We start from the raw sequence: 72,089 nt of genomic DNA on the forward strand, positions 1-72,089 counted from the left end.
CCACAAAAGCCAGCACACTAGGCAGCTCCCCACCTAAAACAGCCAATAAGAGATGCTGACAAGAGGAGTGTGTACTGAGCATCAACTCCTGGCATGGATTTAGGCACCTAACTGTGCTTGTGATCTACCACCAAGAACCCCTCTTCTGGAGTCAAGCAGCTTAGGTGCCTAGGGCATTTCTGGAAGGAATGGGTTAGGCACCTGCCTCACTCCACACAAAACAAGGTGGTGAGGCAGAGGAGCTGCCCACATGATATCTTTTAGCCCAGTGGTTAGACCACTCACCCAAAATATGGGAGATCCCAGATTCAATTCCTCCTTCATGCTGAGGGGGAAAAAGATTTGAACAGGGGTCTCCCACTTCTCTGGAGCCCCCCCAACCACTAAACTATGAAATATTCTGAGGCAGGGCTCCTTCAGTCTCAGCTGTTGAAGCTGATCCATGGAATAAAAATAATTAAATAGTTATTAGCACAGAGGGCCTGGACTCTGAATCTCCCACATGTTTGCTCGAATCACCAGGCTACAGAGTCACTCTGGCCTAGTGACTCGTTATGTGCATATGCATCTAGTATAGGGTTACAATTCTTTACAAGTACTCTGTGAATTTAAAGAGTAGAGAGTAGGATTCAAGTTTAACCCCTAATGAAAAGTAAAATTTAGGGCCCAAGTTTTTCCAGTAGTCTATATGAACTCATTTGGCTTGCACAGACTTCTCCAGTCAACTTTCCCAAGCATTTTCAAATCCCTACGGCTTTGTAGTTCAATCCATTGACTGTTGTAGAGCATTTAAGCAAACATTTTAGTAGCTTTAAACTCTTGTTGAAACACATGCATGGCCTAGGAGCAGATCAGAGGCTAACAAAAATACACAAACCCAATTTGCCATCTCTTCACCCTGAGTCTCAACAAAAAATAATGTATCTGTAACTTATTCTAGACATTTTACAAAGGGATTAGTTCACAGAGAACATGTATGATGTCTAAAAATATGTTAGTCTTCTATAGCATTTTCTATTTGGATCTCAAAGCATTTTACAGACATTAAGGCCAGCACTTTCAGAAATGTCCACAAATGTTAAGTGCCTCATTTTTGGGTGCCCACCTTGACACACCTAAGTTCTGATTATCAGAGCAAAGAAAACCAGACAACTCTTATTAACGTCATAGTTACATCAATTCCAAGGCTAGAGGGGACCTTTGTGATGATCTAGTCTAACCTCTTATATAACACAGGCTATAGAAATTCCCCAAAATAATTCCTAGACATATCTTATAGAAAAACATCCAGTCTTGATTTAAAAATTGTCAGTGATAGAGAATCCACCACAACTCTTGCTAAATAGTTTCAATGGTTAACTACCTCTCACTGTTAAAAAAATTATGCTTTATTTCCAGTCTGCATGTGTCTAGCTGCAACTTCCAGACATTGGATCATTTTATACCTTTCTCTGCTAGAGCGAAGACTCCATTATTAAATATTTGTACCTGTGACAGGGCAGAGTGGCCCCGCACTGGTATCGTAGGGGTTAACTCTTCCTTCCTGGAAGAGGAAGCCCCGCCCCAGAAGCCCTGCTGGACATGCTCCAAATAGAGAATAGATATAAAAGCCTGCAAAGGTGCTCAGTCTGGGCTGACCACCGGAAGAGAAGGAGGTACACCACCAGCTCCTGAGGAGGGACAGCCAAAGCTCCCGGATCCAAAGGCCAACCAAGCCGGGACGCACCCGACATCCCAGATGGAGGTCTCGGCAGGAGCGGATGAAGTGGAGGACCCTCCCCCCAGAGGGGAGAAGACGACACTGAGGGTAGGAAGTGACTCAGGGGCATTTTAGAGACAGGCAGCATTAAAGCTGCACTGACGCTCGGCGTGTTGTGGGAGGATCATAGACTAAGCTAAGCTTATCACAGCCGAGCTAAGCGCAAGGGGAAACCCTGCCAATAGGAGAGCCCTGGGCCAGTGGAGAGGGTGGGCCTGGGTCCCCCTACCCACCCCGCACCATTGGGATACACGTTCCTGCCTGAGAGGGAGTTATATGGACTCTGGCCGTTGGGCCACACTGCCCTGACGTGTGGGGCGAGTTATGTAGACTCCGGCCACTAGGCTGCACCTCTCGCCCCTCCCCCCGCTTGCCAGGGGGATTGTATGGACTCCAGCCGCTAGGCTGCACCCCCTGGCTTGTGAGGGGGATTGTATAGACTCCGGCCGCTAGGCTGCACTGCTCCAACACAGAGAGCAATTTATGTGGATCCTGGCTGTTGGGCCACACCGCCCAATACTCAGGGTGACACATGGACTCAAGCTGTTAGGTCCTGCTACCCCAAGTAAGGGGTGAGCACAGGGAAACCAGCCATTGGGCCACATTGGAACACCCTTACAGGACGGGTGTGGGAAAGTAAGGGTGGCGAGGCTCCGACACCCCATCCACCCCTGCCACAAAGAGGCGCTGCGGTGCCGGACCTGTCACAGTACTGCATGTAGATACTTCTAGACTATAAGCAAGTCACCCCTTAACCTTCTCTTTGTTAAACTAAACAGATTGAACTCTTTGAGTCGATTATAAGGCATGTTTTCTAATCCTTTATTCGTTCTCATGACTATTCTCTAAAACCTTTCCAATTTATCAATATCCTTCTTCAGTTGTGGACATCAGACTTGGACACAGTATTCCAGCAGCATTTGTATCAGTGCCAAATACAGAGGTAAAATAACCACTCTACTGTTACTTGAGATTCTCCGGTTTATACATCCAAAGATCACATTAGCCCGTTTGGCCACAGCAACACACTGTGAGCTCATGTTCAGCTGACTATCCACTGTAATCTTCACATCTTTCTCAGGGTCACTGCTTCCCAGGGTAGAGTCCCCCATCCTGTAAGTATGGTCCACTTTCTTTGTTCCTAGATGTATACATGTCCATTTAGCTATATTAAAATGAATATTGTTTGCTTGCATCCAGTTTACCAAACAACCCAGATCGCTCTGTATCAATGACCTGGCCTTTTCATTATTTTTGTGTCATCTTCAAACTTGGGGACGATTTTATGTTTTCTTCCAGATCATTAATAAACATGTTAAACAAAACAGGGCCAAAAACCAATCCCCATGGAACCCCACTAGAAACACCTGTTCGATGATGATTCCCCATTTACAATTACATGCTGAGAGCTATCAGTTATTTTTATTATATCAGCTTTTAATCCATTTCATGGGTGCTTTGTTAATTTTATATCTTTCTAGTTTTTTTAATCAAAATATCGTGATACCAAGTTAAATGCTGTACATAAGTCTATTACACCAACCCTATTACCTTTATCAGCTAAACTTGTAATATCATAAAATATAAAGCTAGTTTGACAAGATCTATTTTCCATAAACCTATGTTGATTGGCCTTAATTATATTACCCTACCTAATTCTTTATTAATTGAGTCCTGTATCAGCTGCTCCATTATCTTACCCAGAATCGATGTCAGACTGACTGGTCTATAATTAACCAGGTCATTCCATTTACCCTTTTTAAAGATTGGCACAACATTAGTTTTCTTTCCGTGTTCTGGACTTCAGTTGGACGCATTGGAGTTCAGCTCCTTCATTGAAAAATCAGGCCCTCGGTATCTCAAGTCAGGCACTGAAAAATAAAGGCACCCCAAATTAGTGGAGAATGTACATGTCTATAATGTTAATTAGGTATCAGTTCAGCCAGCTGAAAAACCTCACCGCTTCTACATCAGTTCCAGTGTGCACAGGAACTCTACACAACAGTTCACAGGAAGAAGTTCTATGCTGTAGTTCAAACAGGAATTAATTCAGGGAAGTTCTCTGGCCCTTGTTTTTCAGGAGGTCAGACTCAATGATCACAATGGTTCCTTCTGGCCTTACAAGCGATGAGTATGTCTGCAGTTCAATCAGACGTGTGTCTGCAGCATGTGTGGACATACCTGAGTTAGCTTTGATCTAGCTAGCTTAAATAGTAATATCAGTGAAGCTGTGGCAGCATGGGCTACACAGGAACTAGCCACCTGAGTTTGTATCCCGGGTCCTGGGTGGGGTTGTACGGCCCATGCTGCTGCAGCTTCACTGCTATTGATATTCCAATTATCCAGATCAAAGCTATGTCCGGGGTGCTGCACTAACATCTCTGACTGCAGTATAGGCATACCCTAAGTTAAAACAAATGCCAGAGAGAAATGTAACTGGTGGGGTAGGTTAGGTAGAATGAATGATACGAGTTAGAATTTGGCTTGGACACCAGGGTTAACATCTGTACTCTTACAAAAAGTATTTTGGGATCTTCAATGACCCCAAGTTTCCCAAAGGCATGTCATTGACTTCATTAAGATCCCATAGAGTGGAATTTTTTTGGCCCAACAAGTTACTGGTTACATAGAGCTACAGGATTCAGATTAAATTTGGATAAACATATACTGTTCTAATGCTTATTTGAATTATTTAAATGCCTTTGCTTTCCATTATTGGGTTGGAAGTCTCATGACAGCAGTCTCATGACATTTCTGGTTAGACAGAAAACAATGTACAAAAAAGTGATTATGGTCACATTCCAGCAGTTCTGTTTCCAGCCTGCAAAAGTGATGACAATTTTGGAACTTCAGGAATGACTCTGATTTGCTTTTAAGCCCCTGGATGAAAGTTTAGGAGGCGTTATTTTATCCAGTCTGGCTTGATCATCTCTATCATTAAAACAGGTGTTTGTTACCCAAATGTGCTAATGGGCAGTTGGTGCTAGCAGGGCTGAAACTCTTAACACAATTTGTTATGTCTCTAATAAATATAGACGGACCCAAGATAAAACTGCATTGCTGTACAACTCTGCGTTTTAGGGAAGTTTGGATCAGGATCTGAAATTTGCATAGCTATCAACATGTCTTCGTTACGGGCCAAACAAACCCCCAGATTAGAGTAACCCTCAAACTCTGGAGAAGTTTGAATTGAGGGCCAGCCTGGCTTCTAAAAATAAATCATTGGTTCCATTTCTGGTTCACAACTGGCAGAGCTGGTGGTTGACTATTTCAAAAGAACTAATACTGCCACATTTTAACCTACATGGATAATGTACCTTGTACGAAGAAGGCACTTATAAGGTGTATCTACAGGGATGTACACTGACCTCAGTCTATGAAAGACCGCTTACTAGTATCCGTGACTCTGGTTCAAATGCAGCGTATGACTGTTCTTGTCTATGTATTTTTGTCACCTATCCCCATGGAATTGGAGTGGAAATGCCTCGAAAGTCTTTATAAGATCCTGCCTAAATGGGTTAGTTTTTAAAATTCATCATGTCCATCATGTTATTCAGAGTTAAGTAGTTTTAAATACAATTCCAATTTATAATTCTACTGGTGATTGTTACTGGAACAAGATGGCTATACTTATGCAAGTAAAAGTCATGTCATGTTCCTGTTTAATTTTCTTGGCAGTCGTGATGAGAATTCTAGACTGCAATGATATTGTATGACGTCCGAACCAACAGCCTGGCTTAATAGAGCATTTTCCCTCACTTCTGGCTGTCTGGATCAGTTGTTTGATGAGCTCACTAACAAAGAACAAGCCTGGTTCCGACCTCTCTCTGATTCCGTTTTTACCCTTATGTGAGTCTATTCACTTCTATGAAATTAATCCTCATTTACTTGTGTAAATGAGATTAATCAAAACATGGGGACTCAGCTGGTACAAATAAGGGTAGTTTCATTGAGTGGATCTGGCATTTGTACCTCTAACCCAAGGCAGAAATGAAACTGTCTTCTGATCACATCTGTCTCTCTATCAAATCTCAAAGTTAATGTTCGCACTACGAGCACTTTAAAAACGTATATGAAAATAATTCCATAAGTAACGTGTGTGACATTCCAGAATTTTTACCCTGTAAAGTCGACTCAACCATATATAGTAAAAGGGAGGAATGCTGAGGTTGACCTGTAAAATTATTTGTCCCCATAAGCGACAATGACAGGCATACGTTCAACATCATTTTGGGCCCAATTTCTGTTGCATGGAACCAAAGTAAACACATTTCTCTGATGTAATTGTTGATATTACTTGAGTAATTACTTGAGTTAGTGCAATGCAGCCATAGCTGTGTGAAAAATTTTATTTGGACCAGCTGTTAACCAGTGCTAGGAAAGCATAGAATATTTACCTTGCAAGCTAGCTACAGTAGAATCATAGAATATGAGGGTTGGAAGGGACCTCAGGAGGTCATCAAGTCCAACCCCCTGCTCAAAGCAGGGCCAATCTGCAATTTTTTCCCCAGATCCCTAAATGGCCCCCTCAAGGATTGAACTCACAACCCTGGATTTAGTAGGCCAAGGCTCAAACCACTGAGCTATCCCTCCCTGCCCCACAGAGCCTCTTTTCACAAAGCTTACCAAGTTTTGTACCCTTTGAGGCTATAAAAACATTTTCAAGTATTGGGCCTGATCCTTCTCCAACCTAGAGCTGAAGAAGCCAGGAGGAACTCTAGTGAAGCTCATGGAACTCTTCTGGTTTACATGAGAAAAGAAACAGGTCTGATGTGTTCTTCTCCCTAGCTGTTTTACATTCTGACACACTGAGAACCCAAAAGAACATAAGCACATACTGTTTTGGTGGCTTGCACCATCACCATTTCTCCCATTTCTTCTTTCTGTCTCTCTGACAAAAGTACTGAGCATGTGCACAATGTATAGCAGTGAAAATAATGGTGCAGGGTATGACAGTGCTTTCTCTCCTGCCTGTGTTGCACCAAAATCGTTCCTCTTTAATGACATCTCTCTGATGCACTGCTAAATGCCCTGGTGCAAATGCTTAAAAATATGGGAATACAAGAGGGAGGAGTAGGCAACCTTTTCTCTCTTCAGCAGTAACAATTGGTTTACATTTGCAAGATTAAACAGGTCCTCTCATGGATCAGTAACTGGGTCAAAGACAGAAAACAAAGGGTAGGAATAAATGGTCAGTTTTCAGAATGGAGAGAGGTAAATAGTGGTGTCCCCCAGGGGTTTGTACTGGGACCAGGGGGGTACAGCATATTTATAAATGATCTGGAAAAAGAGTTGGAAAGCGAGGTGGCAAAATTTGCAGATGATATAAAATAACTCAAGACAGTTAAGTCCAAAACAGACTGTGAAGAGTTACAAAGGGATCTCCCCAAACATGGGTGACTAGACAACAAAATGGCAGATGAAATTCAGCGTTGATAAATGCAAAATAATGTAAATTGGAAAACATAATCTCAACTATACATACAAAATGATGGGATCTAAATAAGCTGTCACCACTCAAGAAAGAGATCTTGGAGTCACTGTGGACGGTTCTCTGAAAACAGCCACTCGATGTGCAGCGGCAGTCAAAAAAGTTAATACAATGTTACACATTAGGAAAGGGATTGATGATAAGATAGAAAATATCATAATGCCACTATATAAATCCATGGTATGCCCACACTCTGAATATTGCATGCAGGTCTGGTCACTCCACGCCAAAAAAGATATATTAGAATGGGAAAAGGTACAGAGAAGGGCAACAAAAATGATTAAAGCTATGGGACAGCTTCTGTTTAAGGAGAGATTAAAAAGACTGGGACTTTTCAGCTTGGAAAAGAGAGGAGTAAGAGGGGATATGACATAGGTTTATAAAATCATGACTGGTGCGGAGAAAGTGAATAAGGAAATATTATTTACTCCTTCATAGAACACATCGAAGCAGTTGGTACCAGCCACTGTCAGAGACGTTGCTCTGATCTCATATGGCATGTTCCTAGAAACTTACATTAAAAAAAAAAAAGCTGGGGTTCTCTTTTATGTGTCTTGGTCTCCCAAATGAAGTGGGGGGAGAGGAACATGGAATTACTGTAAGTACTGGTATAGCAGTTCACAAAATCTTGAAATGGACATCTAGACCATCACCCTGATGTATAGCATTGCATTTATTATTGTCGTGTCCAGTCTGGTTTTAAACATGCCAAGCGCTTTCCATGGGTGAATATTCTACAGATCTTGTGGTAATTTCTATTTACACTACAGAGCATTGAGCTGGTCACACCTTCAGGGAGGGTATTTACACAGGACCTGATCCAAAGACCCTGAAGTCAATGCAGTTCTATTGACTTCCATAGACTTTGGTTCAGTTCCATAGTTTTTCTTCATCCACTTTTTGGAAAGAAACAACCCCTGAATAATAATAATACCTACCTCTTGTATAACACTTTTCCATCCATAGATCTCAAATCGTTTTACAAAGACGGTCAGTATCATTATGCCCATTAAGAAGAGACTTAGTTGCAGATTGAAAAAGTGACTTGCCCAAGGTTACCCATCAGGCCAGTGGCAGAGCCAAGAAGAGAATCCTTGACTCGAGTCCCAGTCTAGTACTCTCCCCACTAAACAATGCTGTCTCCCCGATGGAGCAGTTATTACCCACCATGATGAAGATTATGGTGGAGGAGGGTAGGAGTAGACAGTGAATCGGATTTTCTTCTTCCATTTAGCTTTCCAACAGTAAGTTCTCTTTACACATTCACACCATACCCACTTTCTCACACACACAAACAACCTAACAAAAGTAGAACCTAATCAAGTTCTTTGTCCTCTGTGCTGGGAAGGGAGAAAGAAAGAGAGAGCGTGATTGTTACTTCTACTTTTAGGTACTTGAATGGTGACCCATAATTGTGTACCCAGGTAGATACTTTCAGGAGCAAATACAAAAGCTTTCCACAGTAGAACCAGTGTAATTGCTCCAGTACGAATACAACTCAGTTGGTGAATCAGGCCTAAATTCTTCAATATATGTTCACACAGCAACTAATGAAACATGTTTACTGATTTTGCTTGTGCACATGAAGAGTCAAAGAACACAGCAAGCATATATTCATTCAGTATCTTCACGTTATTTACAGAAACGCTTTCAATTACTCAAACAGATAAACAGGCATTTTTTGGTAAGGACAAAAATAGCTTATGTCGAAAGCCATCTTTCTTGTGTTTCCTATAACATTGTACAGGTGGTTCAGTCATTGAAAACACCTTATGCTGTTCCAGATAGATTATCATGAAAACAAACAATAGTGACTTTTGCTACAAAAAGGAAAAAACAACCATTACATTTGTATGTGTTCTCCTTTTTTACTCACTCGCTTCAATCAAATCCTGCTGTGAATCAAGAGAACTTATCTGCTTACCATTTTAAACAAAATACAGACATCTGGAAATAGCTTACCTAAGCACAAATGTACAACAGAAGTCTGTGAATCACAAAATTACTGTATCTCTCTGGGTTCCTGGAAAGCAGACATTTTAAGGCAAAGCTGACAAGTTACTGTTGTGGTAAGTACATGTTTCCTCACTGCGTTGCTTCCACACACATACATTTGCAAATTGCTCATTCATTTGTGGGAGCTGAGCACTTAACTAAACAGGCAGACTGGGATTTTTTGTAATGTTGAGAACTGAGTTTGTGTTTTAACTCATGATATTTTCCCCGAGTGTAGAGGTGGCCTTAGCTGAGGCTAAAGGCTTCAAACTAATCCCTATACCTTGTTCTTTATTTTCGGAGTTGCAAAGACTACTAATTGTTTCCTTTTTCTTTCATTTTTTTTAAAATTTCACATATATAAGATTAAAGTATGGAAGAACAACTACGAGTCTACATATTATAAATAACTCTTTTAAAAATGTTTTAAGTATTTCATATTTAAAAACAAGGATTCCATAATAGTTTTGGGGGGAAGTCATCTCCCAACAGAACTAATGGAAAATGAGTGAGAGAAAGCCAGCTACAAAGAGTGGGTGTGTGGGAGGGGTGGTGGGAGAAGAGTCTATATAACATCAGTAGACACATAGAAGTTCAAGACAAATATATGTTCTCAGCATCTTGAACATCAGTTTTCTTCGCCAATAGGAGAATATATCACTCCTAACAGAAGTGGACTTTAGTTTGTGTTTAGCTGCCAAAGGGTGAAATTCACTCAGGTGCAGAGGACAAGCACAAGCTGCCTTCCTTAACTCTTTGATGAGGCTGTAAGGAAGTGGGGGAACAGGTAGAAGGGCCATGCAGTGACTTTTGCCCTACGCTGGTGCAGAGGACGGTGATGGGGTAAACTTTGAGAAGCAATGGGATCCATGTTTATGGGTATGTTATAGCACTAAAATACCACATACAATGTTTGGACATGCCAAAGCTTCAAAGACACAAGTAGCAGCTGCAGGAATAATATGCCATTATCTTTGAAAACTCGTGGCGAATGGGGGAAGTCCCGGATGACTGGAAAAAGGCTAATGTAGTGCCAATCTTTAAAAAAGGGAAGAAGGAGGATCCTGGGAACTACAGGCCAGTCAGCCTCACCTCAGTCCCTGGAAAAATCATGGAGCAGGACCTCAAAGAATCAATCCTGAAGCACTTACATGAGAGGAAAGTGATCAGAAACAGTCAGCCTGGATTCGCCAAGGGAAGGTCATGCCTGACTAATCTAATTGCCTTCTATGATGAGATTACTGGTTCTGTGGATGAAGGGAAAGCAGTGGATGTATTGTTTCTTGACTTTAGCAAAGCTTTTGACACGGTCTCCCACAGTATTCTTGTCAGCAAGTTAAAGAAGTATGGGCTGGATGAATGCACTATAAGGTGGATAGAAAGTTGGCTAGATTGTCGGGCACAACGGGTAGTGATCAATGGCTCCATGTCTAGTTGGCAGCCAGTATCAAGTGGAGTGCCCCAGGGGTCGGTCCTGGGGCCGGTTTTGTTCAATATCTTCATAAATGATCTGGAGGATGGTGTGGATTGCACTCTCAGCAAATTTGCGGATGATACTAAACTGGGAGAAGTGGTAGATACGCTGGAGGGCAGGGATAGGATACAGAGGGACCTAGACAAATTGGAGGATTGGGCCAAAAGAAATCTGATGAGGTTCAATAAGGATAAGTGCAGGGTCCTGCACTTAGGATGGAAGAACCCAATGCACAGCTACAGACTAGGGACCGAATGGCTAGGCAGCAGTTCTGCGGAAAAGGACCTAGGGGGGACAGTGGACGAGAAGCTGGATATGAGTCAGCAGTGTGCCCTTGTTGCCAAGAAGGCCAATGGCATTTTGGGATGTATAAGTAGGGGCATAGCGAGCAGATGAAGGGACGTGATCGTCCCCCTCTATTGGACATTGGTGAGGCCTCATGTGGAGTACTGTGTCCAGTTTTGGGCCCCACACTTCAAGAAGGATGTGGATAAATTGGAGAGAGTCCAGCGAAGGGCAACAAAAATGATTAGGGGTCTGGAACACATGACTTATGAGGAGAGGCTGAGGGAACTGGGATTGTTTAGTCTGCAGAAGAGAAGAATGAGGGGGGATTTGATAGCTGCTTTCAACTACCTGAGAGGTGGTTCCAGAGAGGATGCTTCTAGACTATTCTCAGTGGTAGAAGAGGACAGGACAAGGAGTAATGGTCTCAAGTTGCAGTGGGGGAGGTTTAGGTTGGATATTAAGAAAAACTTTTTCACTAGGAGGTTGGTGAAACACTGGAATGCGTTACCTAGGGCGGTGGTAGAATCTCCTTCCTTAGAAGTTTTTAAGGTCAGGCTTGACAAAGCCCTGGCTGGGATGATTTAATTGGGGATTGGTCCTGCTTTGAGCAGGGGGTTGGACTAGATGACCTCCTAAGGTCCCTTCCAACCCTGATATTCTATGACCATCCAGTAGCTTATTCATTTATTTATTATGACTTTTTGACTTCTCATTACTCACCCACCCAATGAAAGCCCAACAATCTAAAAGGTCCTGGTGATATTATTGGGGTTTGAAATATGCCAATGAACATTGTTGGTGTCATTTTCTGTTACAAAACCTCACTGAGAATATGGTGAAGCAATAGGACTTTTCTAGTTCTATTCTATGAAATTACTTCTGTCATTGTTAAATGTTAAAATGAAGTAGTTAAAAGAAAAAAAAGGAAACCTCTTCCCTTTTCCAATGGATTTATTTACTTATTTTTAAGTAGCAAGGCTTGAGTTCTCCTCTGCCCCCCTTCATGTAACTATGGTGCCTTGTAATGCATCTGAATATATGAACAAGTTGTCCTAAAATGCATTCACTCTCTTGAGCATTATTATTTTATTATGTGTATACCAGGTGGACTTGTGCTTTTAAGAAACTACTCCTGCCGTTGTGTTTTTGCAATTGTTTCCCACCTGGATTTATATTTCACATACCAATCTTTATTAATGGAGAGAGAAAAAAAGCAGAAATGTAAAGGTCCTGCTTTTTTCCTTAGCACTCGTTTCAGAGTTTTATCAGGGGTATACTGAACAACCCTGTTTTAAGCCATGAACTTATGAACTGATGATTTTATGAAATCCAACCCTCACTGTTATAATATAATCCTCATTCACTTCACCACCCAATTTTTCTCTAAAGTCAGGTCTAGCTTTCTTTTCCTGTTATGGAGACATGTTAGAGACATCCACATTTCGTTCCATCCACCCCACAGTGTGGCCAACACCAGGTGCTCAACTAGGCAGTAATTGAATATGAGCAACTCCCACCAACTTCAATGGATGGAAGTTGTTCATATGCAGTGGATGCATAGTCACGTCCCAGGATGACAGTTTATTTGGTCTTCTCACCTGCTTTCTGACAGTCAGCTATAAATCTGTCTTTTTGGCTTTTTAATTTCATGTTAAAAAGTGAATTGGGCAGCCATTTGCATTTTCCAAAAATGGGGGATATTACTGGGGTCTTCTTTATGAGATTAATACATTTCCATCAGTCATTCCACTTGTTTGTTCACAGGTAACGTTGTGTCACTTTTCTAGTGGTCAAAAATATTGCAAAGATTGAAAAATATTAAAAATAGCAGACGATGAGAATTTGGAAGCAAATCAAACATTTCATTCACGTATGGTCTTCTTTAGGGACAGAAATTAAAATATATTTATAGAGTATGCCTTCCTATTTTGCAGGTGGAGAAACTTGCCTGAAAGTCCTTAGCTCTGTTAATCACACAGCAAGGAAACATCGTTATGGCAGGAGTCACCAGCTGGTGCTGCTACAAGTAGTCTTACAAGTTCTTTTCTTCATGTGCAAGCGAGGTTGTGTCTTTGAAGAAATGCTGTATTGTTGTTAGTTTTGTGATGAAGTTCTTTTTGGGAGAGCTGTAGGAAACTGCAACTGTTTGTTTTCTGCTGTAATCTCTGTAAAGTAAACTCTTGGGAAGAGTTACTTCCTGAGCGTTTGCATTTGGGCTGAGATTTCTGAAAATAAAGAGTCTCTGAGTGCTATTTGTACTATCTCCATTCCAGGACTGGAGATAAATGGACACTAAATAAAACCACTTTCACGAAAAATATACCGAGACTCTGCACCACTGATTTCTCCCCCCATGAGAAATTGACCTGCATTGGCTTGGTACAGCCAATTACTACATTTGGGTTTGGATCAATTCATGAAGGGAAATGAAATTTCTGTTTATTAGTAATTCGCAGTGTAGTTGTAGCCATGTAGTTATAGACAGCGAAGGTGGGGTCTGTGTCTGGCCCATCTCCACTCTCTGGCCCTGGTTCAGTTTTTGCTGAACCATATGAATTTCAAATAAAAGAAAAGTGGTTCAAAATATCAGGAGTCCATGAAGTCTCCTGTGGATGTATAAGGGCTGACAGATTGTATTGACATACTGTAATACTGCACATTACTATACAATAGTGTCTTTCATTGGGGAGGATCTCAGCCTGTTTTATATTCAGATAAACAAACTATATATATAGGATATGCATCACCCAGCACTGAAATGCAGCCAGCTCTAGGATAATACACAGCAGCAGCTGAACAGAGCATAAAAATATTGTAGTTTGGGGTAGGAAGTAAGGTAGAATAGGCTTATTCAGATGAAACTATCAGAGCATATAGATAGGTATAATGTACTTACTAGAGCTGGTCAAAATTTTTACATCACGACTTTTCTTCCGGTGAAAATTGACCTTTTTTTCCTGAATGAAAAATGTTATGAAAAAATTCAGTTTGTTCAAATTTTCCCATTTTTTCAATGAAAAACTAAAATGTTTTTGTTTTACATATGTTAGTTTTTCACAGAGAAACCAGATAACTTGCACAATAAAAATTTGGGGAGAGGGAAAGAAAATTTTTCATTTCTTTTGAAACTATTGGAAGAAAATATTTACAATTTTCTGACCAACTCTAGTAATGACCTACAATAGAATTCAGCCATGTCAAGGTTCCTCCCCCACTCTGAACTCTAGGGTACAGATGTGGGGACCTGCATGAAAAACCTCCTAAGCTTCTCTTTACCAGCTTAGGTCAAAACTTCCCCAAGGTACAAAATATTCCACCCGTCGTCCTTGGATTGGCCGCTACCACCACCAAACTAATACTGGTTACTGGGGAAGAGCTGTTTGGACGCGTCTTTCCCCCCAAAATACTTCCCAAAACCTTGCACCCCACTTCCTGGACAAGGTTTGGTAAAAAGCCTCACCAATTTGCCTAGGTGACTACAGTCCCAGAACCTTGGATCTTAAGAACAATGAACAATCCTCCCAACACTTACACCCCCCCTTTCCTGGGAAATGTTGGATAAAAAGCCTCACCAATTTGCATAGGTGACCACAGACCCAAACCCTTGGATCTGAGAACAATGAAAAAGCATTCAGTTTTCTTACAAGAAGACTTTTAATAAAAATAGAAGTAAATAGAAATAAAGAAATCCCCCCTGTAAAATCAGGATGGTAGATACCTTACAGGGTAATTAGATTCAAAACACAGAGAACCCCTCTAGGCAAAACCTTAAGTTACAAAAAAGATACACAGACAGAAATAGTTATTCTATTCAGCACAGTTCTTTTCTCAGCCATTTAAAGAAATCATAATCTAACACATACCTAGCTAGATTACTTACTAAAAGTTCTAAGACTCCATTCCTGGTCTATCCCCGGCAAAGACAGAATATAGACAGACACACAGACCCTTTGTTTCTCTTCCTCCTCCCAGCTTTTGAAAGTATCTTGTCTCCTCATTGGTCATTTTGGTCAGGTGCCTGTGAGGTTACCTTTAGCTTCTTAACCCTTTACAGGTGAGAGGAGCTTTCCCCTGGCCAGGAGGGATTTCAAAGGGGTTTACCCTTCCCTTTATATTTATGACACGCTCCCCAAATCTCAGCTAGGGTGAAACACTGGCTGGGATTTCTTCCTGGAGCTCTAGGAAAAAGAGAGTTAATAAGACACATGCATCTCTAAATATACTATATAATATTAATATCTCTATTAATATACTATAATATACAAGTACATAAAGACTAAGAATATTTTCTACATCTCAAGGACTATTTTAACCAGTTGATTCTGGGAAACTTTCATGGGAGAGTGCATCAGCCACTTTGTTAGAAGCTCCTGAGATGTGTTGGATGTCGAAATCAAAATCTTGGAGAGCTAAACTCCACTGAAGAAGTTTTTTGTTAGTTTCTTTGATGGTGTGAAGCCACTTCAGTGCAGCATGGTCGGTTTGCAGGTGGAAACGCCGTCCCCAAACATATGGGCGTAGCTTTTCCAGAGCGTAGACAATGGCGTAACATTCTTTTTCAGTGACTGACCAGTTGCTTTCCCTCTCAGACAGTTTTTTGCTGAGAAACACTACAGGGTGGAATTCTTGATCAGGTCCTTTCTGCATTAAAACTGCTCCCACACCACGCTCGGACGCATCTGTGGTTACTAGGAATGGTTTGTCAAAGTCTGGGGCCCTTAGTACAGGGTCAGACATGAGTGTCTCTTTAAGCTTGTTAAAGGCCTTCTGACACTTTTCGGTCCACTGAACAGCATTTGGCTGTTTCTTTTTGGTTAGGTCTGTCAGTGTGGCGGTGATTTGGCTGTATTGCGGTACAAATCGTCTGTAATAACTGGCCAAGCCTAAGAAGGATTGAACCTGTTTCTTTGACTTTGGGACAGGCCACTTTTGGATGGCATCCACTTTGGCCTGTAGGGGGCTGATAGTTCCTTGACCCACTGGTGTCCAAGGTAACTCACTCTGTTTAGGCCTATTTGACACTTCTTAGCCTTAACAGTTAGTCCTGCCTCCCTTATGCGCTCAAGGACTTTTTGTAGATGTTCCAGGTGGTCTGCCCAGGAATCCAAAAATATGGCCACATCGTCAAGGTAGGAGACTGCATATTCTCCTAATCCCGCTAGGAGACCATCTACAAGTCTTTGGAAAGTGGCGGGTGCATTTCGCAGCCCAAAAGGGAGTACATTAAATTCATACAGCCCGAGATGTGTGATGAAGGCTGACCTTTCCTTGGCAGATTCATCTAGCAGTACCTGCCAGTACCCCTTGGTTAAGTCCAAGGTAGAGATGAACTGGGCCCGTCCCAGTTTCTCTAATAGTTCATCTGTGCGTGGCATTGGATAGTTGCCTGGGCGAGTTACAGCATTTAGCTTACGGTAGTCCACGCAAAAACGTATTTCCCCATCTGGTTTGGGAACTAGAACCACTGGAGATGCCCGTGCACTTTCAGAGGGGCGGATTACACCCATCTGTAACATATCCTGGATCTCCCGTTCTATAGCAGTTTTAGCTTGAGGAGACACCCGGTAAGGTTGGACCCTAATTGGGTGAGCATTACCTTTGTCAATGGAGTGGTATGCCCGTTCAGTCAGTCCTGGGGTGGCTGAGAACGTTGGCGAGTAGCTAGTGCACAGCTCCTGGATCTGCTGTTGCTGCATACGCCCAAGGGTCATGGAGAGGTTCACCTCTTCCACACCACCAGCACATTTCCCTTCGTGGTAGACACCTTCAGGCCACTCAGCGTTGTCTCCTCCCTGGGCTGTAAACTGACAAACCTTTAATTCTCTGGAATAAAAGGTCTTTAGAGAATTAAGATGGTACACCTTAGGCTTTCGGTTGGAGGTGGGGAATGCTATGAGATAATTAACAGCTCCCAGGCGCTCCTGGACCACGAATGGCCCTTCCCACGATGCTTCCATTTTATGGGCCTGGAGCTCCTTTAAGACCATGACCTGGTCCCCTACTTTGAAGGAACGCTCTCTGGCATGTTTATCATACCAGGCTTTTTGCTCTTTTTGAGCATCCTGTAAGTTTTCTTTAGCAAGGGCTAAAGAGGTTCGGAGGGTGTTTTGTAGGTTGGTTACAAAGTCCAGAATGTTAGTTCCTGGAGAAGGTGTAAATCCCTCCCATTGCTGCTTCACCAACTGCAATGGCCCCTTAACCTCACGGCCATATACAAGTTCAAATGGGGAAAACCCTAAACTGGGGTGTGGTACAGATCTGTAGGCAAAGAGCAACTGCTGCAACACTAGGTCCCAATCATTGGAGTGCTCATTTACGAATTTACGTATCATGGCCCCCAAAGTTCCATTAAACTTCTCCACCATGCCATTTGTTTGATAGTGGTAAGGAGTGGCAACCAAGTAATTTACCCCATGAGCTTCCCAAAGGTTTTTCATAGTTCCTGCCAGGAAATTAGTCCCTGCATCTGCGAGGATGTCGGAGGGCCAACCTACCCTGGCAAAAATGTCTGCTAGTGCTTGGCACACACTTTTAGCCCTGGTGTTGCTTAGAGCTACTGCTTCTGGCCATCGGGTGGCAAAATCCATGAAAGTCAGTATGTACTGCTTTCCTCTGGGTGTCTTTTTCGGAAAAGGACCCAGAATATCCACAGCTACTCGCTGAAATGGAACTTCAATGATGGGGAGTGGCTGGAGAGGGGCTTTGACCTGGTCTTGGGGTTTTCCCACTCTTTGGCACACCTCACAAGACTGGACATAGGTAGAAACATCCTTGCCCATTCCCTCCCAGTGGAATGACCCCCCCAAATGGTCTTTGGTCCTGTTCACCCCAGCATGGCCACTAGGGTGATCGTGGGGTAAGCTCAAGAGCTTGGCCCGGTATTTAGTTGGAACTACCAACTGTCTCTGAGGATGCCAGTCTTCCTGGTGTCCACCAGAAAGAGTTTCCTTGTATAAAAGTCCTCTTTCTACAACAAACCTGGATCGATTTGAAGAGCTGAGAGGCGGTGGGTTGTTCCGTGCCGCCGTCCAAGCTCTCTGGAGGCTTTCATCTGCTTCCTGTTCGGTCTGGAACTGTTCTCTTGATGTTGGAGACATCAGTTCCTCATGGGATTGTGGACCTAGGCTTGGTCCCTCTGGAAGCAATATAGGGGATGGAGCTGTTTCTGTTGACTGTGAACCGCTCTCCGCTGGTGCACTATGTTGGGATTCAGGCTCCGGCTGAGCCTCTTGTGTAGGGTTATCAGCTGCTGCCAGTTCAGGTTCGGTGGGGCCCTCTGGTGTTGAGGTTGCAAGTACTGGATTCAGTGCTGACACTGGGTCTGGTGTTGGTTATTCAGCTGGTTCCGGTTCTGGGACTGGTTCCGTCTGGGTCTCTGGGACTGGATCCACTACTGCTGTTGCAGACATTGGCCTGGGGTCCGGGTCCATCACCTCTGACCGGGTCCTGATAGAAGTTTCCGGAACAGAGCTAGGCCTCACTGCTTGTTTAGCCTGGTTGCGGGTGACTGTTCCCACCCTCGTGGCCTGCTTCACATGATTGGCCAAGTCTTCCCCCAACAGCATGGGGATGGGATAATCATCATAGACTGCAAAAGTCCACGTTCCTGACCAGCCCTTGTACTGGACAGGCAATTTGGCTGTAGGCAAATCGAAAGAGTTGGACTTGAAGGGTTGAATCATCACTTGGATCTCTGGGTTGATTAAATTGGGGTCCACTAAGGAAGCATGGATAGCTGACACTTGTGCTCCGGTGTCCCTCCACGCGGTGACCTTCTTCCCGCCCACTCTCACAGTTTCCCTCTGCTCCAAGGGTATCTGGGAGGTATCTGGGCCTGCGGACCTCTGGTGTGATTCCAGTGCAATGAACTGTAATCTGTTGGGGTTCTTGGGGCAGTTGGCCTTTACATGCCCCAGCTCGTTACATTTAAAACATCGTCCAGCTGATGGGTCACTGGGGCGAGGTGGGTTGCTGGAGAACGGGGTGGTGGGACGATAAGGGGTCTGGAGGGTTCTTTGGGAGGTAGGTGGGGCTTTGGGCGGCCCCCGGTAATAGGGTGTGGTCTGGGGTTGTCCCTTCTGGTCTCTGCTCCAACTGCGACCTGTTTTCTTCTTCTCTGCTACCTCCACCCATCTGGCTCCAATCTCTCCTGCCTCGATTACAGTTTTGGGCTTCCCATCTAGGATGTATCTTTCTATTTCCTCAGGAAGCCCCTCTAAGAATTGTTCCATTTGCATTAGGAAGGGCAAATTTACTGGAGACTCACCACTTGCTCCTGATATCCAGGCATCCCAATGTTTCATAACGTGGTAGGCATGTCGGGTAAATGACACGTCTGGTTTCCACCTTAGGGCTCTGAACCTCCGACGAGAATGCTCGGGTGTTATCCCCATTCTGACTCTCGCCTTCGATTTAAACAGTTCATACTTGTTCATGTGTTCTTTAGGCATTTCAGCTGCCACCTCAGCTAAGTGTCCACTGAGCTGTGGCCTCAGCTCTACCATGTATTGGTTGGTAGAGATGCTGTACCCAAGGCAGGCCCTTTCGAAGTTTTCTAAGAAGGCCTCAGTATCATCACCTGCCTTGTAGGTGGGGAACTTTCTGGGATGGGAAGTGGTACTTGGAGAAGGATTGCTAGGGTTTGTTGGGATATTCCGCTGAGCCTTTATCTTCTCCACCTCCTCCACATGCTTCCTCTCTTTTTCCTTCTCCTCCAGTTCTTTGGTCCTTGCTTCCATTTCTTTGTCCCTTGCTTCCACTTGCAGCCTCATGAGTTCTATCTGTCTTTCATGTTCCCTTTGTTTTTCCGCAGCCTGAAATCTGGCTAATTCCAGCTTTTGTCGAGCCGTGGATTTTGTCATTCTAACCTCTCTGTTTTTAACTAACTTTACACCCAAGGTTTAGAAATAAACAAACAAAACTTGGCTGTAAAATTTTGCTGTGCTGGAATAGAATACCTATTCTCTGATAGTGATTGTCAGCCTACAGAAAAAGAGAATTCCCTTGTCTCTGCTCTGGGCCCAAATCAAAGCAAAAAACCTCCAACTACTTGGAAACCTGCTTACCAGCAGCCCAAAGGAAAAAAAAATTCCTTTTCAAACCTGTGCTCCTTGTAAAACAAAAAAATCAAAATCCTAAAAAAAAACCAACCCTGCCACTTTTGTCTCCAGGCAAATGGGTAGAACACCCCCCTCCCTATTTACTTTTAGGGAAAAAAAAACTCTGGGTTGGAAGACTGTGAATTTCCCTGCAGGAGTTAAGTACCCTACCTCCAGGCAAAGAAAACCTGCAATTCACAAAGATAATCCCCTTTTGTCTCAGCTCTGGCTCCAAAGCAGAGAGAAAACAAGCTGCTTTTCCAGCAGCTCCAAAGGAAAAAAAAATTCTTTTTAAAAATCTGTATTTCTAGTTCAAAAAAAATCTCAAATTGATCTCAAAATGATTTCAGGTTAATCCCACCACTCTGCCACCATGTCAAGGTTCCTCTCCCACTCTGAACTCTAGGGTACAGATGTGGGGACCTGCATGAAAAACCTCCTAAGCTTCTCTTTACCAGCTTAGGTCAAAACTTCCCCAAGGTACAAAATATTCCACCCGTCGTCCTTGGATTGGCCGCTACCACCACCAAACTAATACTGGTTACTGGGGAAGAGCTGTTTGGATGCGTCTTTCCCCCCAAAATACTTCCCAAAACCTTGCACCCCACTTCCTGGACAAGGTTTGGTAAAAAGCCTCACCAATTTGCCTAGGTGACTACAGACCCAGACCCTTGGATCTTAAGAACAATGAACAATCCTCCCAACACTTGCACCCCCCCTTTCCTGGGAAATGTTGGATAAAAAGCCTCACCAATTTGCATAGGTGACCACAGACCCAAACCCTTGGATCTGAGAACAATGAAAAAGCATTCAGTTTTCTTACAAGAAGACTTTTAATAAAAATAGAAGTAAATAGAAATAAAGAAATCCCCCCTGTAAAATCAGGATGGTAGATACCTTACAGGGTAATTAGATTCAAAACACAGAGAACCCCTCTAGGCAAAACCTGAAGTTACAAAAAAGATACACAGACAGAAATAGTTATTCTATTCAGCACAGTTCTTTTCTCAGCCATTTAAAGAAATCATAATCTAACACGTACCTAGCTAGATTACTTACTAAAAGTTCTAAGACTCCATTCCTGTTCTATCCCCGGCAAAAGCAGCATATAGACAGACCCAGACCCTTTGTTTCTCTCCCTCCTCCCAGCTTTTGAAAGTATCTTGTCTCCTCATTGGTCATTTTGGTCAGGTGCCAGCGAGGTTACCTTTAGCTTCTTAACCCTTTACAGGTGAGAGGAGCTTTCCCCTGGCTAGGAGGGATTTCAAAGGGGTTTACCCTTCCCTTTATATTTATGACAAGCCAGGACACTGAAATTCGCACCCTTGCCCCCTGCCTTTAAAAGTGCTGTGAGTTCTATAATGATCACAAGGGTTGAGATCTCTGATTCAATACTGACTCAGATGAGTGTGCCACCTCTGGTATCCCTGCAGTCTCTAGGGAATCTTTGTGTGTCGCCGATTCTGATATGAACCATATTGATCCTGCATAGCTGGTAAAGCTTGTAAGTACTACAACTCAACATGATATGACAGGAGGTGAGGAATGTCTAATTTTAACTCCTAGATCATCAGTTTGGTTAGAACTCTCTCTTTCTCTCTGTGCTTATACATACGCATACAGGGCTTGATCCTGCAGACTGCTGAGCATGATAGCCCTGATCCAGGAAAGCACTTAAGCTTGTTTTTAACCTGAACCCAATAGGATCAAGCCAACAGAAAGGGAATCTGACTTGACTTGTATTGTGACACACCAAGCATATATTTGACTAGAGCTGATCAGAAAATAGAAAGGGGGAAGTCAATTATTTTTGTTTCTGTCTTACACTGAAATTTCCATATCATCAAAATTTTCCAACCAGCTCTACATATAGCACTATGGGTAACATTTTCAAAAGTTTCTAAGGCCGTTTGAAAATTTTACCTATATATAAATAATGGATCATTATCATAACAGTACCCATCCTTAACAGAGTTCAAATGTATTAATATTGAGCTTTTCTAGAAGACTGTAACACCTGCAAGCTCAATTAAAGCTGCAATTTGCCATAAGTAGTAATCTTTAAAACACACCCAGGACCGTACAATTTTTAAAACACACATTTAATTTCTCCACCTTCCTAAAATGTTTTTTGCTAGTTACTACAGTAATTAACTCAGTGTCAACAAATTACTACTGTTGTGACTGACCTTTTGCCTTACACCTGGTTGTTAAGATATCCCATGATACTATATTTCTAAATTCTTTTACTCAGCTTAATCCCTTTCATTGAGATGATCTGTTGAACAACTGAAACCTAAATTATAGAGGAAGTGAATGGGGCAGTGTTTCTTTTCAATTTCTAATGCTTTGTGGGGGTGTTACATCAGATTATACTAGGCTATAAGATGATGCAAGGTGACATGTCAGGATGTGGTGCCAAGGCATCCCAGAAGAAATGCTTTCAGGCCATCTCAATTCAGCCTAGTTCCCACTTCTTGATTCTAAGGCCATTTGTCTCTCAGTGTGCCTAATGTACCTAGGAACTTTAGCATTGACTTCAGCCCCTACAGGATCAAGTATGCAGCCTTTTTACTAGTATGTGACCCTAGCAACCATCTGACAAGAAGGATGGAACTTTGGGCCAAAACACAGGGTGCCATCTTTAAACTCCACAGATTAGGTGGAATATGGCTAGTAGCACCTGGCTATTTAGCAAGTTAGACAGGCATGTGAACATGATGTACTTAACCCTGTCTTACCTATAATCTCTAATATCCTACAGACATGTAGAAGCTGGCCCATGCTCCACCATTGCTGCGGCTCTCGAATGGGCATTGGTCCCATTTTTGGATGAGCACCATCATGTGTTCTTCCTTAGTGTCCCTTATGCATGCAAGGATCTCTTTGTAAAAGTCTGTAAAAGGCCACTACATTATTCTCCTTTAACTCTCATCTTAAAACCCACCTATGCTGTGATGCCTGCAAAACACTTAAAAATGGTTCGGCAACTGATATGCTGTGACTGATGTGTCCTCTGTCCCATTACTTATTCATAACTGTCTCATTGTTCCTATTTGTTCCCTCTGTCTGTTTTCATTCTGGCCTCTGGGAGCTACTGCAATACAAATAAATAAAAATAATAATTCTATTTGGTGGCCCCTTCTCCATGGAGAGCAAGGAAGATCGCAGGTATATTGGATTTACTCTGGTGCCAATGAGATTGGATTCCGGCCCTAGATGTGCTTCCTTCTAAATATTCCTGATTATAAACAAAGTTAAAAAGGCCCAGGGCTCAAATTAACAAGGGGTTTTTAATCTAAAATCTGAAATTGCTGGCCCTTGCTGGTTAAAATAAGAACAATACATATTATTTACTATTTATTTATTTACATGATTTTCAAAAAAGTCAAAGGAAAAACTAATAAGCTCTTGCAAGAAACTGGAAGAATTCTTTGGAGAGATGGTGTGTCAATACACACGTAGATGTCCACAAAGCTATTTACTTTCTACCCAATGCAGTATAACAAAACAGAATGTTCAGTATAAGGCCCCCACTCCAGCTCGTTACTGCTCCCAGCTCTTGTGGACTGCACAGCTGCGGAGGCTACTCTCTGTCCTGAGGGGATGCTTTTCCTGAGCATCATGGAATGGGAACTGTTACCCAGGGAAAAGGCTGAACTTAACTTCCTTTGATACATCCACTGAACCACCCCATCCCCCCACAAACTCTTGCAGAGGGAGAGCCCATGCATTTGAAACCCATCAAACAGCTATGGCTACTCAGATGATTTGAGGGGGAAAGCACACACCCCATTTCCCCCCTCTGCCCACCTTCCCCTATATTACCAGGTTGCCGTATACAGCACTAATGCAGAGTAGGAGACTTTCATCTCAATCAATCATTAAGGCATGAGCCCTTACCCCTGAAACACATGCCAAGGTTGCTCAGATCCAGGGGGAAATGTCCACTTCCTAGCTTGCAAGCAGCTCTGCATCTCCCAGGCATACAGAAATGTGTTTTTCACTCCTTGCCTCCGTGAACACTGAGCTGACCTTTTCCTGAATAAGTCAGCCCAGCATGAGAACAACATATGGGGCCTTCTGGGGCTTGCACTCTCCAAAAAGTTGTATTGTTTTTAGACAGAACAGGGCCCTCACTGGGCCCGATCTTCCTCCCATTGAAATCAAGAGCAAAACACCCATTGCCTTCCGTGAGAGTGGGATCGGGCCCTAAGCTTTTATTCAGAAAAAATGTGTGATACAGAATTCCCTCAGAGTCCATATTATCTACATTACTCATGTCAATTAACTATTTAGACCATTTTAATGCATATCATTTGGAATATACATAGTCAAATATTTTGTAGTTTCTCTGCAAATACAGTTTCTGTGACCATGAGGCAGCTGCTGTTGTCATAGTGATATAATACAGTCAATAACATTGCCTGAATGTGCTAATTTACTGTTCATTTAATTATACTGATTTTTGGAAAAAAATTAGGATAAATTTTAGAAGGCTTAGAAAAATCAGAAAGTTTTCCAACTGCAGAAATATAGCCGTATGTTTGCTGTCTGTTCTTTTGATTACAAAGGAAGATTTATTCATGAAACACATTTACATATCCTGACTCTATTCTTAGTAGAGTTTTGCTGTTTCAAATATTGACAATGATATGCAAAAATATAACAGCTACAAGAACACATTTTTACATGATGGGAATGTGGAAAAACATCCAAAAATGGAAACAAGTCTCGTTCCTTTTAATCTTTCCAAAACATCAGTTATTCAAAGGCGATGATGGAAAACCAAACCAAAGAAAAAAACTGATTCTTTGCTTGCATCTTTCTTGACCAATGCACAAACTCCCTGAAAAAAAACAGGATGTATAATGGTAACATTGGCCTTTAGGTATGGGGCTGCTACTGGACATTCTGAATTTTGGGGATAGTGTGTGTGTGTGTGTGTGTGTCCATCTGTGAGTGAGTGAAACATTTTTCCGGAGAAAGACAAGTCAGACAATGTGCATTTTAATTAAAATCACATCCTAAGCATTTTAGTTTTCAAAAATTGTTAGAATGATAGAGGTTACCTTTTCTTGTGACTATTATTATTACTGTCAGACTGTCTGCCTTAAGTAGGGGGCTGAAGGTTACATATGGGATGGAGGAATGCAAAGTTGGTTGGGAGGGGTTAGTGCAGACTTGAAATGCTCTTGTTGGCTAAAGTTCTGTAGCTGTCTTGTCTACAGCTGTGCAAAAGACCCCATAGGACATTTTGTATACCCTTCAACAATAACTGTGATGCTATAAACTACAGGTGACTCCTGGTCAAATCCAACTCCCTTACCAGAGCACATATTATCACTGTTGCTTTTCCCTTGCCAGGAAAACAGGACTAATAACATATATGCATTTCTTTCAAATCCGTGCATGATTTTTTTCAAAAGTAATGTTGTATGGTTTGCATTCCTAAACTTGGGATTGTAGCTAGATGAAACTGAAGGTAATAAGTACACATTAGGAATGCATATTAATAATCTTACACAGAAAAAGATGAAAGCAATCAAGCTCAGCAAAGGTGCTTGTGTTTTTCACCTGATGAAATAGGAATTAGTCCTTCCCTAAACAGTCACAAAGAGAGTCTGATTCTTCTTTTATGTACACCCATTTTATACAGGGGGGTAATTGCTCCTGATTTTCACAAATCTAAATGAGAGGAGGATTACATGCATAGGGATTGATTTCCCAAGCCCTGCATCTTATGTAATAAAGTGGGTATAAAATGTCTCCATTGGTGTGAATGGTGAAGAATTCTGATTTAGTAGCATTTTGCACCTACTATGCACTGATGTGACTATCCAAGGTGTAAGACAGTAGAAAATCAATCTCAACGCAGCTCAAAGCTTTAAGGGCCTGATCCAAAGCCCATTGGTGTTATTGGGACCCTTATACTGACTTTAGAGAATTTTGAATCAGCCCCTAAATCACTTCAAACTATAGTCTAGATGAAATTACTATAAGAAGGATGCAAAACTGGTGGAAAGACCATACTCAAAAAGCAGTTCTCAGTGGTTTGCTGTCATACTGGGAAAACATATCTATTGGGGTTCCGCAGCGTCTGGTACTATTCGATAGTTTCATTAATGACTTGGAAAATGGAAAAGGGAGCATGCTTATAAAATCTATGGATAACACCAAGATGAGAGGGGTTGCAAGCACTTGGGAGGACATGATTAAAATTCAAAAGGACTTGGACAAATTGGAGAATTGGTCTGAAATCCACACAATGAAACTCAATGAAATCCATACAAATCCACACAATGAAATCCACATAATGAAAGACAACTGCTAGGTACTGCACTTAGGAAGGAAAAATCAAATGCACAACTACAAACTGGGAAATAATTGGCTAAGTGGTAATATTGCTGAAAAGGACCTGGGGATCATAGTGGACCACAAATAGAATATGAATCAATAAGGTAGTGCAGTTGTGAAAAAAGGCTAATATAATTCTGGGGTCTATTAAGAGGAAAGTCATTTCTAAGACACTGAGGGTTTTGTCCCGCTCTCCTTGGCACTGGTGAGGCCTCAGCTGGAGTACTGTGTCTAGTTCTGGGTGCCACCCTTTAAGAAAGATGTGGACAAACTGGAAAGAGTCTAGATGAGAGCAACATCGAGAGGTTTAGAAAACCTGACCTGTGAGGAAAGATTTAAAAAATTGAGTATGTTTAGTCTTGAGAAAAGAAGACTTGTAACAGCCTTCAAATATGCTAAGGGCTGTTATAAAGAGAATTGTGATCAATTGTTCTCCGTGTCCACTGAAGCTAGAACAAGAAGTAATGGGCTTAATCTGCAGCAAGGGAGATTTAAGTAAAATACTAGGGAAAACTTGATTACAAGTTAAGCTTTGGAACCGGCTTACAAAGTTGGTTGTGGAATTCCTGTCATTGGAAGTTTGTAAGAACAGGTTGGGCAAACACCTTTCAGGGATGGTCTAGGTGTACTTGGTCCTGCTTCATCACAGGGTGTTGTACTAGATGACCTCTCAAGGTCCCTTCCAGCCCTACATTTCTATTATTCTAATGTGGGCCTCTTTACCATAGTATCTGAGCACCTCAAACATTTACCATTAATTACCCTCACAACACCAACATCCCAGTGAGATAGGAAAGTGCTGTTATCTCATATGAGGAACTGAGGCAGAGAAAAACTAGGGGCTTGTCTACATGGGGACACTCAGGAAAATTAATCCAAATTAACTAAAGGTGTGAATTTGAAGTGGATTAAACTGCATTAAACCCTGTGTGAACATCCTCATTTATAATTAAAGTGGCCTTAATTTGGTTTAGTTTAATTCATTTCCAAAGTGAAATAATTCATTTCCAAAGTGAATTAAACTAAATCCAATTAAGGCCACTTTAATTCTGAATAACAGGGCAAAACAGAAATTTAACTAATCCACTCCAAATTCACACGTTAGTTAATTCAGATTAACTTTCCGGGATGTCCCCATGTAGTCAAGCTCTAACTGATTTACCCAAGGCAACAAACGAAATCTGCAATGGAGCAGGGAATTAAATCAAGGTCTCCCAAGTTCCAGGCTAGCATCCTGACTACAGTACCATCCTTCCTTTCCAACATCTAACTTCTACTGGTGCTTTTGAAAATCTTTCCCTTTAGAAACAAGCTTAGGATCAGTTCTGCAAAGCACAAGCCGTTTAAAAAAACAGAAAAAAATTACTCTTTGAGGAAAGGAAAAAAGTTAGCACAAGAAAAACAAATTATTTCATAGTGCAAAATTCCACTTTGATGTGTATTTTGGTGATTATGAGATAAAACCCTGAGAACAGCACTGGAACAACACTATATATACTTGATTCATCTCTCCCTTTAATGGATCTTTTGGAACTTGCCTAAATTGCCATGAGAAGTTGTTTTTTATCATGCTCTACAATAAATATTTTAGTACTAAATTTGGCTTTTAATAAAATTAGCAAGAGGTTCAAAATGTCTAATGGACTCCATGGCAGTAACATTAAAAAGTATGTCATTTTGCCTCTTTAATGTGCCACCAAAACATTCTTGCAATGAGTTACAAAGTTGATTGTTATTTTTTAGCTCAGGACTTGGCAGGTGTGTAACACGATTCCTGATAGCAGGACAGCAGATTAGAGTCTCCCATGTAACCATTTCTAAGGGACTTGGCACAAAAACTGTTATTGCATGTCTGCAGGTGTTTAGTAATTGGATTAATGCAGAGCAGAAAGAATGTCTGCTGCCCTAGCACTGAGAAATGCTGAGGAAAGACACATTCATTTCTGAGAGGAACCTGGAATGTATGATGACAGGCCTGTTCACACACATAAAGCCAGATCTAAGCCTGTGAGTTTAAAATTAACTGCTGTGAGCAATCACCTTCCAGAGAAAAGTTTATCCAAACCTAAATATAATAACAGCGACTCTGTGAGTAAAAGGGTAGGGAGCCTTGGACTATGTTTTGATCCCATTCCAAAAGCAACTTACATAACCTTAGCAAAAGTCTTTATATCAGGCATATCATGGATCCCTGAAATCCTATGTGTCTAATAAAAATGTCCTTGATAAACATAATAGACTCTTAAAAATACTGCAAAGGTATATAGAATATATTATAATCTTGGATCAAGTGCTTTCAAGGTAAATTGATGTTCTTTTAAATACCTTGATCATGAATTAGATACGCTTTTGTTATGGCAGAGAGCCAAAGACATAAATATGGTCTCCCTGCTTAAAACTTTAAACTAAAAGGTCCGTTCAAACTAGTAATCAGAGGGACAGCTTTTTAAAAGGGGCAGTCTATGTTAGTGCTCTGGCCACCACTTACACACACAATTTTAATTCACTCTCTCTGCATACACAAATGATAAGTTGTACTTGCTCAAAACTCATTTGAATGTGTGCATAAATGGGTTCCTTAATACATACAAACAGAGGCCACCTTTTGAATAGGTGGCCCTTCTGATTAACCTGAACAGCAGTGGAAGTCAGGCACAGAAGAAATGCAATACGTTACTTCCATACTGGGAATCCAAGACCCTTCAGAGACAACTAACCCCAGCTGGAACTCCATGGAGCACAGAAGTGGGATGGGATCATGAAGCACTTGCTGTAAGTGAGATATGTCCTACAGAACTACCACTAGCAAAACCAGCGGGAGTTAATGCTTCTAGAGCAGCATTAACCACCCCTCCCACATTGTCCCCTACTGATGGAGGGGAAGTAAAGTGCAGGTGTGGCCTCCTGGCTTCTTAGACAGCTATAACACCAGGGAGGAGAACAGCCCTTCAGTGCTGGAATTGTATTTCCCATAGATTACAAGGAACATCAGGACTTCAGTGCTCCTTCAGCTGCTAGCACCTCTTCCAAATGAAGGAAATCTATGAGGTGAACCTGCTAGTCTCATGGAGTTCTCTTCCCATTGAAAGGATTTGTACCATGGTGGTAAGGAGTATGGGGGACAATATGGCCCCAAACCATCTTTATGTTGATGAGGATGAAGTGCAAATAGTTGCAAATAATGTTGAGGGAATCTCAATGTTTAGATAATTGGTTTGGATAAAAACCCAAAAATTAACTATTTGAATTTCCATGATCTGCAAAATTAGGCTGGAAATCTTGTGAGAATAAGCCTCCTTGTGAGGCTTCCCATGCTGTCTGCTTCCCACGGGGTTGGACATAATGCAGGGGTAACTTCTCTTATGGTATTACAATTCTTCCAGATCTGGTACATGCCAGAATACAGAATTCGAAGAGTTAATGATTAAAACAAAAGGCTAACCAAAAAACAAACAAACAGACAAAACCCTCAGAACGCTTCAGTTTCAATTTGGAGTAAAATCTGTAGTTGGTTATTACATCTAGATTAGTTTCCAAGCAATTAACATTGAGCGGAAGTATACTCCTATATCCCCAGGATTTAGAGACGAGAATATACTTTGAAGCCTAAAGCATACATAGTATATTTTCACTACTTTGTTCAGTTTAATTTTATCTATGAAAGAGATATATTTACTTACTTCATGGAATTTGGTGGAATTTAATCAGTTCAGCCACTTGCTTTTTTGTTATAAAAATGCTTAATAGCTTTACCAAAGTCTTAATAATTAAGCATATCAAGTGACTGTCTTTTCACGGGGGTCAGCCTATGTGTCAACTTCTGCATATGTGTAACTCTTTAAGACAATACAGTTTCTAAGGGAACTGCATGCTAACTTTCAAGAGCAGAATTTGGTCCTCTGATCCAGAATCCAGAAACGTTAGCAGATGCAGAAAAATTGACAAACAGTTAACCTGATATTTCACTTGCTCGTAGCTTTCTGAAACAAACTCCTTTTGGAGTGAACATTTACATGCTGGTTTTCTGCCTGGAGCTTATTTTATTTTTGAGGTTTGAGCAAAGGCCACTGCATCACCAGCAGTACCCCGGGACATTCTGTCTGCAGAGCAAATACACATGCAGTTTGTCTTTGGCGGCAGCATAGGGAGGCCAATGAAAAGCAGCTCTGTCACGTTCTTCTTTGGAGGTCTAGCATGTATGGTCTCCACACCGCCCAGATATGTGGGTTTCAGTCCTCCAGAGGCTGTGGAAAGGGTTTGGGGATGTGTCATTTAGTTGTGTTGAGGGGGGGGCACTAACAGCACAGCAGAAGGATCTCAACGACTGGATTTGGGGCTGCTTCCTGGCAGAGGACTGATTGTTATCCTCTGTCTTGCACATCTGTGAAGATTCAGTCACAACAGCATTAAATCTACAAACAGGATGTGCACCAGTTTAAGTTCGCTCTTTCATTCCTTGACATTTTTGTAATTTTAAAGCATGCAACCTTAACTTTTGCACTTTTTTGCCTATATATATTGTCAAAGGGAGTTTTGAGTCCAAGGCCAGTGGTACCTCCTTGTGGTGATACTCCAGACTGTGCTGCCCAATGGTGAGAGTCAATGGCCACCTTACCTATCAGTGGGATTAGGCAGCTGTGTCGCCCAGTGGTGAGAGTCAATGGCTGCTTTGCCTAGTGATGAGATTCAGATGCTATGTCACCCAATAGCAAGGGTCAGTGTCCTCTTCACCTAGCAGTGGGGTTCAGCAGCTGTGTTGCCCAGGGCAAGAGTGAGTGGCCAGGAGGAGGGGAACCTGGGCTCTTCCTGCTCCACTGGATTCCAACCCAGGACCCAGAGAAACAATAACTCAAATTGCACAGCCTAGGAGATGGGCACCTCTATACCTGCTCCCTTGGCCATTCCTACCTCAGCTTCAGATCCTCTGCTGGTGCCACTGGTCTGCCATGGGACCCCTTGGAGTTCTTTAGAGCCATCCCTCCAGAGGATCTCCCTCAGTCTGCAGTGCCTTGACCGTGGAGCCTGGTCCCAGCCTTTGGGAGCCTCAGCAGCTCCTCTGCAGGAGGCTGTCGGACCCATCTGCTCTCTTGGCCAGTCAGCCCAGACTGAGCTGAGTTGAACCTTCTCTCTGCTGGGAGCATGCCCAGAAGAGGTGAGGGGGTGTGGCTTCCTGTGTCTATAGCAACTCCTTAACCCTCGCCTGACTAGTGTGGGGGTGATACATCTATCACTAGGGTGACCAGACAGCAGGTGGAGGTGGAGGTAATAGGCACTTATATAAGACAAAGCCCCAAATATCAGGACTGTCCCTATAAAATCAGGATATCTGGTCACCCTATCACATACAGATAGATAGATACAGATATACGTACATACATACACACAAGATTGTATAACGCCCCAAAAATGACATTAAAATTATTTAGGTTGCCAAAGTCAAGCAACTGAAAGTTAGGAAGTACCAGAATTACAGTTTCTCACACCTTCTCAACTCGGCCCATCCTGTGCATTGAAGGATGCAGCATCTTGTGGGGGAAAAAAAGGATGTGATCATGTAACAAGACTATCATAATGCATACACCCCAAAGGGCTGACTTAAGGTTATGTGAGCAAGCGTGCATCTATTATTTCCTAACTTCTGAGTGCCTGACTTTACAACCCAAATAATTGTCCTGAAAGAGTTATGTTTAATACGCTGAGCTTGATTCTTTTTAAAGGAAACAGATAAAAACAAATGCTGTTATGTACAGTGTAATAACCTATCCATCGTGCATCATCAGAAGGTTTGGAACACTGAAACTTTACAGCACAGTACTTCCGCCACAGTACTGATTACGTTAGCTGACTGCAGGAGAAGGCTGCTGTCCCAGAGGGCTGCTGGTGTCACGTGCTGGGTCCCAGGGATGGCCAAGGGGAGCAGCTCTATATCTGAAAATAAATAAAGTAAAATAAAATAAAAAATAAAGTTGACAAAAGCTTTCAGGGTTTATTTGCCAAAATTTGATTTGTCATTGAAAAGCTTCAAAATGTCAAAAAATAGAAATTTTTAGAATACAATAGAATAGAATAGAATAGAATAGAAACAGCTCTGAAACGTAGAGTCTGAGGACTAGATTCTGACTCCCTTAACTCGTAGCCAGAAACATACTCCATCAGTAGTCCCACTGATTTCAATGTGTCTACAGATGGGGTAAGGGTATGTGAATCTGACCCTATCTATACAACTTACTGAGGGAGGGGAAGGACAAAAATTAATATCCCTGGAAATCAACGCTCACAATTTTTGTCTTAAGAAAAGTTTGTTCTTGATTGATTTTCTTTGCAGATAAAGGCCAATGTTAAAATATGATGCCCAAGATCCCAGTAACAACACAGCAGACATTTTTAATAGCTGTCCTGTTCTCATAAACCCGGGATTGTTTTTTCGCATTGGATTTGATACACTTTTATAGGCAGGATGAGTGCAAATGACGATCCTTTTTACAGCTATAACCCGTGGGGGTTAGGAGAGCATGGCCCCTTTAAATCTTTTTCCTAAGTGGGGAGGGGGAGCAGTAAGAGAAAGGAGGGAAACTTGGGGGTGTGGCTGTGTAGCCCCCGGAGAGAAGGGCTGCAGCAGGGAGGCCCTGGACAAAGTGAGGGAGAGAGAACCTGCCTGAAGCCTGGGAAGGACAGGGTGGCCGATCGGGGACACCCCAGGACAGGAGCTGGGAGGAGCACAGTGCCAGGGAGGAATTGCCCAAGAAGGACAGGCCGGGGCTGGACCCAGTATCACTGCTGCCGAGAGCGGCATGGGGCTGTGAGTCCTCGGGCTTGTGACTCTGCATTGGGAAGAAGGAGGAAAGCTGCTAGTTAGTTAAGTGGGGAGGTTGTTGCTCTGCATGGCTTTGCAGAGAGTGGCAAAAGAGGGCACCGGAGGGGTTTGTTGGGAAAAGTTCACTGGTGCCGAAGACAACCAGGAGCACCCAGGACTCAGCACTGGACTGGACCTTTGCTCAGAACTCCTGAACTCGGTGTGCAGACACATTGCTCAGTGTCTGCCCTTTCAGACTGTGCTACCACTGGGCCTGTGGGGCCTTGGTTTGGATACAACCCTGTTCTACTGCTCCCCCTACATTTTCCCTTGTTGTTTTTCTCCTTTCATCCCTCTGTAAATAAATATCTCCCTTTGTTATATCCATTGTACTTTTCCTGTGGGTGGGTGTGTTCACTCTGGGGGGTTTGGAACAGGTGCCCCTGGGGTGGAAGGAATTTTTCCTGCTGCATTCCTGCGCGTGCCGTCTCTTGGCCAGAGCTGCCTGCAGAGCAGACTCCATCTTGGCCACAAGGGCGCTAAAATTACACAGCAATTTTATGTATGCTTGGAAGAAAATATGAAGAACTCATTACAAGGGAAAGAGACAAATTGTCCTTTACTTGTATACATGGTCTTTCAAAGGAATATGCCAGGGATGGATTGCCTATGTGAGGGTATTTATTTGCTCTCCATATTTTTTAGAGCATTAACTGTGCTGAGAAATATATCTCTGTACAGTTATTAAAAAGGATTGAAATTCCTACTGTGCATTTTTGCTTTAGTTTCCTTTCCTTTTGATTTTCTTTTAATTAAAAAATAAAGTGGCCTGTTGACCAGAAGCAGAGATATGTTCAGACCTGTAACCTTACAGGTTCAGGAAGACTTGAAAGTTGAAACCAGTAGGATCTGATTACATTTCATCATAGATGGTAAATTTATGCCTGTAAGCCATAACCTTTGGTTGCACTTCTCTGCTTTTAGCTATTGACTGTAACTTACAGTTGTGTTATTCATTTATCGTACAGTCATGCTGAATGCAATTCCACTTATTTCTGTTTTGTTTTATAGACGGCTTACATCTTCAACAGAGATGGTACGACACACAATCCTGTTTGGATATCTGTCTTTTTTATAACTGCCTATAACGAATTTGAAGACTCTTATCAGGTCCCTCCTCAGTCTTCTTTTCTCAAGACTAAGCATGCCCAGTTTTTTTAATCTTTCCTCAGAGGTCAGATTTTCTAAACCTTTTATCATTTTTGTAGCTCTCCTTTGTACTCTCTCCAGTTTGTCCACATCTTTCTTAAAGTGTGGCACTGAGAACTGTACGCAACACTCCAGTTTAGGCCTCACCAATGCCGAGCAGAGAAGGACCTTCTGTGTCTTAGAAATGACATTTCTATTAATAGACCCAGAATGATACCACCTTTTTTCACAACTATATGACATTGTTAACTCATATTCAATTTGTGGTCCACTATATCCCCCAGATCCCTTTCAGCAGTATTATTGCCTAGCCAATTATTCCCTATTTTGTATTTGTACATTTGATTTTTCCTTCCTAAGTGCAGTACTTTGCACTTGTCTTTATTAAACTTTGTCTTGTGGATTTCAGACCAATTCTCCAATTTATCCAGGCCATTTTGAATTCTAATCCTGTCCTCCAATGTGCTTGCAATCCCTCCAAGCTTGGTGTCATCCACAAATTTTATAATCATACTCTCCACTCCAGTATCCAAGTTATTAATGAAAGTGTTGAAGAGAATCGCAACCAGGACAGACCCCTGCAGAACTCCACTAGATATTTCCTCCCAGTTTGACAGTGAGTCATTGATAACTATTCTCTGAGTATGGCCTTTCAACTAGTTGTGCACAGTTGTATTCATTTACATGGAGATAGTGGGAGTGGCAGGCATGATACTGAAGCTTGCCCAGTAGCCTCACTCTGTTCTTTTCTATTTTTCTCCCCACAGTCTCTTTCTTTAAGGACCTGCAAAGTGAGTGATGGACGGAATAGCCCATCCCATCGTTATTTTGTACACCAATGAGGCCTAATATTCAACACACCAATTTTGGTTTTGGATTGCTGTTTTCTTGTTTACCAAGCATGATATCAACACAGTCCTTGAGTTATATCAGTATGCTTTTTTGTTTAGACTAATCCAGTTTTTTTGTTTTCCTTTCATACCTTTTCCCATTAACATTTGTTATAATAGGTTATTGTGACATCTTATAAATGATCACATAGTTTTTACAGTTGAGCTCACAATTAGGGTAAATCTGTCAGCCCAATTATCACAATGCAATAGTAAATTCATCTAGACCACATTCCCCTGTGAGAGTGTCATGTGGAACTATGTCAAAAGCCTTACTAAAAATCAAGATATATAATGTCTACAGCTTCCCCCTGCACACTAGGCCAGTAACTCTTGCAAAGAAGGAAATTAGGTTGGTTAGGCATGATTTGTTCTTGACAAATCCATGTTGGTTATTACTTATTATTCTTTAGGTGCTCATAGATTAATTGGTTAATAATTTGGTTCAGTATATTTCCAGGTACCAAAGTAAGGTTGACTGGTGTATAGTTCCCTGGGTCTTTCTTTCCCCACTTTTTAAAGATAGGAGAAGGGCAAACATAATACCTATTCTCTGGGACCTCAGCTGTCCACCGTGAGTTCTCAAATATAATTTCACTCTTTCCTTTCTTAGAATCATGAAATCTATCATTTCACGATCACTTTCACCTAAATTGCCTTCAACCTTCAGATTTACAACCAATTCCTCCCTGTTTGTCAGAATCAAATCTAAAAAAAGCTGTTCCCCTGGCTACTTCCTCCACCTTATGAAACAAGAAGTCGTCCCCAATTCATTCCAAGAACTTCCTGGAGATTTCGCATTTTGCAGTATTACTTTTCCAACAGATGTCTCAGGATGTCTCAAATGCTCACATTGCCACAACCATTAGTAAAGAATTTGTGATGTTTAAGAAAACAGAAGAGCTGTTATGTTACAGCAGTATGCAATAGGATCCAGACAGCAAAACATTATTGTTACTATTATTAATTATTTGTATTGTGACTGCACCCTGGAGCTCCAGTTATGGATCTGGGCCTCATTGTGCTAGGTGTTGTACAAACACGGAACAAAATGCCAGTATCTTCCACATAGAGCTTGAGACACTGGTTCTGATACCCAGACAGCTAAGTCTGATACTGGCCTCCAAAATGACATGCTCCATTTTCCTTCTGCTTTGTAGATAGTGAAAAGTTATCCTCTCTTCTTGTTCCTATTTTGATATCTGGAACAATGGTACTTGGTCTCACTGTTACTGTTACCATGAGCCATCAACAGCCCTAGAGAAACACGCCTTCTTTCACTCAGAAATGCTGCTATTAGCAAGTAAAGAACCATATAATATTACATGTTTCTCATGAAAATCCAGTTTCATACACTCAAAACAAAATATTGGAATGTTTTAAACAGCTCTACTTTTCACCATAATTGCTTTATTTTCGCTTCTTGAAAATATTTGTGTTGTTCGTTACATGAGCTTTCCTGACTTTCTTTACCAGTACACAAATAGTTTCTCTTGGGGTTATAGAATGAATTACATTATTTAAATAGAAATTGCTGAACTGTAACTCAACTGTGCTATCAATATTGCTACTCATCTGTGACTTTGGGTATGTCTTCACTGTAGCATTAACTTGGGCTTTTACTCAGGTGTTGCCCCAACCCCTCTCCTGTCCACACATAAAACCCTCTCACTTGAGGTTGGTGCTTTCAACCCAAGATAGCTGGCCTGGCTGGCGGTGGGGTCAAAACCAAGGTGCCGCTTTCACTTGGGCTATTAACCTGCCCACTTTGTAGTGAGGCTGCATTGCAAGCTAAATTATTTGATTGCTGACTTTCCTTCTAGACACACTGGGGGGGGAGGGGGAGGAAGGGGGAGAGATTGTGGAAAGGAATCGGATGACTCACAAATTCTCCCACAATTCACTGGAAAAGAATCAGAGCAACTCAACTGACTGCAGCACCAAGAGCCATGGGCTATGCTCCCAGAAGTCCTAGTAACACACACTGGGTGAGTGCAACACTAATGAGGACACAGTAACTCAGGTATTGTTTTGCCATGTGGCTGTTCATACCTGGCTAGGCTAATCTGAGTTAACTCTGCCATGAGGATACATCCTTTAGGGTTGAGATTAGGAAATGATGTCAGAGTTCAAGATGACCAGAGTTTGTGTTCTGGGTGTTTGTTGCTCATGCAATAAAATAAAAGGAGCTGATAAAGAAATTACTGACTCCAACTCTAATTTACTTGGACAGAATTTGTGGGATTATAATAATTATCTGAGTTGGGTTTAAAAACTAACCTGTATTCTTTAATATGTGCAAATATACAATCACAGCCGGAGGTAATGTTATATAAAAACACAGAAATACTGGAAAGCAGTACATAAAGAGAAGCAACGTATAGCTGGGTTTGAACCAGGGTCCTTAAAACCTCTACAAACCATCTACTGCAGCACAAAGTGAAGCCATTAGAAAAACTTGCTGTAGGTAACAAAGACAAAACTGTACGTCCAGTGATAACAGCAAAGTTTAACATTAGAGCAGCACAAGCATAATTAGCTGTAGATGTTATTCTTCATTACCTGCCCTCTGCTATTGCTGTTAAACAATTATTATTATTATTATTAAATTATTATTGTTAAACAATAGCCACGTTTCTGGCAAGCAGAGTTACTGTATTTCAAACATTAGTGAAGTGATGCCAAGATAGGGTCTGATCCCAAGCCAAGTGAATTTCATGGTAGTGTCACCAGGTTCTCCCTGGGGGCCCCAAGATGACCTGGCCACCAAAGAAATGGCAGTAAAAAGGAAGACAGAGATGTAGCGGATCTTTGTTTCACCTGCCCTCCCATTCAGTTGCTTTCAGTCCCATTTCCCCATCAGTTATCCATACTAGCTGAGCAGAATCTTTCCTTTTCTGGTAAGTCTCCTGTCTCTGTCAGGAGACAGACCCCATTGGTGAGCCCAGCCACCTGAACTCAGTACTTTATTTTCAAGATGCTGCTTCTCCTCACTCTTACCAGTTCTCCTCAGCCTGATGCTCTCTTTTCCTTGGCACTCCCTTCCATCACCACACTTTTCTCTCGTATTGCTTCTCCTCTTACCACCCCAATAGTGTGCTGAGCCTGTATTAAATAGGGTTTCATGCACCTCCCACTCTCCGCAGGCTTTGTAAAGATTAACAACCAACTGTAGCCCGCTCAACCACATTGTTCTAGTTCCTGAGGTAATCACAAACTTTCTACAGCAGCTTCCAAGTCTAGCTTCTCAAAGGACTTGGGGTTTTCTTTCTTTTTGTCTTAGTGACAGTTTACTCTGCTCCATTCCGTACCCACACATCCACAGGAGTCTGCAACTTGATCACAGTGCTCTTAGCTCTTTCCACTGACTTCAGTTGGCTTTTGGATCATACTGGACCATACTGAATAGCCCGTAGTTCATATCTGTCAGTTTGTGGTATGGATAAAGCAGTATGGAAACCTTGAGATATATCTTCTGTAAGGCAGGTATACAGAATATATGTATATAATCTTGTAGGCCTAATGTTTGTAAACATGGATTCTTATGCTGAACAAAATATTCAACTCATCCTTTAAGTCTAGATACACAAACAATAGGATTTGCACACACCCAACTTGTCTAAATTATCCGCGTTCATAAATGACATTTGTGGGTGCAAATTCTAATATCTGCATATGCAAATAATAGCACAAAAATTGTGTGCACTAAATTGGAGTACATGCTTTGGAAAGTTGCCTCTTTGTGCTTTCCTGTATCAATGAAAGGCCTCTTGTGTGAAAAAGCCGATACATGGAGTTTTAAATTAGAACCTGGATATCTCCTGTATCGCAATCAAACGAATGGTCAAAATATCAGTTAGTGTGCAACAGAAAATCAGGTTATCTAGAGTCTGATGATGGTTCTATGGCTGGTTCAGGAGAAGAATGAGGAGTTTGTCTCTAAGGCACTGGAATGGGACTCTGGAAATATGCATTCAGTTCTTGTCTCTGCTATGCGTTCTCTGTGTGATCTTGGAAAGTCACTTAGGCTCAGATCCTCAAAGGTATTTAGGCTCCTAACTTCTATTGATTTCATTGGGGGCAGAGCCCTAGCATAGTGGGGTCTTGATTTCAATTGGGGTCTCCAAATGCTACTGTAATATAAATAATAGCATGTTGGAGTCCCCGGGTGCTGTACAAATAACAACACCACATTTATTCCGACAGGCAGTTGTGCAATATGTTACATAGTACAGCTAGTTATTCTTTCCTTGGTGTGGACAATTCGAAGAATGCATAAGGTAAAATATTAGTAAATGGTATACAGGTAGTGCCAACTGGGATGTGTGAGGTAGGGATCCTTGCTCATGCAGAAGATATATAAATGGTTTAGTATATAGAGACTTTCTCTGCAATCTCTAATCTCTCAATACAATTAAACTGTCTGCATTAGTTCTTCTTCAGCTGTATCATTCTACACAGCAGATGTTGATTCTGTGAGTCTTTACATTTAAACATTCCATGATTCATAGAAAATTTATGATTAAAAGATGGTATAAAGATGAGAAACCTTCCACCATTATGTATCTAGATGAACATGTGCGCAAAGTTATTGCAGAATATCCACTGCATTGTACTCCCAGAAAAGAAAAAAAGAACAGTCCCCTTTGGTTGAATAAAATGTATAAATTAAGTAAAGATGGCCCTCTCCTACTGTATGGTTCTTTTATATCAGTTTGCAAGAAGTAAAATCATATGTGCTCAGTGTTGAGTACAATATTGTTTCTATTCAGCTGTCATTTTCAAGAAATCAGATAATATAAATCTGTGAGTAATCCTTAGAATTCCCATTGGATTATTCTACATACCTAAATTTGTGTTTTCAGACTGTAAACATATTTACTGTCAATACATAGTTTGGTTTGCGTATCTGCAACCATGAGGTCGACTTTTAGATCAACAAAGGACTTATTCATACTTTTGTTTTTATCTAGTATGTTCTGAATTTTTCTAATGCTACCATCAATGTGGTATAGTTGGCAACATATAAAGATAGAAGTTTTTACATGGAATTGTTTGTGCCATCATCCATTCAGGAAGCAGAAAGAATGCCATGTGTCTTACCTGGGCAATCTCAACTGAGTAACCCAGCATATTTTGAATATTCACAGTCATTCCATGGAGTAAAAAAATAAAATAAAATAAAATTGAAAAAAAAATTGGTATGACTTTGGAATTTTGGGTTTAAATGTGACTTTGGAATTCACTTTCTTTTGCCAAACACCTTGCTAGCTAAATATTTGTGGAAAAGAAACACAAAACTATTGTTAATAAAGTCAAAGAGAATGTATCTTCAATCATTTAGTCATCTTTGCTCTCCAGCCCTCTATTTATTTTGCCATTTTCTAAGCAGTTGTTCTTGCTTGTTTTTGCCCAATTGTTTTAAAAATGTTCACCACCCATTAGTGTTGAACACTGATTCTTCCACCACATTCTCTCCCCACTGCAAGAGTACTTGTGTGTGTTTCATATCAGTGTAAAGCATAGATGTCTGACAGCTGTGCTCTGCTCAGAGGCACCAGCCAAATTACATGAAATGATGATGAACTAAGGCTTATAAACTTAGAGGACTCTGTCATCTCCCTCTCTTGCTAGAGAAGACAAATCACGATGTGTTCTCTCTGGTACTCTTAAAGCACTTTCCTTTGCTGTTCCAACCAGCCTCACTGGTTGAGTAATTCAAAAACCTTTCACATACAGTGCCTGACACAAAGCCCACAGAAATCAACAAGAGTGTTTCCAGTAACTTCAAAGGGCTTTGAAACTGAACCATAGAGTTAATGGTGTAAGTGGATCACTGCCCCTAATGTTTTTGATTTGCAAGATAAAATGTGATGCATACAGCTCACTCTAGGGATAGCAATGTTAATTCATCAGGTAAGTATCCTAACGAAGAAGGACCAAACATGAAGAGGACCTTCCACTTTGAAAAAGCCTTTCAATTGTGAGAATTACACTCACAACATTGACACTCCATCTACCCCTAAATCCTTACCAATAAAAACTAAAAAAAGAGAGGAAATAAATAAATACTAGAACTAACCAAATATCACCCCTTCCTCCCACCTTATCCCAAGAAGAGTTTTGGTCTCAAGAAGGGAGAGTGCTAGAGAGTCCATGAAGTCCACTAGGGACTTTGCTTTTACTATTGATTTTACATGAAAGCCGCTGTATAGAACCCTAAAATAGATAGATGGCTACTTCAGAATATCACTTTGTACCATTTTAAACATCCTCCTCCTGATGTTCATACCTTTCATATATCTGAAAATGATAAATTGGACTCAATGGTCCCTACACACACACATACAAGTTTGAATGTCCCTCAGTATTTTCCTTTGAATATCCTTCCTTTAACAGCATTTTTAAAGAAAAATATTACCACCTACAATCCAAGGAGACCAAATGGCCTACAAACTTTTGCTGAAGCAAGGAGATCAGGAATGTTGGAATATTGTAAGACCTTGGCTATCACAAAGGAAGAAGAGTATGGTACAGAATCATTCTGATGTCCTTTTCTGGAGCATTGAGATGCTTCTTAAGCAAGAGACTGGTCAAGGACATTTTTATTTCATTGAAGATAGGTTGTAATAATTTGTATAGATTTTTGGATACAGTTGCAATGTTAAAATATAACTGTCTACCACTGAAGGCAAAGGATCTTTAATGCTTTTTTATTGGATACTCTAGAAGCATTTTTTTCAGGTATCCTTGTCTGACATTTTGAGATAGTGCAGAGTTTAAAGCCAACTACATGTTTACTTGATCCAGTTCCAACATGGTTGTTAAAAGAATGCCTGCCTTTTCTCGGTCATGCTATCCTGAGAATTGTGAATTGCTCTCTTGGATCTGGGATGATTCCAAAACAATTTGAACCAGGCTATAACAATTCTTTTATTTAAAAAAAATCCTTTTGTCTGCAGATGATTTGTCTAATAACCATCCAGGTCATAATTTACACATTTTAGCTGAGGAAAAAACTGTTTACAGTTCAATTCAGATTTTATATACACCACAATACTGGAAAGAATATTGCTAAAGGTTTACAGTCATCTCATAGTTGCTAGTAATGTGAATTTTCTTTCATGGGCTCCATCTTGCAAGACACTATGCACTCTGGAACCAGTCCTGCAAAGCACATAAGCATATGCTTACATTTAGGCACAAGAATAGATCCATTGAAGTCCATCAGACTACTCATATACTAAATGCTTCGGAGGATCAGGGCAAGGGTGCTTAGCAACTTGCAAGATCAAGACCTTTTCAGACCTTTGGCCAATGTTTGACATTGTTGATCCTTTTGGCTCAGCTGTAACCTACTATGGGACTACATGGAACATCTTTGAATTAGTTCATTTTTTTGGTCTCCCTCTCTTTACAATCAGCATTGGTGAATAAAGGGAATTTAGGTCTCATCCATTTGATCTGTGCTTAGGTGTATATTGGCTTTGGGATCGGTTACTTGTACAGTTGCTTGTGATGCTCAAGATACAGATTTAGGCCCTGATTCTGCAGCAAGTTCCAGGTAGAGTCAATGGGGCCATGCTGGTAGATTGGAGCCAGGGGGCCACATGTAGCTCCAACTGCAGGATAAAGGCTTTATTTAGTACCTCTGCTTAATGAACCCTAATGATCTGACATTCTGGTCTAATTATCTGAAGAATGACCCAGTGGTGTCATCTCTCTTGTTTTTATTGTGAATCTCATGATATCTGGTCATTTTCTTACATCCCCAGCTCTTGGGATAGTATGACATTGCAAATCTCAGATGTCTCTTTTAAAAGTTCCTTTCTAGCCCTTATGGTAGCAGAAAAATGTGGGAAAGTATGAATTCTAAAGACTCAAAACCCAAAAGGATTTTTTTAAAATCATTGTAAACAATCTCATTATTTCTAAGCCAATTTTGCATGGCCTGACTGAAGATATTTGAATACTTGGAGATGGGGATACTGATGTCCAGGCTTCAGAGGCACCAATTTTATAAATCTACATCCCAGCAAGACTGAACTATAGGTTGGTCCTACAGGATTTCCACTCCAAGAATTAATATTTATTTTTACAACAGTTCTATCATCTCTATTGAACTTTAATTAGTGAGCTATTTGGGGTGATTAGGGGGACAAGTGTAGCTGAACATCAAAAAGTTTCCTAATTTATGTAGAGGAAGCCTTCATAAATCAGCAAAGAGATAATCTAATCAGAGGAGAAGTCTTCTTAGATCTACTTCTTACCAACGAGGAGGAGGAAATAATAGAGACTATAAGGCTTTATGGAAACTTACTGTCCGAGACTGTAAACTGGTTTCCAACTTCTTTAGTATTGGTTGAAAAAATGTAGAAAACAGATATGTAATGGTAAAACAAAATGGTGATTTGATTAAATGTTCTGAGAGCAGATTGACTGATCTACCAGTCAAATTGGTAGTTTCCTCTCTAGTTATGTAAGAAAAACTATCCTCCCCCACTCCAAGAATTCACTTTTTTGGCAGAATTTTGCCATGCCTACTATCTGTCTGAAGAGGAACGACTCAGGCAAGTTTTAATCAGATCTGCCAGGATAAGGGAAAAAGAAAAAAAACCCGCACAATACAATGAAAACAAAATATGCTGCTTTAAAAATGTGTGATCCCTTTTATAGGGAATAGGGAACAACAGAGGATGAGGAGTCACTCAGAAGTAACTGCATTTAGATAATTCTTACTTGGCATGTAAATAATTTCATGGGGAAGATTTACTTTGCTAAGTCTGGATAAGAATGTTAAGGTAAAGTTATGAATATGTGAAATGTGCAGACTCAGAAGAAAGTTTGGTTAATGTGGTGTTTTCAAAGATGGATGTGCATACAGATTGTTCAAGGGAGTTATGAACTCTGCTAGAGAAGCTCTTTCACGGTCACCCCGATTATGTCAATATTTGAATGTGAGAGATTTATGTTGACCTTTTAAAGCATGTATTCCTAGATTTACACATTATATAACACCAAAAATAAAATCCTTAAACGTTCACATGAGCTACCCATACAATGTTGTATTAATACTTGGATAAAATAATAGTCAAATAACCCAGCATGGAATTTTCAGAAGATCTTTAGAGAGGTAAGTAAGGAATGTTAATGGAATTTGGGAGACTATCTCCCTTCAACTACTTTGTAATCCCAGCCCGAGCTTCTAACCACACCATATCCCTCATCTGCTTGCTCTGAAAGAAAAAGGATTTGCAATATGCCCAGAAAGTTAGCAAATCTGGGCCAAGTGGTGAATGAGTTCCAGGGATGAAACCCTGTACTGGGTAACTGTTTCTTACCAGGTCATTCTATTCCATGGGGTTGATAATTTAAATTAATCCACTGATCACAACTGTGTTGATATAATAGAATATCAGGGTTGGAAGGACCTCAGGAGGTCATCTAGTCCAACCCCCTGCTCAAAGCAGGACCAATCCCCAATTTTTGCCCCAGATCCCTAAATGCCCCCTCAAGGATTGAACTCACAACCCTGGGTTTAGCAGGCCAATGCTCAAACCACTGAGCTACCCCTCCCTGCCTCCCTCCTTACCCAATCACCTGGAAAGTGGGGCAGTTTCCTAGGCAGCCAGGGATTAATAGGTTAAAATCAACAGTGTAAGATCTGCATGCAAACTAGTGCAGACTGTGGAGTCCCAGTGTATTGTGATCTCTACAGTCCCAGTGTATTGTGATCTCTATATGAAGCCATGCTTAATATGCAGGCAACCACTTGGATTCCAAATTGTCCCAAGGTTCAGTTTAATGTTGAGTGTATGACATTAATCTAATCACAAGGTGAAAAAAGGCAAGAATAACTGTAACACAGTCCACATCAAAAAGATAAGGCTGCCCTTGACTCAGCAGGTGCAGATGAAAAATAGAATTTTTAGCAGCAACATCTACCTGAGCATCCAAGACTGCCACGTTGCAATTCTGTGTAACAAATGGTGGATACTCTCCACCATTTAACACCATTAATTTGGGCTTGAATAGGGACTGGGAGCGGCTGGCTCATTACAAAAGCAGCTTTTCCTCTCCTGGAATTGACACCTCCTCATCTATTATTGGGAGTGGACTACATCCACCCTGATCGAATTGGCCCTGTCAGCACTGGTTCTCCACTTGTGAGGTAACTCCCTTCTCTTCATGTGTCAGTATATAATGCCTGCATCTGTAATTTTCACTCCATGCATCTGAAGAAGTCGTTTTTTACCAATGAAAGCTTAAGCCCAAATAAATCTGTTAGTCTTTAAGGTGCCACCAGACTCCTTGTTGTTTTTGTGGATACATACTAACCCGGATACCACCTGATACTTGTCTCCAGCAAATGGGCACTGATATAATCTTCACCAGCTTTTCTCCAACAGAACAGCATGACCTCAATTGTCTCTGACAGTCTTGTCTTCTTCAGGCAGCGAACCCCAATCTCATTCAAAGCCTGGCTCATTCTTTCCACCATGGTAGCCAGATAAGACAGATGAAGATAAGCAGGGTGAAGCCACCAAAGGCCATGTTTCCTTACTAAACTTCCTAATGGCCTCATTTAGGAGCGTGACAAGACAGAAACCTGCCATATAAGAGCAATTACACAGCATTACCCTTTGGAATCTACCTCCAAGAAAGGAGTAGATTCATTCATGGAGGATCTACAAGAGCACAAATAGGACTTACAATTTTCTATTAGCATAGCTCCACTGGTGGTAGTAATGGTGTGAGTCAAGCCAAGGAAGTTTGTGGAAGATCTGTGGCCAAAGTACCCAAATTACATTTGGTAAATTCAATAAGATTTCAGAGCCTGGTCCAAAGGTCACTGAGGTCAAGGAAATGATTTTCATTTATCTCAGTATGCTTTGGATCTGGTCTTTTGTGCCTGAAATAGCTAGAGGATCACACCTATAGTTATCACATGACTTTAATGCTCAATGCAGATTTAATAAAACTGGTTCAGCTACATAAATCTGATGGTTTAGATTTTAAATCAGAATTCATTTCTTGTAGTGTTTTACACACATGATCCACTTATAACCTTTCATTAAAGAAGCTGGGTTACAGCTGTGAGCCATAGTTTTTATAAGCTTTGTCTCCTTCAAATCTTATAAAAATAAATTTAAGTAGCCTACATATCCCTAAATAAACTATAACAATATTATAGCCTAGTTCAGTTACATTAGTATGGGGGAAAAAAGGTTTCCTTGCTGTTTTTTTAAAATGTTAGAGATTTGCCGGATATATCATTACCACCAAGTTGGTACTGACTTGTGCAGGCTATAAAACAAATAAAGTCATTAAAAATAATTTGAACAAAAGAGGTAACTTGATATCATAATGCCATCCACATTTGGTTAAAATGACTTATTTTAAAGCTCTCTTTCATCTTACTAAACAGATTTCCAAAGTAAAAAAAATGTGATTAATAAATTATCCTCCATAAATCTTATGATAACTATGATAGTCTTTGGAGAATTATGAAGCCACATCTGGAAAAAGTATTTTACTGCCTGTAAAACAGCATGCCATGTATTTTACTAGTGCACATTAGTAAGTAAAATACGGTATATAATTTTTGCATGCGTCAGTGTGAACAAAACATCATTTTCTCCTCCCCAAAATCCTTAGCTTTATTTCACAATAAAGGAGTCTTGTAAAGTTTATAAGGGGTTTGTTCTCTATTATTCATATAAAGATATTTCTTCCTTGTATTTGGTGTAATGCACATTTACAAGGTCAAGCAGAGAGTACCTAGCATCGGAACAGAAGTGAGTAAACAGAAAGAGTAATAGGGTTCATTTGTTATTATTATTGCACCAGGGTTTAAACAAACAGGTCAAAGCAACTGAAGAAATGCCAAAACACTAATCAAAAGAGAAAACAAAGAAGTTCATTTTCAGCTACGTAATCCAACCATAGCTATGACATTATTCCTTTTCATTAGCAACATTTTAAAATATATAGATCTGACTTGCAAGTCATTCAAGATAAGTGGCTGCAATATTTCTGGAATTAAAAACTTGATTAAACTTAAATATTTGTTAAATAAAATGAGCAAAGGTCTCTTTACAGCCAAATATGTCCCTTGGAAATATAAAACCCTTTTTATTTCCAAGCAGATGTTAGCAATAAGAAATGGATGGTGAGTGAAAGGGAAGAACACCATTAAGCTAAGGTAACCCCTAAAGATTTTTATATAGTTCTGCAATCATGTAAGCTCCATCAGTGATAAATATCACAATAGCAGTTGTAATGTGCCTGGTTTTATTTACATGTAGAACCTTGAATGTGCAGTACCTCAAGTAATATTCACTTAATGAACATAGAAAAGCTATATTTTAATGTAAATGAAAGCAACATTCCTTTCCCCCCCACCAACCCATTAACCTGAAAGGTTTCTTTCTGTAAGGATAACTGACAATAATTCAGAGCAATAAAGTCAGTAAACTCATAATTTGTTGTTAGAATATAAATAGATTATAAAAAGGTTGATGCAAAAAACTAACTAAAATATCGGGGGGTAAGTTAAGATACTCTTACTTACGCTGAGTAGTATTTATGTCACATTAAGGACAGTCAGGATTACTCGTGATGTAAGATGCTACTCAAGGTGAGTAAGGGTCTCAGAATCTGTCACTGGGTTGCCAATTGCCATAAATCCAGATCTTATAGCCATCTACTTTAAAACCACTATTGCTTTGTAGTGCTGCTAGGCTAATCGTTTTGCTGCTTTTACACATCTAAATACTTACAGATGAAATTAGCCTATATGGAAAATTACCTGCATCTATATAGACATTGGATTTATGGTTTATGACAACAATGTGTAACCTACTAACCTCCCTTTTTGTCCTATGACTGCAAAGGTGTTCACAGACAACTTCACCTTGAATAGTCTCTTAGAATATGTGTTAGCTGCTTATGATAAACAGTCTGTTCTGCCTTGTATTTAACTGTGACACTCTGAGTACCTTTCCCAGACCTGAAGAAGAGCTCTGTGTAGCTCAAAAGCTTGTCTCTCTCACCAACAGAAGTTGGTCCAATAAAAGATATTACCTCACCTACCTTATCTCTCTCTATAGGCCTGTCACATTTACCTGAAATGGAGACTTAGCTAATACCCACTGAATCATCCACAAGTCATCACATCAACCACAAACTGAAGTCCTGATCCTACAAACACTGCCATACATGCATACATTCTTCATGTAACCACTCTGAAGTCAGGTGCTCAGATGCTACGGGGATGAGTTCCAATATGAGAACTGGGATAGACCGATAGAAATCAGGGCAGAATTTGGCTCTACAAGTCCAGTACTGTAAATCTTCCTCACACTGTGTAGTACTTTCCGAGGGTCCTCCACATGAGTTTACAAGACTCCTTTATTGTGAAATAAAGCTAAGGATTTTGGGGAGGAGAAAATGATGTTTTGTTCACACTGACGCTCTACAAGTCCAGTTTTATTAATTATTTATTAATTTATTAATAAAATTAGCTGTTTACCAGTTTTCCAGATCTCGCCTACCTCTTTGCTCACACAGGCCATCATGTCTTCTAATGCCCCTCAAAAGACCTGTGCAAATTCTAGGCATTTGGTTCAAACACAGAGTGGCAAGTAAGTGCAAGTAATGAGGTTGCACTGTTATACTAATGGTCAGCCAACACACTGGGACTATATCTCTTTTTGCCCCCTGAAAATCCAGTTCAATCTGCTACTCAGCTTCACTTCATTTCCAAAACTGTTGCGTACACAGCTACTCAACATTAATGGAAGAAATGCTGTTGACATTTTTTAGTCAGTTTTCTACCAGGTGTAGAGTTGGTGGGAATTTTTCAATTTTTGAAAATATAGGAGAAAATTTCCTATGAATTTTTGAGATCTTCCACCTCCCTGAACTCTAGTTGTGTATTGTTGTTGCAAGTTGTTAAAAAGCTGTTTTGTTCCTCCCTTGATGTGGCTGCATTTGGGTTGTGAGAGGAGTGATTCCAGTACATTTGCACCTTGGTCCTGCAAGTTATTCCATGCAACAGAGTAGAACCCTGCTGAAGTCAGTGGTGCTCTGCCTGAGCGCAGGATTCTGACAGTACATTGTCATTTGCAATTTCAATGCCTTAGTTTGTTAAGCCATGTACATTTTTTTTGAGCCCTTAGGATAAAAAGAATGATATGAAAGTGAGATGATATCATTGTAAGTCCTCCAAGACTGAGAGAATTACCTCTATATTTAACCCTGCCAAGTGTGCCTTTAATGATGGAATATATAAGTCTGAACGAGTTGTCTAATTATTTCCCCACTCGAGGTAACATGAGCAGGTAAATTTACATAACGAAATGATGAAATAATTGTTATGATATTACATTTCCTTTAATTAAGATAGACAGTCCATCAGCTATATTTAATTTATGAATTCAACCTTGGGCACTGCTGATTACCAGACACCATGGGGAACGAGTGTACATAGCTATATTGTAGAGTATTTGTAATGTAGGTACTGTATCCAGAAAGAACATTTTTGACACCGTGGCTGAAGAAACTGTCAAATTATATTAAGCTGGACACAATAAATGGAAAATGATGTGTGCATGAAATAGTGTGTGTGTGTGTTTGTGCGAGCATGCACACTCATGCATTGTAGGAAGGCTGATCTAGTGGTTGAGGAAGGATAATCCTGATATTATTATTAATCATGTTTATTACAGTAGTATATAAGGACCAACCAAGAATGACAGGGAATGTAAAAACAGAGTAGTAGATGGTCTCTACCCCAAAGAGTTTACAACCTCGGGGTATAGCTATGCTGTAGCATGTGTAGGCATACCTGAACTAGCTTTTATCTAGCTACCTTGGGTAACTGTGGTAGTGAGGACATGGCATCAATGAAGGCTAGCCATCCCAGCACAAGTCTGCCAGGTAGCCTGGACACATGCTTGGGTTGCTGGCCCAGTGCTGAAGTCCATGCCACCACCTCTTCACTAGCTACATTTTACTAGCACAGGTAGGCCTACCTGTGCTACAATTACACCTTAATTTAACGGACAAGACAGACACAAAGCATGGGAAGGGGTATGACACACAGAGTGAACAATGTGATGGCAACAAGTGTCAAGTCAGTGTCACTATTTTGTTTGTTTAGGTTTTGGTTTTGTTTGTAACTGGACAGAAAAGTGCAGAGGAGAAGTGGGTAAGAGGGAGATATACCTGTGAGAGAATGGAAATGTTGGAGCAAACAGCCAATCAGCAAAAGGCAGAGAAACTCCAGTCAAAACTGTAGAAAGTTCCCTGAATGTTCAGAGGTCCTTGCATTAGTTTCCTTGTGCACATACCAGCTGGAGTCTTTGACTGGTTTCTTTGTTTCTCCCCAAGGCCACATGACCAGGGAGCAGGTGGGTGGGAAGGGAAGGCACCACCTGGTATACTTATTAGAGTGTTGGCATGGAACTTGGGAGACCCAGGCTCAACTCTCTGCTCTGCCACAGATTTCCTGTTTGAACTTATTCAAGTCTCTTAGGGCTGAATGCTCAAAAGGAATTAGGCTGCTAACTGGGCACTGGGGCTGTCTGTTTGTTTGTTTCAGGGAAGCCTGGCTGTTTAAAAATAGCCAGAGCCTCGCGAACCAGCTGAGCGGCAGCGAACCAGCTGAGCAGCGGGGAACAGCAGAGCAGCACACAGCAGGAGTTTGCCTGGGAGTGAGCCCAGTGAGGCTTACATCTTGCCAACTTCTCTGAGGAAGCTCATAGTAGGAAGGTGATATAGAAGGGGGGGGTTCAGCTGTTGTGACCTGCACTGGATGTGCCATGTTTGTCTTTCTTCCACAGGACAGAAGCGACTTTGTCTGTACAAAGTGCAAGCAGGTCTCCATATTGGAAGAGAAGATTGAAGGTCTGGAGCAACAGATAACGACCCTGCGTTGCATACGAGAAACAGAGGATTTTCTGGACAAAAGTCAGGATATGCTTCTACGGGCACAAAGCTCTAAAGATTTAGAGCAGGTTGCACAGCGGAGCCAAGAGGCCAGTGAAGAAGCTTGGCAACATGTGACCCCCAGAAGAAGACGGGGGAATGTCCGGGTTCCAGCAACGCGGACACAGGTAACTAACCGCTTTCATGTTCTCTCCACAGGTACCATTGCGGAGAGTGGACCAGATGATATGTCTGGGGGGAGAAAGCAGAAGGAGACTCCGCTGGTTGGAAGGCATGAGATGCACTGTCCTGAGATGGGGGGTTCCACGACCATCACTCCCAAGAGAAGGAGGCGGGTGGTGGTGGTCGGGGACTCTCTCCTCCGGGGGACTGAGTCATCTATCTGCCACCCTGACCGGGAAAACCGAGAAGTCTGCTGCTTGCCAGGGGCTAAGATTCGCGATGTGATGGAGAGACTGCCAAGACTCATCAAGCCCTCGGATTGCTACCCCTTCCTGCTTCTCCACGTGGGCACCAATGATACTGCCAAGAATGACCTTGAGCAGATCACTGCGGACTATGTGGCTCTGGGAAGAAGGATAAAGGCGTTTGAGGCGCAAGTGGTGTTCTCGTCCATCCTCCCCCTGGAAGGAAAAGGCCTGGGTAGGGACCGTCGAATCGTGGAAGTCAACAAATGGCTACACAGGTGGTGTCAGAGAGAAGGCTTTGGATTCTTTGACCATGGGATGGTGTTCCATGAAGGAGGAGTGCTGGGCAGAGACGGGCTCCACCTTACGAAGAGAGAGAAGAGCATCTTTGCGAGCAGGCTGGCTAACCTAGTGAGGAGGGCTTTAAACTAGGTTCACCGGGGGAAGGAGACCAAAGCCCTGAGGTAAGTGGGAAAGCGGGATACCAGGAGGAAGCACAGGCAGGAATGTCTGTGAGGGGAGGGCTCCTGTCTCATACTTAGAATGAGGGGCGATCAGCAGGTTATCTCAAGTGCTTATATACGAATGCACAAAGCCTTGGAAACAAGCAGGGAGAACTGGAGGTCCTGGTGATGTCAAGGAATTATGATGTGATTGGAATAACAGAGACTTGGTGGGATAACTCACATGACTGGAGTACTGTCATGGATGGTTATAAACTGTTCAGGAAGGACAGGCAGGGCAGAAAAGGTGGGGGAGTAGCACTGTATGTAAGGGAGCAGTATGACTGCTCAGAGCTCCGGTACGAAACTGCAGAAAAACCTTAGTGTCTGTGGATTAAGTTTAGAAGTGTGAGCAACAAGAGTGATGTGATGGTGGGAGTCTGCTATAGACCACCGGACCAGGGGGATGAGGTGGATGAGGCTTTCTTCTGACAGCTCGCAGAAGCTACTAGATCGCACACCCTGGTTCTCATCGGTGTCTTTAATTTTCCTGATATCTGCTGGGAGAGCAATACAGCGGTGCATAGACAATCCAGGAAGTTTTTGGAAAGCGTAGGGGACAATTTCCTGGTGCAAGTACTAGAGGAGCCAACTGGGGGGGGGAGCTTTTCTTGACCTGCTGCTCACAAACTGGGAAGAATTAGTGGGGGAAGCAAAAGTGGATGGGAATCTGGGAGGCAGTGACCATGAGTTGGTTGAGTTCAGGATCCTGATGCAGGGAAGAAAGGTAAGCAGCAGGATAAGGACCCTGGACTTCAGGAAAGCAGACTTCGACTCCCTCAGGGAACGGATGGGTAGGATCCCCTGGGGGACTAACATGAAGGGGAAAGGAGTCCAGGAGAGCTAGCTGTATTTCAAGAAATCCCTGTTGAGGTTACAGGGACAAACCATCCCGATGTGTCGAAAGAATAGTAAATATGGCAGGCGACCAGCTTGGCTTAACGGTGAAATCCTAGCGGATCTTAAACATAAAAAAGAAGCTTACAAGAAGTGGAAGGTTGGACATATGTCAAGGGAAGAGTATAAAAATATTGCTTGGGCATGTAGGAATGAAATCAGGAGGGCCAAATCGCACCTGGAGCTGCAGCTAGCGAGAGATGTCAAGAGTAACAAGAAGGGTTTCTTCAGGTATGTTGGCAACAAGAAGAAAGCCAAGGAAAGTGTGGGCCCCTTAATGAATGAGGGAGGCAACCTAGTGACAGAGGATGTGGAAAAAGCTAATGTACTCAATGCTTTTTTTGCCTCTGTCTTCACGAACAAGGTCAGCTCCCAGACTGCTGCGCTGGACATCACAACATGGGGAATAGATGGCCAGCCCTCTGTGGAGAAAGAGGTGGTTAGGGACTATTTAGAAAAGCTGGACGTGCACAAGTCCATGGGGCCGGACGAGTTGCATCCGAGAGTGCTAAAGGAATTGGTGGCTGTGATTGCAGAGCCATTGGCCATTATCTTTGAAAACTCGTGGCGAACGGGGGAAGTCCTGGATGACTGGAAAAAGGCTAATGTAGTGCCAATCTTTAAAAAAGGGAAGAAGGAGGATCCTGGGAACTAGAGACCAGTCAGCCTCACCTCAGTCCCCGGAAAAATCATGGAGCAGGTCCTCAAAAAATCAATCCTGAAGCACTTACATGAGAGGAAAGTGATCAGGAATAGTCAGCATGGATTCACCAAGGGAAGATCATGCCTGACTAATCTAATCGCCTTCTATGATGAGATTACTGGTTCTGTGGATGAAGGGAAAGCAGTGGATGTATTGTTTCTTGACTTTAGCAAAGCTTTTGACACGGTCTCCCACAGTATTCTTGTCAGCAAGTTAAAGAAGTATGGGCTGGATGAATGCACTATAAGGTGGGTAGAAAGTTGGCTAGATTGTCGGGCTCAGCGGGTAGTGATCAATGGCTCCATGTCTAGTTGGCAGCCAGTGTCAAGTGGAGTGCCCCAGGGGTCGGTCCTGAGGCCGGTTTTGTTCAATATCTTCATAAATGATCTGGAGGATGGTGTGGATTGCACTCTCAGCAAATTTGCGGATGATACTAAACTGGGAGGAGTGGTAGATACGCTGGAGGGCAGGGATAGGATACAGAGGAACCTAGACAAATTGGAGGATTGGGCCAAAAGAAATCTGATGAGGTTCAATAAGGATAAGTGCAGGGTCCTGCACTTAGGACGGAAGAACCCAATGCACAGCTACAGACCAAGGGCCGAATGGCTAGGCAGCAGTTCTGCGGAAAAGGACCTAGGGGTGACAGTGGACGAGAAGCTGGATATGAGTCAGCAGTGTGCCCTTGTTGCCAAGAAGGCCAATGGCATTTTGGGATGTATAAGTAGGGGCATAGCCAGCAGATCGAGGGATGTGATCGTCCCCCTCTATTGGACATTGGTGAGGCCTCATCTGGAGTACTGTGTCCAGTTTTGGGCCCCACACTACAAGAAGGATGTGGATAAATTGGAGAGAGTCCAGCGAAGGGCAACAAAAATGATTAGGGGTCTGGAACACATGACTTATGAGGAGAGGCTGAGGGAACTGGGATTGTTTAGTCTGCAGAAGAGAAGAATGAGGGGGGATTTGATAGCTGCTTTCAACTACCTGAGAGGTAGTTCCAGAGAGGATGGTTCTAGACTATTCTCAGTGGTAGAAGAGGACAGGACAAGGAGTAATGGTCTCAAGTTGCAGTGGGGGAGGTTTAGGTTGGATATTAAGAAAAACTTTTTCACTAGGAGGGTGGTGAAACACTGGAATGAGTTACCTAAGGCGGTGGTAGAATCTCCTTCCTTAGAAGTTTTTAAGGTCAGGCTTGACAAAGCCCTGGCTGGGATGACTTAATTGGGGATTGGTCCTGCTTTGAGCAGGGAGTTGGACTAGATGACCTCCTGAGGTCTCTTCCAACCCTGATATTCTATGATTCTATGATTCTATGTAGGCGCCTAACGTCCACTGAAATCAATGGAAGTTAGGCCGCTAACTTCTCTTTATGCTCCTAATTCCTTTTGAGCATTCATCTCTTAGTCTTTCTGTGCCTCTACAAAATGGAGATAACAACACTTCGCCACCTTACAAGGACATTCTGAGGATAGGTACAGGGAGGAGTTGGTAGCGAATCTGAAGGTGAAAGGCAATTTGGATGACAGTGACAATGAAATGGTGGATTTCACGATTCTAAGGAAAGGAAGGAGTGAGAGCATGAGAATAAGGATAATGCCCTTCAAAAAAGAAGACTAAACAATTCAGAGAACTGATAGGCAAGGTGGCTTGGGAAGAAAATCTAAGGGAAAAGGGAGTTCTGGAGACAATATTCAACGCACAACTACAGACTATTCCGATGCAAAGGACATATAGGAAGAATAAAAGGATGTCAACATGGCTCTGTCAAGAGTTCTTTAATGACCTGAAAATCAAAAAGAAATCCTACAAAATGTGGAAATATGGTCAGTATGGAGGATTACAAAAGAACAGCACAAGCGTGTAGGTGCAAAATCAGAAAGGCTAAGGCACAGAATTAATTACACTGGGCAAGGGACATAAAAGGCAATAAGAAGAGGTTCTTTAAATACATTAGGAGCAAGAAAAAGACTAAGGAAAATGTAGGTCTTCTACTTTGTGGGGAGCAACAGCTAATAACTGATGACCTCAAGAAAGCCGAGGTGCTTAATGCCCATTGTGCTTCATTCTTCATTAAAAAAGTTAATGATGACCAGATACTCAACACAATTAATATTGACAACTGGGGGAAAGAATGAAAGCCAAAATAGGGAAAGAGCAGGTTAGAGAATTTTAGATAAGTTAGGTGTATTCAAGTCAGCAGGGCCTAATGAAATTCATCCTAGGGTACTTAAGGAACTAGCTGAAGCAATCTTGGAACCATTAGCAATTATCTTTGAGAACTCCTGGAGGACGGGAGCGGTCCCAGAAGACTGGAGAAAGGCAAACATAGTACCTATCTTTAAAAAAGGGAACAAGAAAGACCTGGAGAACTATAGATCAGTCAGCCTAACTTTAATACCTGGAAAGATATTGAAGCAAATGACTAAACAATTACTTTGTTAGAACCTGGAGGATAATAGGGTTATAAGGAATAGTCAGCATGGATTTGTCATGAACAAATCATGCCAAACCAACGTAATTTTCTTCTTTGACAGAATTACTGATCTGTGGCTAGGTGGGAAGCAGTAGAAGTGATACACCTAGATTTTAGTCAGGCTTTTGACACAGTTCTGCATGACATTCCCATAAGAAAACTACGGAAATGTGGTCTAGATTAAATTGTTATAAGGTGGGTGCACAACTGGTAGAAAGACTGTACTCAAAGAGTTGTTATCAATGGCTTTCTGTCAGACTGGGAGGGCATAGCTAGTGGGATCCCGCAGGGGTCAGTCCTGGGTCTGGTACTATTCATTATTTTCATTAATGACTTGGATAATAGTGTGGAGAATATGCTAATAAAATTTGCAGATGACACCAAACTGGGAAGGGTTGCAAGCATTTTGAGAGATAAATTTAAAATTCAAAATAACCTTGACAAATTGGAGCATTGGTCTGAATTAAGCAAGATGATATTCAATAGAGACAAGAGCAAAGTACTTCCCTTAGAAATGAAAAATCAAATGTACAACTACAAAATGAGGAATAACTGCCTAGGTGTTAGTACTGCTGAAAAGGACCTGGGGGTTATAGTGGAATATGAGTTTTCAATGTGATGCAGCTGCAAAAAAGGCTAATATGATTCTGGGGTGTATTAACAGGACCATTGTCTGTAAGACACAGGAGGTAATTGTCCAGCTCTGCTTGGCACTTGTGAGTCCTCAGTTTGAGTACTGTGTCTAATTTTGGGCACCACAATTTAGGAAAGATGTGGACAAATTGGAAAGAGTCCAGGGGAGCAACAAAAATGATAAAAGGTTCAGAAAACCTGACTTACGAGGAAAGGTTGAAAAAACTGGGCTTGTTTAGTCTTGAGAAAAGACTGAGGGGCGACATGATGACAGTCTTCCAATATGTTTAGGGCTGACATAAAGAGGATGGGGATCAATTGTTCTCTATGTCCACTGACAGTAGGAGAAGAAGCAATAGGCTTAATCTGCAGCAAGGGAGAATTAGGCCAGATATTAGGGAAACTTTCTAACTCTAAAGGTAGTTAAGCTATGGAATAGGCTTCCAAGGGAGGTCATGGATTCCCCATCATTGAAGGCTTTTCAAAACAAGTTGGACAAACACCTGTCAGGGATGCTGTAGGTTTATTTGGTCCTGCCACAGCCCAGGGGGCTGGACTTGATTACTTTTTTGGTGTCCCTTCCAACCATACATTTCTATGATTCTATGATTAAACATTTTGAAATCTTCAGATACTATGGTAATATGTGGCATATAAGCACGGTATATAGCTGGTATGATAACTACACTTGATATAACGAAAGATTTTCAACTCTACTGCTAATCTTAAACTCTTGTGTTCAGGAAATCTTAAGTGTGTTTTCCATTTTTTCATCTTTAAAGAAGGACCCAACACTATTTAAATCTTTCCATTTGACTGAAATAAAGATCCTAACAAAGTTCCTTATAAAAGCACATTAAGTGACTTTTCCCTAAGCTTTTATGTGTATTTTATAATCACAATATCTTCTTAGGCTACAAAAGCTTTAAAGAAAATCTGATCTAAATATGTTAAATGAAACAATTTGGTTCTTACTATTGTTCAACCATACAATGGGACTCCAATGAGACAGGAGAAATGGCACTGAAAAATACTAATGATACTGATCTTCTGATTATCCTAAAAAGTATTCCTGTGTTTAACTTTCCCATCTCTTTGGACAGAGAATCATAACACATACTAAGGCTTGTAAAACTTCTAGAACTCAAGAGACAGCTAGTGCCATAGATTTGATGATGTGTTAGTCAAAACTTGACATTTTTCTAGGGTAGCAAGAAGGATAATTTAGGCTTTTTGCCCTTAATTTCCACATTCCTATAAACACAAAAATGATTTGTTTAAACAGTATTGTTACAAAATACACTGCAAGTCTTTTAAAATCCAATTTTTGAGAAGCCCCGTGGGGCAGTAGTTTTTGTTGTCAAAAATCACTCTTCAGTTTAGTATTTAAGAGCTGGGTGCAACCAAACAAAGTGTGTTTTAATATGGCCAAATATAAAGCCACGCATGTAAGGACAAAGAATGTAGGCTATTTTGGGAGACTCTATTCTGGGAAGCAGTGACTCTGAAAAAAATAACTTGGGGGTCAAAGTGGATAATCAGATGAACATGAGCTCCCAGTGTGATGCTAAAAGTGCTAATATGGTCCTTGAATGTATAAACAGGGAATACCAAGGAGGAGGATATATTTTCCTCTGTATTTAGCATTGTTACTGGAATACTGAATCCAGTTCTTTTGTCCACAGTTCAAGATGGATGTTGATAAAATGGAGGAAGTTCATAGAAGAACTGTGAGACAGATTAAGGGTTTGGAAAACACTCCTTTTAGTGAAAGAGTGAGGGTAATTAACCATAAAACAACATACTTAGAGATGTGATGGAGTCACCATCACTTAAAGTGTTTAAGTTAAGACTGGATATCTTTTTATAGGATATGCTGTAGCTCAAACAGGAATTAATTCAGGATAGTTCTACAGCCTTGTTATGTGGGAAGTCAAACTAAATGGCCACAATGGTCCCTTCTGGTCTTATTATCTGTGAAAGACTGTAAAGATCATCAGAACTGCCACAATCCTAGCCATGTGGAAAGCATACAGAACACCGATAACTAACCGTTGTTCAACATTGGGGTAGCTAACCTCTGGAATGTGGATGTTTAAAAGGGTATTAATATTACTGTAGGGTTCATCTCTTTGGGATTTCATTTTGCATATCCAATTACTGGGCTTTTTGTCAACTCTCTACAAAAGCATTGCAAGAATTCTGTTTTGAATAATCTTCAGAACATTATGTCAACCATACAGTATATGGTATTTTATACACACACTCTATGGTTGATATAAAGCTTTGCAGATTATTCAAAAGAATTTTTGCAACAATTTCTTACACTAGAGAGCTGACATATATTAATTTCCAAATTACGTCTTCAGTTTTGAACTAAAGGAGAATTTTTATTAATATAGAGCCTATGACATTTGGGAATACAGTTCTGGTTCCTTTGATTAAATCACAGCTATTTACTCACACGCTAACACATTGCAATGTTGTGATGCTGTATAATTAAGGATGGTCATTTATATAATTGATATTATCACTGTTATTCATTGCAACAAATCTTGTACAAGTTATATCGTGTAAGGTGTCAATGGAAAAGTTACAATCTATCGAGCATGATTATCCTGATTAAACCCATGAATCACCTTTGTATCTAATGTTATGAATATGGGCTATGTATTTGTATCTCCAACATGTGTTTTGTTCCTGGGTGACACCCTCAGATAGATTTACATCAGGGCTAGACAGCTATGTGTTGATAAAGGACACTCCACTCTCACAATGGGCCATTGAAGACACTCATCCTGCCCAATAGCTCTTCCAGTGGACAATGTTCCCTCTAATTTTTGACAGGCCGTGTGTGCAAAAATTTTCTTCTGTGCAAATTTTTGTGTGCACGGTGTTTCACCGGGTGGGCGGGGTTTAGGATCTGTGTCTGTGTGCAGACGTGCACAGCTTAGAGGGAACAGTGCCCGTGGATGCCTCACACAGCGAGGAGCCAATGGCCACCACCTGTGATTCAGCAAACCACGTAAAGACATGTGATATGCTCATGTGACTCTGGACTGCATCTTGGGCCAGTAACTTTCCACTGACAGGTGCTGTGGGCTTTGTTTGGGACAGTAACGTTCCATGCACATAGCAAGGGATATAAATAGACACCTGAGACACCTCCATTTTCCCTCTTTCCTGCTCCAATTCTCTGGATTGTGGATTTACAACTAAAGGAAGTATTTTGAACTATGGACTGAGGTTCTTCTAATCTTTTGGAGGTGACCAGAGAGACTTTTGCAAGCCAGCCGTCTATTCCATGGCTGCTACAAACCTGATATAAAGACTTTGCAATCATGTGTATGCATGTGATCTATTAACCATTTATAACTCTCTCTATTTCTTTTATTAATAAATCTTTAGTTAGTTTACTAAGGAATGACTGACAGCATGCTATTTGGGCAAGATCTGAGATTCAGACTGGTCTGGAGATAAGTGTCTGATTATTTGGGATTAGTAAAAGCCCCTTATATGGTGAAATGGGCTTTCTATAACTTCTCACTATAGTATGTTGGGTTGCCTGGATGGGCTGAAATGCCTAAAGGGGATTGTGTTTGGCTTCTGGTTAACCAATGCAGAAACTCTTTTGTTACTGGTTTGATTAATCTAATTATAGAATAAACCTAGTTTGGGGGATTGTCTCCCTTATTTCTTGCAGTCTATCCTGAGTATAGCAGTCTCAGTGTGGTCTATCCCAGACACATGAATGGAAGCTCACTGAGCTGCATTATACTTTCCTAGTAATCATAGCCTTGGAACTTAATCTATATTATTGTTATGAAGAATTATAAGTTAGTACACCAAAATATGTTAAATGGACCTGGAAGAAAAATTATATTTTGTAAACATTTAGAAGGAAACAAAAAGGTCTTTTTTTTTGTTTTGATGAAAAAAATCAGAACTAATGTTTGTTTCTTCTGGTGGACAAAAAATCTCTCTCTCTCTCATTGATTTATTGTTTCCTCTAGAAAAAGGGGAAAAAAGAAAAGAAAAAAGGGAGAGAGGGCACTTCTTAAAAATGGGAAAATGATTGAGAAAGCAGGAACCATTAATGCTCCAATAACATGTGGCATGAGCCAACCAGAGCACAGCACAGAGATTGCTCTAGTGGGACTAAAAGACAATCTCCTCATGACCGTGGACATAGAAAATATGTCCTTGCTCATGCTGTTGGATGTTCCTTTAGCATTTGACACAGCAGACCAGAAGGTGTTACTAACTTGCCAACATGACATAGCAGGTTTAGATGACCCAGTACGACAGTGGCTCCAATTGTTCCCCTCCTGCATGACTCAAAGAGTGGTGGTGAGCAATTGCTCCTCCTCTTCACAGGCCTTCACCTGCTTGCTTCCCCAGGGATTCATACTATCCCCACGTCTCTTGAATGTCTGCATCAGATCGCTGGGAGAGCCAGTGAGATGCCATGAGTTCAGCTGTCCACAGTATGCCAAGCACACTCAACAATATAGCTTATTTCCAACCAAAGCAACCACCACCCCAGCTAAAATGCCAGAATGCTTACAGGAAATTAGCTCTTGAATGAAAGTGGCTCAACCTGAATCCAGGCAAGACCAAAGTGATGCTCGTCAGAAAGGGGAAGTTGTTTAAAAAGTTGACCAAGAAGTTGTCTCAGCCTTCCATCGAAGGCATAGAGCTCCCATTTGTTGAAGCAGTTCAAAGCCTCAAAGTCCTGTTTGATTCCTCGCTAAGCTTGGATAATCAGGGAGCATTATTTTCCAAAAAAGCCTTTTTTCACTTCCAGCTTGCTAGGAAACACCATCACTCCCTACTGGACAAAGATCTGGCCACAGTAATCCATGCATGTGTCACCTCCAGGCAGGATTACTGTAGCTCACTGTATCTTTGTTGCTACTGTGTAGAGTCTATCTTCAAAACATAAAACCAAATGTGATGGCCTCCATCTTGGCAGACAAACCAGAGTCTGTCAGACTGAAAAGCATGAGCTGCTGCAGCTTAGGCTAAAGAGCCAAGACTCCTAAGATGGGGCTGTAAAAGACTCAGATCCTGAATGGATTAGGCACAGAGGGGGACCTGGAATACACACTCACCAGCCAGTAACACCAAGAAAAAGATGAGATGCTACTAACACATCCATCACTCATTCCATTGTGCCTAGAGTCAAAGGAACCAAATACAGTGGAGAACCTTACAATTAATTTCTGTAGAAGGGTATTTAATGGTGAGTTCCAGCCTCCAGACTTACTCTTTCAACCATTTATGCATCAGAGATATTTTACACATATGAGTAGACCCACTGAATTAAATAGGCCTGGTCACATGCATAAAGTCACCCATAGTTAACCCAATCTTTTAAATCTTTTGATTGAGCTGGCTGTTCAGTTTCCCCCTCTATTCAGTGTTACTTTAGGGTGGTGTTTTAAGTTTTTGTTTGTTTGTTTTGTTTTTCAAGACAGAATAACATTTTACAAAATGTAAAACAATAGCAAAAGGAAGTCATATGGGCTCATAGCTCTGCTGGCTTTTCATAATGGAAATAGCAAATAAATACTGTAAAATACTAAATCTAGCTCCCACCCAAAGGGGATGTGTAAACCTGCACTTGTTTTGATCCCTAGAGGGGAAAGGAACAAGCTAAGCCTGATATGACTTTTTTAACTTGACTGTTTGAAAATGCTTAGAATAGATCTTTTTTAACTTGGCTGTTTTGACCAACATCACACTCTCAAATGCCTGACCTCTTAGTTTTCTAATGTAGCTTCTCCTTTGGATGCATTTTGTGGTTTGGAACAGTTTTCACTTTGTTTGCAAATATAAATAACTGACTGATGAGTCTGTGTGTAATCATGTCATCCTAAGAGAAAAATACTTATCTTAACAGATTTTTTTTAATGAATACAGAACTGCATTTGGGATTAAAACCAAATTGGGTTTGAATAAAATGAGAACTTTTCCCACAAACTCAAACCAAACAGTTTTTTTAAGGTTTGAAAAAGTTTTCTGAACATTTAGTTCCAAACCCCCTCACGCCTCTCCCCCCTCCCTCTCCAGTAATTCCTGGTTTTGGCTACAAAATGGAAATATCATGGGACAAGGCTGTTCTCACAGCACATTTCCAACCTCAACAAAAGCCTTCTAGCACTGGCTATCGCACGATCATGCAAAATTCTCAGATTGATTTCCAGTCTAAAGAAGCAAATATGTCGTTGAATAAACAACAGAATAATTATTCAGAAATAATAGAAAGTTCAAACCCCATCCCCACCCCCAGTTTGAACCAGTATCCTTCTGTATCACACACAGTCATTTTTCTTTTTGTTGTCATCATTAGGTAAAAACTAAATGGTCTACTCATGTGAATAAGGCAAGCAAGATTCAGCCAAGATCTTTGACCTATTTTCTGAGGTCAACCACTATCAGCAAATTTTCAGGCGCTAATCCAGCCTCCAGAGGGCATTCATAAAGCCCTCTGAATGTAACAGGATTCTGATGAAATTGCAACAGAAAAAAATAACAACAATTATTGAATGAGGTCAACAGATGTCAAACAAAACACGTTTGCTGCTTCCTGCCAGATTCGACATGTGTGCAAAATTAAAACAATACATCAGAATTCAGTAACTCTAGAACAAATCCTGAATCCCACATTCAGCTATTACTCAAGAAATAATCCAATGAGGCCAAATCCTGAGGTTCTGACCATTTTACTCAGTCCCTACTCCAGTAGGCTTCAATTGATACCCACCTGAGTAAGGACTGAATGAAAACGTACCACGAACCACAGCATTTGGCTCCTTGACTTCAACAAGACGAAATAAATGTTTTCCTTATCTTTTTGGCTCTCTACAATGACAATGAGAGCATATTTGTTGGGGTCTTTTTAATTTGATTTTTTGTTTTTCACATGGAATGTTAGAGTATTTTCCCCCTAAATAAAACATATCTAAAAATATGACTACTCCCTCTATATGTCCATAAATCTTATTCCTGACCGGCCCAGAAGGGTATGCTAGGTGAGAAGATGTGTCCAGTGGACCAGTTCTCTACAATTGTAACCCACACACCTCCTGGGAGAGAAAACCTTTTGTAGTGATAATCACCCATTTTTTCATGGTTTGTGTGTATAAAACATCGTCTGTATTTTCCACAGTATGCATCTGATGAAGTGAGCTGTAGCTCCTGAAAGCTTATGCTCAAATAAATTGGTTAGTCTCTAAGGTGCCACAAGTACTCCTTTTCTTTTTGCAAATACAGACTAACACGGCTGTTATTCTGAAAACTGTGTCAGAATTCACTTAAAAATATCAAATACATAAGAATACTGCAGGCTCTGAAGACATTTAGGAAGGATGCAAAATTTCACCTGCTGCAATTTAACTTGTTATGAAACTTGTGGGCCTCACAGGAAAGTTCATCTAAATTCAGATGCAAATTACTTCCGACGTAAATACATATACCTTGCAGTAAGCTGCTGAACTTCCATCTGTCAGGTTTAGAATAAAAATGGACACTGAGTATGATATGACAAGTAAAAATGTGCACTGAACAGGAGCTTGAGTTGTTTAAGTACAGACTTGTGCACAGCAAGAGCTTCTACTTGAAGATACTGAGGGAATGGGGTGGGAAACATTCAGAAATGCTGTAATTTGATAATATTGTAACAGAGTTATTGTGCTGGGCAAGTGGGTGTTTTTGGCACACCCAGAGACAGAACCTAATGGGTGTGGCTCCTCCCATATGGCAAGTACTCTTATTTCAGGAAGTAACCCCGAGAGGAAGTTCAGGGCTGGGGTTGGCTGCTTTCTGCCTGAGGGAGACAACAAAACTGTTTGTACCAGGAAGGGAGCTACTTGTGTACCCCTTTTCAGCAGATGGGGTTCTGTTGTTTAACTGAGCTTGTACCAGTGTCATTATTCCAGGGACTCTGCCTGGATGTATTAACCCACCAGTAAGTAGACCTCAAGGCCATTTAACAATATCACACACTGAACCTATTTTATTTAAATGAAGGACCAAATTAACCCAAGGTCCCCAGTGGTAGAAATCCTCTACTGGGCGGAGAAGGGGAAGGGAAGCACAGAATTGTCGCGTTACAAGACACCTACTCCTCCATTCCAACAGACGACCCCATGTCATCCATCACAGATCCAAGAGTGGTACTGTAGCAAAGGGTTCCTATTGGGGTCCAGCAGGCTGGACCAGTGCATGAAGGTGAAATTTGGTTTTAAGTATAAAGAATATGCATCGAAAAAGAGAAACACAATATTTTAAGCCCCTGCAAAAGATTGTATGAAGTCAGCTTCAAGCTGAAATACAACAAATCAGACTCTACAAGTTTCCTACAATGGTATCCAAATTCCCATCTAAATGCTGCGGTCCCTGAAACTGATGATTAAGTCTTTTACAATCTAATATGCCACAGGCCGAGCATAGGGAAAAAAATTATTTTCAATAGACAGAGTTGATGATGCCAAGGAACTGTACCACTGTAACAGTCGCTTCATAGGACTGACATTTTGAAGTGGCACCAGAACTACTGGATATATCAAGAGCCTGAACTGCTTCACTGATATCTGAGTGTTTGAACATTTCATCCATGGTAAAATAGTACTGATGTACTAATTGGGAAGAAAGAGAGAGAATTCCACCAAACCTTGCCCACTTTTAGAACCAAACATTTCTGATGCTCTGAAATGTCTAGATAAATGGTTTTTATTTTTACACTTCCAATCCCTATGAAGGACTGGAACCATAACACCACAAAAATGATGTTTCTGGCTAGTACTGGAAAGGTAAATGCCAGAACCGTCACAAGGAATACTTGTTTTCAAGGGTGCCAGCCCAAACTAGAGACACAAGAGCCTAAGCTAATCTGGATAAGCATTCAGACTCTTAGATGCTTATCTGAACAGAACCTGAATTCTGAATCTTTTGAATGGAGCTGTTTTAATACAGAATAATATTAATGTTTTGGCATTATTTAATGAATATATTACTCAACAAAGATTGTTCAACCATCTCTTTTTGAGACTTGCCCACCAGTAGGTAAAATTTTACCTCTTTCGGCAGTACCAACATCAACGTTACCTTTATCATCAGCATTTTGCTGAACAATAAGGAGTCGGTTTTTTGTCTGTTTGTTTTTATTTGTGGGGGTGGGGAAGGCAGGGGGCCAGTTGCAGCTGAAAATTGCTTCTTGTTTTGGGGAAGTTGGAAGTTAAGAAACAAAAAAGTTTCTAGTTTTTTTTTCACAGAGTTTTAAAAACACCATGCATTTATTTCTGCTAGTTATGTTGGCAACAAGAGGGTTTTTTCCCCACAGGCTGCAGAATCTGTAAAATGCAGTATATTGTGATTTAGGAGTTCTAGATTTTTGTTTCACAGTTATCCTGGTAGCTAGTTCACATTTCTCGGCCCAGAAAAACTGTTCAGATGAAGATCTCAGGCATGTGTCTGTTGCGTAAAACACACATGCTTTTTAAACACCCCGAGTTTGTGTTGAGCTACTGACCTCCATTGTATCCCAACTTCAATTCAGATTAGTTTAAACAAGCTTTCCACCTGCACAACCTCCCCCTTTTACTGCCAGTGTAATGCACCCTTCCCAGAGGAGGCTGACATTATAAATCACCAAAGACCGTATGCTGCTGCTGCCAGCATTAAAGGGGTCTGGCACTATGCATTTGAGGAGTAACGAGGGAAATGGAATGGCCCACACACATTAGAGAAGGAGAAACCAGAACACAGCTTCAAAGTGTAAAAAGAGCTGTATCTAATAAAGTATTTAAATACAGGCGCATTAGATTCAGATATGGAGCTGTAATTTGTCATTAGCTGTGACCATGAGGAAAGCAACAGATAACATGTGTGTTTATACATGTATGTGTGTGCATGCACAGACAGAGCCCCCCCGCCCCAAATATAAGAAATATATCAGAATATAACAGCATACTCTAAAATAAACTCACAGATATATTTAATAATCTGTAAGGTTAAGAATAACAAACTGTGGGCCAAATCCTGAAGCACTTACTCTGGCAAAACGTCTATTGAAATTAATGGGCTAAAATCTAAGATAAAATCCCACTGAGGTTGCAGGTTCTCAGCGCAGCACAGAACTTGTCTCAACAGAAATTTTACCTGAATAAGGCTCTTAGGAGTTGGCCATGACCAGTAGTTATGGTGTCTTTTAACTCCTCTCTCTTCCGACTGGTCTCAGGCTAACTGTATTCTGTTGCAGCTCTCCATTGTGCCTGAGCTCTGCGTTTGCTACAGCTCTCTCCCTACTCTTAAGGAGACTGATGGGCTTTTACCTTCCTGGAACACCTCCTCTTAGTTGGCAGTTGTTCTGGTTCCCATCTATACCCCAGCCAGTTCATATCCAGCTTCAAATCACCCAGTGCATGTGTCAAGGTTCCTCCCCCACTCTGAACTCTAGGGTACAGATGTGGGGACCTGCATGAAAAACCTCCTAAGCTTATCTTTACCAGCTTAGGTCAAAACTTCCCCAAGGTACAAAATATTACCCCCGTTATCCTTGGAATGGCCGCTACCACCACCAAACTAATACTGGTTACTGGGGAAGAGCTGTTTGGACGCGTCCTTCCCCCCAAAATACTTCCCAAAACCTTGCACCCCACTTCCTGGACAAGGTTTGGTAAAAAGCCTCACCAATTTGCCTAGGTGACTACAGACCCAGACCCTTGGATCTTAAGAACAATGAACAATCCTCCCAACACTTGCACCCCCCCTTTCCTGGGAAATGTTGGATAAAAAGCCTCACCAATTTGCATAGGTGACCACAAACCCAAACCCTTGGATCTGAGAACAATGAAAAAGCATTCAGTGTTTTACAAGAAGACTTTTAATAAAAAATAGAAGTAAATAGAAATAAAGAAATCCCCCTGTAAAATCAGGATGGTATATATCTTACAGGGTAGTTAGATTCAAAAACATAGAGAACCCCTCTAGGCAAAACCTTAAGTTACAAAAAAGATACACAGACAGAAATAGTTATTCTATTCAGCACAATTCTTTTCTCAGCCATTTAAAGAAATCATAATCTAACACATACCTAGCTAGATTACTTACTAAAAGTTCTAAGACTCCATTCCTGTTCTGTCCCCGGCCAAGACGACTACAGACAGACACAGACCCTTTGTTTCTCTCCCTCCTCCCAGCTTTTGAAAGTATCTTGTCTCCTCATTGGTCATTTTGGTCAGGTGCCAGCGAGGTTACCTTTAGCTTCTTAACCCTTTACAGGTGAGAGGAGCTTTCCCCTGGCCAGGAGGGATTTCAAAGGGGTTTACCCTTCCCTTTATATTTATGACAGCATGCAACTCAAAATGTTATCTATATCACCCTTTGAGAAACTAAGTGGGAGAGATAGTAGGCCAGTTTCTACCCTCACATACGTACACTCAACTCTAGTGATGTAGATGGTTTATGTAGGTGCCTAGAATACAATTGCTCTGGGCAAACCAACCATTGTTTCTGAAATGGTGCTGAACACGGCTTGGTCATGTTGACTCTTGCAGATAACCCATGACCTGCAAGGGCTATTCTAGATGCATTTTTTGATGTGATTACAAGTTTGGGTGATAAAGGTAATAGTGTTGATGTAGTATATTTAGACTTCTGTAAGGCATTTGAGTGGGTGCCACACATCATTTTGATTAAAAAAAAACTAGTATGATATAAAATTAACATGGCACACATTAAATGGCTTAAAAACTGGCTAACTGACAGCTCTCAAAATGTAACTGTGAAAGGGGAATTGTCATCCAGAGGGCCTGTTTCTATTGGGGTCCCACAGGGTTTGGTTCTCTGCCCTACCCTATTAAACGTCTTTCTCAAGACAGAACAAGGGGTAATGGTCTCAAGTTGCAGTGGGGGAGGTTTAGGTTGGATATTAGAAAAAACTTTTTCACTAGGAGGGTGATGAAACACTGGAATGCGTTACCTAGGGAGGTGGTGGAATCTCTTTCCTTTGAGGTTTTTAAGGTCAGGCTTGACAAAGCCCTGGCTGGGATGATTTAGTTGGGATTGGTCCTGCTTTGAGCAGGGGGTTGGACTAGATGACCTCCTGAGGTCCCTTTCAACCCTGATATTCTATGATTCTATGATTCAATGACCTAGAAGAAAACAAAATCATCAATGATAAAGTTTGTGGATGACACAAAAAATTGGAGAACTGGTAAATAATGAAGAGGACAGGTCACTGATTCAGAGCAATCTATATCACTTGGTAAACTGGGTGCAAGCACATAATATGCATTTTAGTGTGGCTAAATGTAAATGTATACATTTAGGAACAAAGAATGTATACTATACTTACAGGATGGGGAACTCTAACATGGGAAGCAGTAACTATCTCTCCTTTAGTATTGCACTGGAAACCTTTGAATAGCATGGAAGAGAAGTAGAAGTAACAGGTGTCATAAAGCTCTATAAGTGTGCCAGAACTGAAGCTGTCATAGCATCATTCATGATGACAAAGATTTTGACCATGAAATAATTCTCCTTTTTCTGTGTGGACTAGTCCTAAACCAAAGTCACTTGATGAAACAAATAAAATGAAACAATGTTTCAGATTTAAGTTAGGGGATGGAACAGACCTTTTAAGTACAGATTGTTGGAAAAGTTTTTCAAATTTGAAATTTGAATTTTAGCTCTTTGGTAAAAAAAAAACCCAGGGGATGGAGGAAATTTGTGAAAATGTAAAAAATTCCCAATTTTTGAAATTTTGACAAAATTTCAAAATAAAAAAAAGTGTTGACCAGCTCTACTGTTAGGTCAGTTAGTCAATCTCTCTGATAATATAGGACTATTTTCCACAATACATTTTCTAGTGTAGTCCTTTGGGTGTTATAGGGCTAATATAACCAAATAATGGCAACTATATAGAATAATGTCACTCCATACAGTAGTAAAGAGAATCTGATTATTGATATGGGTATGGGTCTGAGGTTTTAGTGAACATGACATTTTCTAGATCCATGATCATTATGGACCAGCCAGTCACACCTATATTTTACCACTACTTCTAGCAGTTCTTTCTTTCAGAGCAGAGGAGGATGGAACTGATGTCAGGAAGAACGGACTTAATGCTATCAGATACTTGTATAAAGGAATCCAGCTGTAGGAACATAAAACAGTAGCTGTGAAGAACCTTCAACATGTCTTTTAGAAGCTAAAGTTATGACCTCTTTGGACTATTGTTGTCAGTATTTATTTGCAACTTGTTTTCAGGGCAGCTGGGAATGTCACTAATCAATGAGCAAATCAGGAAAGTGAGAATGTAGAACAACAGATAAACACTGTGGGCCAGATTTGTTTGGGCTGCTTTGTGCTGCACTGGTGAAACACAGCAGCTAGAAATTAATTAATCTGGTTTTATGAATGCTTTGCCTCACAGGGGTCCTGTCCATTCACATTTCTGGGGCCTGATTTTGCCCTCACTTTCATCCATGTAACTCAGGAGTAATGCGTTGGACATCAATGGATTTACATTGATGCAAAGTTTGTGGGAATGAGAAAAATCCAGAACATACTTCTGAGAAGAAAGGTCCTGTGGTGAAGGCATTGGCCTGGGACTCAGGAGATCTGGATTCAATTCTTGATCTTGTCACAGACTTCTTGTGGGACCTTCAGCAAGTCACCATCTCTCCATGCTTCAATTCCTCATCTCTGAAATGCGGATAGATAGCATTTCTTCCTTTCACCCACCCTCTGTTTCATCTGTTCAGATTGTACCATCTCTTATTCCATGGGTTCCACCTAGCACAATGGAGCCTTATCTCAGTCAGGGCATTGAGGTGCTACTGCATTACAAATAAAAAATAATAACATCTGTTGACACTGACAGTGATGACTGGTGCCCAATGCATTTCAGGATGATAGGCTATGAAGTCCACATGCACACACACAACATTCAAGTGAACAGTATTGTAAACATTTTTATTAGACCTATGCAAAATTTTTCAAACCATCCCTGAAGCCAGGAAAATATTGAACTTTTACTAGAATTATGGAAAAGCTCAAAACCTGACTTTTTTGCCAAAATATTTTCAAGGTGTTTGGTAGTGGTGAAAAGTGGGGTTCCCTCCCCATCTTCCTCACCACTGCTAAATCTCCTTCATTCCCCAAAAAAACATTGTACATGGCTCAGGAACTGTCTTCCTTTTAGGCTGTTAGAAAACAGTGTGGGGAAAACATCCTCCTTATATACCTAAGGCCTCATATGCCCCTGCCAGGAGCTACCTCATCACTGGAGCCAAAGCCTGGAGGTATTGTTAAGTCCGTATGCCATCCTTCTGCAGACTATATGTGGTTTTGTCACTCTTTACAAATCCCATGTGCTTCCAAGACTTCTGGGATTGCTCCAGCATCAACTAGAAAAAAGAAAACCTTTATTAATGTGGGAGGTCTGTGCTCCCCCACAAGGCTTAGGAGACCTGGAGCACACTCGTGTGGAGACAAACACTGGCAGCTTGCCACTTTGAGAGGGAGATGTGGGAACCTTAGCTGTATACAGCCTCAGCTGATACATAGATGTTATAGAAATGCTGGCTGATAGATTAGATAGTGGGAGTAGAAGCCCACCTGTATCACACAAGGTATGTGAAATTTCCTCTGTTTTTTCCAGCCTAAGGACGAGGCTGCTAGTGCCTTTATTTGTGGGTAGTTGCTGGACAAAGGTTGAAAATGCTTTGAGAGTCTGATCTTTTTGGAAAATGCTTGGTAGCCAAGCATGCAGGCAGGCCTTTAGATTTCTCCCAGCTCTTAGCTTCTCAATGAAGTTTCCATCTGCACCATTTCCCTTCACCCAGGGATGAAACTAGTTTGTGTACGTAACATTTCCATTCATTTTTTCCCTCAAAGCTTTTCATTTAGGAAAAATATTTTTGATTGATTGCAGTAGTTTTGCTCGCTTTTTCTTCTTTTAATGCTCCACCTTGTTCCGTTGTTTATTCCCCAGCCGCATATTGACTGACTCACCTGTTGAATGCTGAGAAGTCTGCATCAGTGATGAATGCCAGTTCTGTGAAGCTGCTCAGAAGAGGCAAATTGCAAGACTATTATGAGCCAGTTGCATGAAAATCCTTGGGTAAACATCATGTAAGTTAATGAACAGAG

Source organism: Lepidochelys olivacea (assembly GCF_965140295.1).
Source record: "Lepidochelys olivacea isolate rLepOli2 genome assembly, chromosome: 3".
In the NCBI taxonomy this organism is placed as follows: domain Eukaryota; kingdom Metazoa; phylum Chordata; order Testudines; family Cheloniidae; genus Lepidochelys; species Lepidochelys olivacea.